Source organism: Mesoplodon bidens (assembly GCF_964165515.1).
Source record: "Mesoplodon bidens genome assembly, chromosome: 10".
In the NCBI taxonomy this organism is placed as follows: Eukaryota; Metazoa; Chordata; class Mammalia; order Artiodactyla; family Ziphiidae; genus Mesoplodon; species Mesoplodon bidens.
In genome coordinates, this window is record NC_138172.1 from 65,411,448 (window position 1) to 65,472,395 (window position 60,948).

A 60,948-nucleotide genomic window follows, 5' to 3' on the forward strand; every position below is an offset into this window, starting at 1 on the left:
TTGCTGGAAGTGGGAAATAAAAGGAAATAAAAATGAATGAATGAATGAAACAGAAGAGTCTAGCACAGACCAATGGACAAACTTTGCTATAAACTGAGGAGTACCACTGGCTTAACTTTTAGCACAATATAGGACAAAACAAAACAAAGCCCCAAGTCTTTAGTTTGGCATTTTACATCTTCTAGATTTGGATCTACCTTTTAAAACATTTTTTATCATTCACCTTGAAAATCTAACATTCCATCAAAATAGAATATTCACTGTGGACTATGTCCTCTGATTCCATGATGTAGTTCCTAATGGTCCTACTGCCCAAAACTCTGTGTCCATGTCCCAATCTCTACATAACAACTTTTCACTTGTCCTTCAAAGTCTAGCCCATGTATCACCACCCTCTGATGCCTCCCCAGTGCCCTTCTCTTCCAGTGGAGAGAAATCTATGTACAAAACAAAACAGAGGGCTTCCCTGGTGGCCCAGTGGTTGAGAGTCCGCCTGCCAATGCAAGGGACACGAGTTCGTGCCCTGGTCTGGGAAGATCCCACGTGCCGTGGAGCGGCTGGGCCCGTGAGCCATGGCCACTGAGCCTGCGCGTCCGGAGCCTGTGCTCCGCAACGGGAGAGGCCACAACAGTCAGAGGCCCGCGTACCACGGAAAAAAAAAAAAAAAACAGAAACAAAAAACGAGCACTTCATCAGAATTTTGCTTAAATAATTATCCTTTCCTAATTCATACTAAAGTTTTTTTCGTATTTACCGTCGTTCTCAAGATCCAGTTCTTTGCAGTGTAGTATCCTAGGAAATGTACCAGCTATATTCATCTCTGTATCCCATTAGCACTGTCTCAAATATTGCAAGTGTCTCCTAAATGATCAATGAAGGAAGAAGAAAGAAAGGGTGGGAGGGAGGGAAAAAAAAGATTGGAATGAATGAATTAACTGCATTTCAATTCACTGGTTCTTTCAAGGGAGAAAACTGATCAAAAAAAAAATCCAAACTCACTTAAAATCATAAGAATGATTTCATAACAAGAGATGTCATCACTTTTGTAACTATTTCTTCTCAGCTGTCTGGAGCTTCCTTTTTTTTTTTTTTTAAGCATATACGTGCATATATCAAACGGGATTAAAAAAAGAAAAATGCAAGGTAAAAGCTGAAACACATGTTCAGAAGCCTTTTTGTTAGGGCACTGTCCCTGCTTTATGCCCGAAACAATGGCAGCAACATGAAAGGGGTTGGATGGGGTGGGGGTTAAACCAGTTGCACTTGGAGGAGAAATGTGCTTCCCACTTCTTACTCCACATCCCTCAGCTGATAGGCTCAGCAAGAGGCAAAAAAAAAAAATAGCCAGGAGGACAAAGAAAACTCAGTCTTCTTATGGGTGGTGGCATAGAGAGTTCTGGGTTCTCTGCCTGTCCGTGGTTTTCCTAGGTCTGGGACCTTGGACAAATCATTCAACCTCCAATCTTCTCTGCTGAGTCTCTTAATTTTAAAATGGGGCAACAGCTATTGTAGTCTCCGTGGTTCTTGCTGACTGCCTTTTCTGAATTTTCTTTTAAATGACTTGATGCCTTTTGGGGGAAAAGGAGGCCGCTGCAGTTTCCTTGCTCAGAGGGGAATCGGTTGGAACCGCCAGGACACTCTTAAGGAGACTAGTCTCTGAAAGGAAGGTGGGCAAAAAGGAGGGATGGGGGTGTCCAGGCGGCAATGAGGTAAGGAGGTGCCACAGAAGCGTCCCTAGGAGGCTTGGAGACCATCTGGCTTCCAGCAGAGCTGCCTCCAGACCAAGTGCAGTTCAGCCCTGGGGACATCTCTCCCGGCACTCTGAAGCCGCTGAGATTCTGACAACTGTACACAGGTGGAGGCAGCATCCGGGGACTTCCCTGTCTATACAGACCTGGGATGTCTGAAGAGACCGACCTTGAGGCACAGGAAATGCAGTGGGTGTGGCCCAGACAGAGCGGGAGAGAGAGCATGTGGGTCCATCGCGGTGACAGGAGAGGAGGGGCTTATAAGCCTGGTGCAAGGCACCCCTTCGAGGACTCTCAGAAATACCTAGTGGGAAATGTGGGAAAGTGAGGGATGGGGGCAGGGGCTCAGGTCAATCAGTCGCATTCTGGGGAGAAGAACCAGGGTAAATTGGATATTAAAAATTAATGATATTCACACACTACTACTATATAAAATTGATAAGGAATAAGGACCTACTGTACAGCACAGGGAACTCTACTCAATACTCTGTAATGACCTATATGGGAAAAGAATCTTAAAAAAAAGTGGATATATGTATATGTATAACTGATTCACTTTACTGTACACCTGAAACTAACACAACATTATAAATCCACTGTAGTCCAATAAAATTTTGTAAAAATTAATGATATTTCATTTTATACCCCAGGTGGATGAAAGCAAGGCTTGCTGCTGAAATCACTATGTACATCATGCCATATTTTGCCAGTTCTAAGATCCATTACACTTGACCCTTGAATAAGGAAGGGGTTAGGGGTGCTGACCCTCTTCACGGTTTCACAGCTGAAAATCCGTGTATAGTGGACCCTCCATACCCCAGGATTCAACCAACAAAGGATTCTTGTAATACTGCTGTATTTACTACTGAAACAAATCCATATAAGTGGATCCAGCAGTTAAACCCCTTGTTGTTCAAGGGTCAACTGTAGTTGTCAGCTGCACCATCAATTAACTAAGAAGGGTTGGGGGGAAAAATTTATTTTACCCCAGCCATAATGCTAATCATAAACAATGATCATAAAACAAATCGTGACTTCAGACTGTAACAAAGAAGAATCAGAACTGAGGAAATATATTTTTACCATTTAACAAGCTTTACTGTTATTCAGCAGTATTAACAGTTAAAATTAACAGTGCTTTTAATGGTTTGATAATTGTAAAATTTCTCACACACATAACTTTTACACTTTGAAATATACATACACCGTTTTACATGAAGTTTTTGCACAGAGGTAGGATGGAATATAAATGATTTTGATCAATATTTCTTCCCACTAATTAAGATAACTTTATTTTTAATGTAAAATATTTAAGGAGTAACTTTCAGTAGGAAATAAGGTGATAATTCATACTCAAAAGGAAGGGCGAGGGACTTCCCTGGTGGTGTAGTGGTTAAAAATCCTCCTGCCGATGCAGGGGACACGGGTTGGAGCCCTGCTCCGGGAAGAGCCCACATGCTGCAGAGCAACAAAGCCTGTGCATCACAACTACTGAGCCTGTGCTCTAGAGCCCGTGAGCCACAACTACTGAGCTCACGTGCCACAACTACTGAAGCCCGTGCACCTAGAGCCCGTGCTCTGCAACAAGAGAAGCCACCACAATGAGAAGGCCACGCACCACAACGAAGAGTAGCCCCCGCTCGCCACAACTAGAGAAAGCCCATGCGCAGCAAAGAACCAGTGCAGCCATAAATAAATAAATAAATAAATAAGAGAAAGACAAATATCCTAAAAAAAAATAATAAAAAAGTAGGGTGAAAGTACATATTTTATTGTATTTTTTTGGAAAAGCTTTCTAAATGTTTTATTTGGCCATTAAATGTTGCTAAAATTTTATCAGTTTATTCTCTATGAAAATGTAGATGTATCCTAAACCAAATATTTAAGTAACATTCTACTGGAAACAAAACGCTATGTGGTTATATAAGTAAGACTTAAAAATGAGATGTAGCCCACATACTGTAGAATATTAATATTAAAACAGATATATTAAATGGTGAGAAGATAATTTCTATTATATGTATAGAAGGAGTTAAACTTTGGTTAATTGGGGGATATGAGGAAAAGAGAAATCTCTTCACAAAACAATTGATATTTTATCTGTAAAAATCAATGATTATTATGTCTTATTCCAGGTAATACAAAGATAATAATAGTTCCTTAAAATTTATAATTATAGCAGTTATAGAAATATTCACTTACAGCTGAAATTTACTTTCAAAAACTATAGTATGCATATGTAATAAAAATAAATGCATTTCCTACTATTACGCATAACTTCCATCAAAGGTTAATAGTTATATTATTCTAGAATCATCAATATACAAGTATTTCAGTATCAAACAGTTTATAAACATGTTTTCAATATCACTTTCTCAGAAAGGCCTTTTCTGATACTATCTCCCATATGGGGATATATGTATATGTATAGCTGATTCACTTTGTAATAAAGCAGAAACTAACACACCATTGTAAAGCAATTATACTCCAATAAAGATGTTTAAAAAAATCTAAAAAAAGTTTTTTTAATTAAAAATAAAAAAAATAAACTGTATCCTCCTCTCCTTATTCCTTTCCATAGCACTCTTCTACTGTCCTAAGACATCATAACTTAAAGTTATGCATTAATTCACACATCTCTTTATTTAACACCACTTTCTTTCTATCCAAACTGGCTGTAAACAGAAAGAGAACTACTCTGCCTTTTGTTCACTCTTTTGTCCCAGCACCTATCACAGTATTGGGCACCTAGTAGACACTTAACTACTACTCATTAGATCTCTTCATATTTCCCTAGTACCCTTACTTTTCTCATTTTCCTGCCTCTTTTCCCTTTTTTAAAAAATTATTTTTTATTGAAGTATAGTTGATTTACAATGTTGTTAGTTTCAGTTGTAGAGCAAAGTGATTCCGTTACATATATATATATATATATATATATATATATATATATATATATTCTTTTTCAGATTCTTTTCCCATATAATTTATATATAGTAGTATGTATGTTACTCTCAAATTCCTAATTTATCCCTCTTTCCCATTTTTGAACCCTGACACTTCCCAGCTCCTCCATTAACCCCTGCAAAGTATTCACCAACCTCTGGGACTAGGAGAACATCACAGAGAAGCAAGCCATGGATGCCCTCAAGGATGGTGTCACCACCCCAAGAGGGGAGAAGGAACACAGACACCCTCCGGAAATGCTACAGGAAAGGGGGGGACGGGTAGGGGAAAAAGGTCTCTGATTCCACAGGGCCAACAGCTGACTTTGCAGGAGAGTCCTGGGCCCCTTGCCTTTGAGCCCCTACACACTGGGGAAGAGCAGGTGTCACAGGTATGCCTGGAGAGCTGAAGTGGAGAAGCAAGGTGGTGAACACCTGGACTTGGATTCAAACTCTGCTGTTTACTAGATATGTAACTTGTAAATATGCTTAAATCCTTGAAGGTTGCTTTTTTCAGCTGCCACATGGAGCTATTATTGCTGGCCCCATAGAGTGGTTGTGAGAATTAAATGAGAGTATGCTTAAGAGTTTGAACACAGTAACGGACACATACTATGGCCTCAGTGAATGGAACACAGCCTCCATAATTATTGGATCCTGGCCTTGAACTGGATGAATCAGCTTCCTTCACCTTTTCCTGTCTTGTAGAATGAATCACCTACCCAGTATCTTCCCAATGAGATAGTATATCTTAAATATGCACAAATGCAGTTTTGGTTTCTTTGTTTTGTTTTGTTTGGGGGGTTTTGGGGGGGTTTTTGTTTGATTTTACTATAGGCACTAATCAAAGAGATACTGTTCTGTTCCTCCTACACCCACATGCACCCACTTGAGTATTGAGACACTGCAAGTTTTCTCACAAGATAAAGGATGTTCATCTTACTCTCTGTGCCTGAGCCCGGCTTGGAAGCCCCTTGAAATACCTCAAATATAGTTTTAGAAAGAAGATGGTAAATGGGCCTGTACCTTTTATTAATACAGGCACACCTCGTTTTATTGCACTTTGAAGACATTGCATTTTTTACAAATTGAAGGTTTGTGGCAACCCCACATCAAGCAAGCCTATTCATGCCATTTGTTCAATAACATTTGCTCACTTCGTGCCTCTGTGTCACAATCTGGTAATTCTCTCAATAGCTTACACTTTTTCATTATCATTATATTTATTACAGTGATCTGTGATCAGTGATCTTTGATGTTATTACTACGACTCGCTTAAGGCTCAGATGATGGTTAACATTTTTTTTTGGCAATAAAGTATTTTTTAATTAAAAATTTACATTTTTTAAGACATAGTACTAGACTACAGTATAATGTAAACATAACTTTTATATGTACTGGGAAACCAGAAAATTCATGTGACTCACTTTATTGATATTTGCTTTATTGTGGTGGTCTGAACCAAACCTGCACACAGTCTCTCTGAGGTCTGCCTGTAGTATCTGCAGAGAACTTTCTTCTGTAGAGAAGTTTTTCAAAGCACTTTCATATATGTTATGCTGTTTAAACCTCACAATAACTCTGTGGCTGGAATTGTTATCATTTTCAATTTCTTTTCTTACGTTTTTTCTTAATCTTGTTTTTTTTCCCCCAGAACCCAGGCTAAGATGTCAATGTATTTGCCCGGAGTCCTGTCACTAGCACACTAATATCTGAAGGAATGAGTTGGTCCGTAAGGAACCAAAGACACTCCTCCAGGCTGTCCCTGGTTGTTTTTTTCTTCTTCTTCTTCTCTTTCTCCCTTTCTTCTTTCTTTCATTTTCCCCTCAATTCTTTCCTCCTCTCCCTTTTTCCGGTAACCCCTCATAATCTACACCAGTTTTCATGCCCTTCCTCTGGGAGTCTGGAATGCAATACTAATGCGATTACTAAACTACAAGCCTCAGAGGAAACAAAACACAATAGCCTTTTTTTTTTTAATTACTTCAACAGTCTTCTTTCTCAGTTAAAAGAAACCCAGCTTTCATTAATCATGCAGCATGTTACCTGAATTGAGCTGTTAACAGACTTTTAAAAGTCGGAATAAATATTTGCAGGCTTACATTAGCACTTCTTTTTGCCTTTTAAATAAACTACCATATAATCATCTGAATATAAAACAGCCCTAAAACTATATAAACTGGCCATAACTTGAAAATGAAAACTCAGAAACCTCAGAACATATTACTCTAGTTAAAATGGGATGACCTGAATCTCCTTTTTACAACTAGAAAATACAAAAATGGATAAAAGAGAAAACTCTTGCTGGGGTTCCATCTTGAGGCAGAATTTATGTTTGTTTCTTATGAGGAGAAGAAAAAAAAAAAACAGGATTTATAAACAACCTTGGGTGTAATATAATATGGATTAGACTATTTATTTCTTACAAATTTGACCTCATCAAATGTACCAAATATCTGAAAAATGGGACAATTTGTACTTTTTCCCTCTGGTTTTACATTCTAGATGCCCTTCACCACCCCGTGTTAGGAACTTTCTATCAATGTGGTCTCCATGCAGAAGAGCAGAGTCTAATGTTAGCAAAGGCAATGCCACTAATTATCATTTTCAATCCAAGTAAATTCTGGAAAAAAAAAAACCCTGACCCAAGTAACATGTCAAGTCAATTTAATGAACATCAAATCAAATATTCTTTGACATTTTGACACTATTTTGACTTACTGAATCAATCCCATCATAAATCTTTCTTAAATACTTGAGGTTTTAGAAATTGTTTAAATGTTGTTTCTAAGATCTAGAGATGCATAACAAACTATCAAAGGTAACTAAAGCATCTGTCTTTCAATAACAATTACAACGATTATCTCATTTTGAAGGATTTTAGGAAGGAAGCTATATGCCCTACCTGAAGGAAAAGAAGGAAAAAACTCTCTACTTCAACTAATAGATTTTATCCCCAGCAGGAGCAAAGGAAAATACTCTAGAGCTGGTAGCTTTTTTGGCCTGCAAAATCACAGCTCTGGTAGTTAAATCATTAGCAAAGCTAACCAGAAGGGGCTTCCCTAGGGGCTTCCCTGGTGGCGCAGTGGTTGAGAGTCCGCCTGCCGATGTAGGGGACACGGGTTCGTGCCCCGGTCCGGGAAAATCCCACATGCCGCGCATCGGCCGAGCCCGTGAGCCATGGCCACTGAGCCTGCACGTCCGGAGCCTGTACTCTGAAACGGGAGAGGTCACAACAGTGAGAGGCCCGCGTACCGCAAAAACAAACAAACAAACAAAAACAAACAGAAGAAGGTCTGACATATGCAAATCATCACAATAGTAATAACTTCTCTCTATCACTTTCTTCAAAACGGCACCTAAAGTCACTGTGCTTACTCTCTTGTTTATTTTCTGTCTTCTCCCTCTAGAAGGAAAGATCATGAGAACAGAAAGGTTGTCCTTCCCATTCACCCCAAGTCCCCAGTACCAAGAAAAGGACCCACATAGAGTGGGTACCTAGCAAATATTTGTTAAATAAACAAGCACACATTTAATCCGACTGGCAGAGAATTGCCTTCATTATATAATCATGGAACTTTATGTATTGTCTAAATTTCCAAAAGTTCTTTGTAGCCCAGATCAATATTGGTACTCATTTCATAGCTAGTTTTTGGACATATTTAATCCATGTTCTTAAATATTAAAAGACATCTGTAAAAGATTTCTTACTTATTTGTTTTGCAAAGTGAAAACAAGATGATAGTGCCTAAATCTACTTCAGTAATAATCTTAACTTCAAGGACAAATTCTCACATTCAAGGTTTTAGCTATCACCCTTGCAATTTAATTATGACTCAGAAAATCCACTGAATATCCCCATAATGGTTCGTGAGCTCTCACAAAAGTTACATTCGGTTTTCCTGGACAGGAAAAAAGGCTGTGCTATGTGCTTGAGAGACATCTCTGGGCAGAGAATTTTATTTTCAGTACCATGACTTTCAGTGAATGATACTGAAAAGGAGTGGCCTGTTTTACATCTATGGGTTTACTTTAAGGAGTGTAGTTATTGAAGATTTTCCTTTAGAAAGAAATCATTTCTTGAGGGTCTTCTCAAGGTCATCCAGTCTTTCTCTCTATCTTCTTCCATCAGCACGTGACTTAGGTAATTATTCTAATGCCCCAAAGTTCTAGACAAGGAAATTAAAAGGTATAGAGAGAGAAACAGAAATTTATAAAAACAAAAAAATCAAGTTTAAGAATTTCTTTTGTACAGTCTTGAGCCAGTAAGGATGATTGTCTGATTCCGAAAGTCTCTACAGAATGAAATGACACCATCGCTCTTAGGGCAAGGAGGGTCCTGATTTTTCTGTCAAAAGACCCGGGTTTAAGTGCAGGTTCTATCATTCAACTTTTCTCCAGCTCAGTTTCCCCATCTCTAAAATGAAGTCATGTTAAAACGCCACAAGATTATATAAACCAGTTGTGAAAGGGGGGCATATATATTAAGGCAGCGTATTATATGTTATATTAAGGCAGCCTATGTGTAAAGGCAGCCTGCAGGCAGGAGTCAGGTGAGGGTACCAGGAGGAAAGACTTTGGGAAAAGATGGGGTGAACCTGGGTGGTCAAGCCATCAACTGGATGAAGAGAGACACTGACCTTACCACCTGCCCGAGGCCAGCAGCTCCTTTACCCAGAGAAGAAAGTCATTTCCTGGGCCAGCCTTCTTTTGGTATTAGTTCTTAAAAGACAACTGATTGGTGATATTTTTGTTTGTTTGTTTGTTTTGGTTTTGGTTTTTTGTTCTTTTTTTTTTTTTTTTTCTGTTGATCGGGAATATTTTGAAAAAGAGGGGAGGGAAAACTATGTGCCAAACTTCAACTCTTGAAGAACTGGGTTGGTGATGAAATACTCATGAATCAATGTCCACTGCCAGGTGCTGGCAGAGTTGGAGAAATAATGTGTGTTCTAATCCCAGCCTGGCCTTATGCTAGTGGTGCCACTTTGGGAGAAGATAGGTAACCTCTCAGCCTCAGTTTCCTCCCTGTAAAATTGCCCTACTCCACAGGTGTGTTATAAGAATCAAATGAGGTAAACTATGTGAAAGCTATACTCTCATACACAAATATGAGTTATTAGTGTGCTTGTTCTTAGAACTCGCAAGGTACAGAGAGAAAATAATGAAAGGGCAATTTAAATTTGTAAAATAAACCAAGACCATCTACTATAAGTTTTGTGAATCAGAAATTCACACTGTTAAGAAGATTAAATAAAATGGTGGATGGAAAGCACCAGATGCAGTGTAGGTATATGAGAAATGTTTGTTCCCTCCCCTCTTAATTCTCCCTTTCTTCTGTCAAAGCACTTGGTAGGCCATAAAAGCCTAATCAAAATTTAGGTATTACTGTTTATATGGTTTGGTTTGGTTTTTAGCAGTGTGAGGAAGGTGGAATGAACTTGGACTTTGAAGGCAAACAGGCCTGGTATCAAATCCTGGTTTTGCTGTTCACTTGCTGTTTCTAAGTGTGGCCTTTGAGGATGGAATAATCTGTGAGCCTCCGCTTCCTCTTCTGTAAAATGGGCTCATACCTCACAGAAGTCTTTCCCAAACTTTCCTATAATATTGCACACCTTGAAAAGGAGAATATTTTTACTGCAAAGAATGTTGCCACCCACAGTGAGATGTGACCATACCAGGTGGCAGTGATCACCCAGATCAGGTGCTGCTTTATTTGGTTTGTGGGGAGGAATAAATGTGAGCCTTCCTGATCATAATAGATGTAGCATGATTTCTTAGATCCCTTTCCTTCCCTAGATCAAGGACAAATGGAGCAACCTACTTGGCTGGCGTGCATCTCCCTGGCTGAACACTCCTCAGAAGGGCAACGGCGGGCTGTACCAGGGCAGGGCTGCCCATCCCAAAGTGATGCTTTGTGGCAACTCTCTTTGTGAACTCACTGGCCCACGTGCCATGTGAGCTGTGGCCTGTCCTCCTTGAAGCCCCTACAACGCCCCTACCTGAGGCCATGGGGTAGCTGCTGGGTAGCAAGCTGTTCTCTACTTTGTCCAGGCTACTTCTTGGGGAGAAGTAAGGTAGAAAACCCATAGAGATTTGCCTGAATGACACTTCCAGAAAAGACACTGGCAGAAGTCACAAAACCTTAAAAATGAAAGTCCCAGAGAGGCAGTTTTCAGTGGCCAGGGGGGAGTTTTAACCCCAGCTTTTACAGGTACTGAGCTTTTGAGTAACAAGGGAGTGTCATTCCAGAAAAATCTAAAACTTCTTACCATTCCAGCAGCAGAAGCATCATCCATGGCTGGAAGATGCTTCATGAGCTCACTGCTATTTGAGTGTAGTACTGTTGCTACTCCTGAAATTCCTACCCTGCCTTGACTGATGCAAAAGAAGTACCATTTCATGAGCCCCAATATGTGTCAGATGCTCTGCAGGTTATTTTCAATCTTTACAACTACTCAGCAAATTAGCACCCAAGCCTTCTTCCAGTATGCTGTCGGGCTGCACCCCGCAGCTTGTCCAGCTTCAAGACCGAAGAAAGAGCCCGGAGCCAGCAACAGAGACGTCAATGGCTTAATGGATGGGGGAGCTTACACACCAGAAGCAAGATCCTAGATTGACACCCCACTATGTGGCAGTCTTTGCTGGGGTTGGGGGGTGGCGGGTAGGAGGGATATGTGTGCTGGGGGCAGGTTACCAGTTACAGGGGGAACTGACGTCAGCTTGGTTATGGATTACCAGGGAAACTAGCAGAGGGGCACCCCTCACCGCCCCTTTGATATTGTATCATGGTAGAGATGTCTTATCTAAAGTTAAAACAATCACTAGCTGGGGCAGGGGCAAGTATATATCAATAGGAAGGTCAGTCATGTGAGTAGGTGTAGGTGAAGCAGGCACTGGTCGAGCAGGGAATGGGAACAAGAGAATAGCCATCTTGGATGGCCTGATCATACATATGACATATTCCCTGTCCAGTAGGAAAAGAGCTTTTAAGAAAGCTAATGAGTTTTCATTCTTTAAACTGAATTTTAAGAAATCTAGACAGGGGACTAAGAACTCTGCAGTTTAATATTAATATTGGTACAAATATATAACTAGCCTCACATGGACAGGAAATAAGATGCTATGGAGTAGACTGGGGTTGGATGACTAAGAGAACACGAGGAAAAGAAAAACAGGATAAAGTAGGGGCCCTAACCTCACCCTCCTATCATAAGCTCCAGAAGCATACTACAGACAAAGAGTGTATTAGACAGCTGTATATATTTGTGTTCATGGTAACTGCAAATAAAGTGATACTAACCATTGTATATATTCAGTTCGTCTCAACTAATCATTCTGATGACCTTAGAAACCCTTGCAAAGATTTAAGGAAAGGCACCCACGTAATACTCAGAATTAATCCTGATCCATGTAGACCAAGATTTCTCACCCTTGGCACTGCTGACATTTTGAGATGGTTGATTCTTCATGTGGGGCTGCCCTGTGCATTGTAGGATAAGTTGCATTTTAGATGAGTTGATTTTTTTCCCCCAAAGGTACCTATTACATTTTAGCCTAAGTACTAAAATAAATGGCAGGGGTATTGTGTGTGGAAAAATACCTTCAGGAAGTAAAATTACGTTATTTTTTTTTTCTTTTAGGAACTGATCTTATCAAAGCAAAATTGCTCAATATTTAGTACAATTGCCTTTACAAGTATATGTAATTACAGTTAGCACCTTTTCACATCTCATCATCCACAAATGATAGGCTGCTGTGTGTCAAAGGTGAATTATTTTATGTTATCTAATCTACAATGAAGTTTACATATGTCTGTGTGAACAAGTGTAAGCGAAATGGGAGGAAAGGGGTGTAGACTAACATCAGGGATCTTTAAAAGGGTAAATACATGCTTGAAAGACTTATTCTCCTTTTGACAGTGGGCCTACTTTGACCATAATAATTATCCATGCCAGCTATTGTGAAACAGTTTATACTACATGTGACAAGCACAATTTTTGGTTTTGTTTTTGGCTTTGTTTTTAAATGCAAGGTCCCATAATTTATAACAATAGCTAGAACATTTGGAATAAAAACCACTGGATAACGTCAACCGTCTCCAATTTCTGCATGAAGGACACTGATTTCCAGTAAGGGATTAGCCTACTGCTCATTCCTTCCTGTCTTCCTGGATCGCCCCTCATCCCTACGTTCCTTTTTTCTTTAGCACTCACTTAGAGCTAACCACTTGAGATCATACTCAGCAAGATTTGCTCTACAGTAATAAGAGGGGGTGAATACCCAAAACAAGATTAGCCATGCAGTGATACTGAACATGGGTAATAGGTATATTACACTATGTTCTCCCTACTTCTGTGCTTGTTTGGAAATGTCTATCAAAAAAAAGCTGTGTTTTGGGCTTCCCTGGCGGTGCAGTGGTTGAGAGTCCGCCTGCCGATGCAGGGGACAGGGGTTCGTGCCCCGGTCCGGGAAGATCCCACATGCCGCGGAGCGGCTGGGCCCGTGAGCCATGGCCGCTAAGCCTGCGCGTCCGGAGCCTGTGCTCCGCAACGGGAGAGGCCACAGCAGTGAGAGGCCCGCGTACCTCAAAAAAAAAAAAAGTTAAAAAAAAAAAAGCTGTGTTTCTTTAACTATACTCCAGTGAAAAGAGTGAGTCTATGGAACTCAGCTACCACATTGCCCATCCCAATACATCTTCCCTAGCATCTCACAGGAAGACGATACTATTATTTTAAAAAAGTAAAGAAGCTCACCTCTTTACGTGAGCTGTGGATCCCATCAAGTCATGTCTCCTGAGAGATCTTGCCTCTAAGGCATCCTTTCTCACTCCCACATCTTTAACCTCATCCCCAGCTGACTCCTACCCGTCTGCTTTACACACTCACGCTTCCCCAGCTTAATAAAGGGCTTCCCTTGACAAGCAGGTCTTTAGTAACTCTACATGAAAATGAACATGTTTATATTTTTTAAATCCATATAAACTAAAAATTGGCTTTTAGAAACTAAGTTAAAAGAGGTGTTTCTTGGGACTTCCCTGGCAGTCTGGTGGTTAGGACTCTGCGCTTCCACTGCAGCGGGTGTGGCCTGGATCCCTGGTCAGGGAACTAAGACCCTGCATACAGCACAGTGCGGCCAAAAAAAAAGGTTTTGTTTTTTTTTTTACTTAAAAGAGCAATTGCGCGTCTCAGCATCATGCGTTAGAAATACTACACAATACAAAAAGGTTTGCACTTTTTCAACTAATCCAGTAGTATTAACATCAGAGAATGTTTAGGTTGGAAGGGAAACCACATTTCTTCCAGATTCTCATTGGAACAGGTGAAGAGGTAGGGGTCCCCTATGATACACACAACGTTGCTTAGGTCCACCCAGCTGGTTACCCTCTGAGCTAACATGAAGACCCCAAACTCTTGGCTACTGCTCTTCTATCATAAGGTCCTGGAGGCCTTCTTCAGTATAATCAATTCAGATTCAAAGTACAGTGAAATTGTAGAGGAGAAAATCCTTTCCACAGCTTTTGGATTTTGTATTACATAAAGTTAACTGTCTTTCTACCAATTAATGAAAATAAAAAGAAAGTCTTAAGCCCCTCACTAGCAGACCAGAGGTCTTTTGGGGGAAAGGTGTGTCAAAGGAGGAAGGCTGTAGTGGAGGAAGTATCAAGAACCAGGAGTCCCACTGCTGGAGGCCACCTGCTTCACGCAGGATGTGAAGTGCAGCTTTGAAACCACACTGGAGTTCAAATCCCTGCATAGACTACCTGTTGCTATTACTGGATCTCAGTTGCCTCGTCCATAAAACGAGACAACAACCAGGACTGCCTCACAGATTTCCAAATCAAAGAGCGTGGCATAAAGCAGGTGCGCCATAAAGAGTAAGGTACTGACACCACCCAAGAGACCATCTAGGGGATGCTCAGGCCAAACGGAGCAGTAAAGGCTGGTACGGGTGACCGCAAGCAGCATGAACCTCAGAGAGCCCTAGGCACAGCCCCTCTGCTCTCATTCGCCCTGTGCAAGGGCAGCTCCGGGTTCTACGCGGAGCCGCTGACTCAGGGGAAACTAGGAGCGGCGTGGCCACAGGGAAACATTTTTTTTTCCTCTTTGACCGGAAGCCCGAAAACCGACGAGACTGAAATGGCTGCCGCAACATCAGCATCAGCAGCCCCGGGGGCAGGAGTGGAGGACCACACATCCAACTTGACTAGCCTCTCCGGGATTGACTTCCAGCTCTGAGCCGGCACAGAGTGCTGAGTCACGGCGAGGCGGCGCTGTGCGCGGGGGCCGGACCCGCGCAGTCACGTGTCGGGGGCTGGACCACAACAACGGCTCGGCGTGCAGCGCCCGCGGCCGCGCCGCTTCCTCGCGCGACCCGCCGGCTCTCCGAGCATGCTCAGAGCGGCGCCCGCTCCCCGCCCCCCGGCTCCACCGCCCGGATTTTCCGGGCGGCCCTGGGGGCGGAGCTTGCGGTCTCCCTGGATGCCCTGAGCGCAGGATGCGGTGTTCGTACAGTCGCTGGGTTCCGGCCCAGCGGGTCTTGCTGTTTTCTGCAGAAGAACTGTCCGGGAATCCACCTTTGGTCAAGGCTGATTCTGCAGGATATGCGCGCCTTCTTTTCACTTTAGCCATCATTAAGGCCTTAAACGTTCTGTGCGGGGCTGTCTGCAGAAAACCCACTCCCACAAGTCGAAACCCAATCTTGGGTGCAATCTACAGAATGAAATCGAGAAGTAAACCAAAGAAAATGCAAAACACTGTCAAATAGAGGGGAATGACTTGTTAAATATGACATCTGTTGATCTGTAGTTGTTTTTTCCCCTTGTAACAGCAATTACAAGTCACCCTGGAGGTCAATTAATTTAAGTAATATACAATAACATATCCAAAATACTAGTATAGAAACGTAATCAATATAAAATTACTAATGAGATATTTACATTCTTTGTGTGTGTGTACTAAGTCTTTGAATCTGGTGTGTGTATTACACTCACAGCTCATTTCCAGTCCAATAAATTTTCTTTGGAAATACTCGATCCGTATTTATGATTTAGATTTCATAAAATTTACAGATGAAAAAGTGGATTTCATATTCCCAATCTGTTCGAAATTTACTTAGAAACTTTCCAGTAGCCAAATGGAACATCAATTTTACAATTTCTATTTTAGTGGATTAAAACAAAAGTAAAATTCACTTTCTCAAATTAGCCACATTTCAAATGGTCAGCCACATGTGGCTGATGGCTATTGTATTGAACAATGCCAGGGTATGCAGATGTGAGATGGGATTATGAGAATTACAAAATGATCCTTTGGATGCCTCGCCTGGACGTGAAACAGTGACCAATACTATCCCTCCCTCCCCATCTCCGCACTGCCTTCTTTCCATTTATACCAAGCACTTTCCTAGAGTTAAAGATACAAAAGGCGTGAATCATCTGTATCCCAGAGGAAGTCACTACCTAGTGTGGAAATATTTTTTAAATGATTCTATCATAACATAGAAATAGTGACATGTACAAATGCAACCAAAAGACAGAGAGGAGTAACTGGGACTCAAAGAATGAACAGGATTGTGTCAGATGGAGAATTCCAAGCAGAAAAAACAGCAGAAAGCCAGGACCGCACAGGTCTAGTGAGGTTGGTGGGGAGGGTACAAGGAAGAGGGAGCTGTGGACAAAGTAGAATGAGGCTTGGTTTTTATCCTGGCTGTTGAAACAGATGATTGAAACCTCATCTACTGAGCTTCAAACCCCCTCACATCCCCACCCACACTCCAGACACATACACATACACCCCTGTGGACGTTACAGCCAGACCTTGGGTATCCATGTCCCCAAGCCCTGAGACAGGCACAGCCAATATGAAGGGTGTGGGAGAAGAGACTTCTACGATCATGTACCCATTTGTCAGTCAGTAAGTGGTCACTAAATATTAACTTTGTGGTGTGAGGGAAGAGGGCACAGTAAGTACACACTTTCTGGTCTCAGTACACATATGATCTAGTTGCTGTCACTTTTCCCCTGATCTGTCATCTCATTGCTCTTTTGACACATTTTTTGAACAACTACTTGGGGGCGAGGTACCTCGTTCCTTCCCTTTCCCGCCAGGATAGGCCCAACCCCAGCTGTTTCTAAAACCTTCCACCCCGTGGTAAGCTCACATGAGCATCATTTTAATCACTTGATGGTTGAATCCTAGGTTTGGATGGGGGATATACTTTGGAGATGATTCCTTCTAACGATCCTTATGGAAATGTTGACAAAGCCCCTTTGGTTGCAATGAATGGTGTCTGTGCCATCCAAAGAACATATGTCGTCAAGTAAATAGAGACTACACAAATACTTATAATATGTACACGTCTAAAAACCTGTAGACAAATTTTCTTGCCACACCCTGCCGCTCTCACCCCGGTTTTATAAGTGTGAGGCGCTTCTCTCCATAAAAAAATAATATTGTGGATTCTTCATTAATTCGAATAATCAAACTTCTTCCCCAATGCAGAGTTTCTCTCTTTGGATTAGAGAAAACGGACTTTTACACATCGCGTTTTCTTAAAGCGAGGCCGACCCCGGCCTGGTGAGCCCCGCCCCTTGGACTCCGCCCTAACCACGCCTGCGCACGCCTACCCACAGCCTCTGAGTCTCTGCGGGTGCTCTTGGCCATTCCTCCTCTCCCGCACCGCCTCCTTTCCCCGCCCCAGCCCGCAGTCTATAAAATCCGGAGCAGCGGATCGCGCTGGGGAGCTGCGAGTTATCGGGAGCACTGGGCATGCTCAGCGGCGCAGGTTTTGGTCACAAGTAGGAAGGAGGTAGTGCAGGACACCGGCAAAGAGAAGCGGGAGCCACCACCGCGCCGGGGCTGTGGGGGCCGCCGCCGCCGCCTCGCAGCAGGAGCGGGACGGGAGCCGGAGCGGGCGAGGGGCCAGGCCGACGGGCAGAGGGCCGCCCAGCCCGCCCCCCGGTCCGCCGCCTCCGTCCGCGCTGTACACCCGACCCCTGGGTCGGTCCCCCGGGCGGCGAGGAACTCGCGCGGGGGAGCCGGAGCGGACCGGACCCTCCCTCCGCCGGCTGCGGCCCAAGGGCGCCCCCTCGGGGCTGAGCCGCCGCCGCCTTCCGCGGGCAGCTGAGTGTCCGGCCCGCGCCGCGCGCCGGGAGCCCGGAGCGGCCGCCGCCGGCCCAGAGGACGAGGACGAGAGGGGCCGGCCATGGGGCTACTGTCCCAGGGCTCGCCACTGAGCTGGGAGGAGACCCAGCGCCACGCCGACCACGTGCGGCTGCACGGGATCCTCCAGTTCCTGCACATCTACCACGCCGTCAAGGACCGGCACAAGGACGTGCTCAAGTGGGGCGACGAGGTGAGCGCCCGGCCCCCGCCGCCCCGCGCCCCTTTGTTCAGCGAGGCCCCTGCGCCCTCGGTCCGTGCCCTGCGCTGCCCTGAGGGTCCCCGTCCAGCCCGCGGGCGTCCAGCGCTGTCCAGGGCCGTGCTCCGAGCCTTTGGCCGGACTTCTCTCTCCCATTCATTCATTCGGGGTTCGTTTCCATTCAGCAAGTGCGGAGTAGGCGCTGGGAGGGCGTGAGCGTGCAAAAGTGTGCCACTGGGTGCCTGGAGGAGTTTTCAGGCTGGGGTGTCTGCCCGCCGCCATCGACCCACGGTCCCGTCTCAAAATGCCATTAACGTGAAAGGGACTAAAGTTGTCCTGGAAGGCCGGTTGCTGTTAGGAATCAGGTCTTCAGGATTTCGCTTCCGCCCCACCTCATCCTGGTACCTTTTAAACTTCCAGCTTCTCCTCATCAACCACCCCCCGACCACCACTTTATAGATATAAATTAAAACAAATCATGGCTTGGTTTAATTCTAAATGGGAACTCTGAGAGCTTCAAAATTAGGATTTGTTAGTGCCTTTCCATGGCCCAGATCTAGTATCTAAACTTTCCTAATCTGTGCTTCCACATGTGTGCTGCTTCGAGGTGAAATGCCTCTAGATTCTCAATATTGAACCATTGTTTATTGGAATGATTTGGAAAGCACTGCCTCCTGTTAGTTTTAAAGTCTTTTCTGCCAAAGCGTTTCATGCCTTCCCTTCCTGTTTTTAAAAATCACGTGTATATACAGTTCAGATAATCAAATGACTTCTGGACAGTTTCGTTTATATTTTTCGTGTTTTTACCTTTTGCCGTCCATGGCTTGCTCAGGTGTAAATAATTTATCTCCTTGTCAGTGTTATCACTCTTTACCTAAGTGTCAAGGTGCTGCTACACCAGTGCCGAATCTCTCTCCTTGCAAAAAGTTAGTTTTTCTATGATTGGAAAACACTTCTGCCTGTCAGTTGAAGGAATTGTGCTCTTTTAAGCTAGAAAAAGTATCATGACTAGTAATTCACATTTCTACCATAGGTGGTTTGCCATACTTTATTGGACAGAAGAGGGGTACAGTGTGTTTGGTGATGATTCTTCAGTTTTAGACTAAAGCTCTTTTTTTTTTTTTACAGCATCTGACATTTTATATATTCATTTGTGTATTGTGTTTATTCTATGATCTATCCTCTGTTCCCTCTAGATTTTTTTTTCTCTCCCACACCTCCCTTTCCTTTTTTTCCACTAACAAACCCATGTCCTTTGGAATGAGGAGTTTACTGTTTAACAGAAACCATGGAGTAGAAAAGTTATCTTAGATTTAAAAAATAACCCGCTGATCATTTATTATTACTTTAAATTCTGCTTCAGTCATGTCTGGGTAGAGTGTAAGATTTTCAAAAAGAATAAAATTCCTGCCTGCCAGTATTGACAGTCCTCTTGGAAATAAGCAGCATGACCCAAAGGGAAGAATTGAGATTGTGAAGACTTCCCAGGTGGTTAAGAAAAAAGCGCCACTCTTCCTACTCCTGGAATAGCACTTCACTGAAACCTTGGTCTCCCCCAGTTTGATTCTGTCTCCTCTCCTTGACCTGTGGCATGTAGGGGCTAACTCTCCGTTGTTGTACCTCTGCATCTCTGGACAGAGAGAAGATGTGACTTGGGTGGGGGAGGGGGGGTTGTCTCACACCTAAGCATTTGCTGATGCTTCTGTTCCTCTAGCATCATGTAAAGGTAATCACTCTTATATTACATAAAATTACTTTTCAAACTGGAGATCATGATCCATTAGTAGGTTGAGAAATAAATTTAGAAGATTTTAGAAGTCTGAAATTCGTTGTTTCTTTACAGCATCTGACATTTTGACCCTTGAAAAACTAGAGTCTGAACTGCTCAGGTTTACTTATACGAGGTTTTTTTGTCGGATAGTGAATACAACCTAATCCACGATTGGCTGAATCCACAGATGCTGAATGGAAGGCCAACTATGGGACTTGAGCCTCTGCGGATTTTGGTGTCTCTGGCGGGTCCTGGCACCAGTCCCTCGTGGATACCGAGGGACTACTGTGTATTATTTGTGTATTGTGTGTATTTTATGATCTCTTCTCTCCCCCTAGATTTTTTTCTCTCTGAGGCTTTAAAAATGGAAATGGGGTAGGATGAAGAGTACTGGTTTATCACACATAGTGAGACTATTATGTCAAACTTGAGTTATTTGAGAGTGTGTGTAGGGGTGGTATATTGGGTGCATGTAAATTATTTCTTACTGTGGTTGCAGTTACGGGGTTTGAAAGTCAGAGTCCCACATTTATCATGGCAGGCCTCCCTGATGAGATGAGCCTCTGAGAAAGAGCAGGCCGTTAACACTGTTAGCATTGATCCTTGCACATAGTGGGAACTCCCTGTCACGTCTACTGAGTAAAAGTCTGCAGGCAGGATCAGCCTGCAAGTGAGCTTGTTTGTATGCAGAAGCCTAGGAAACAAGCAAGAATCAGGCTGGGCCGATAAAAGTGGAGAAGGGTGTGGTGGGTGCCGTGGCCCTGGAGATGAAGGATGGCCCCACCAGACAGAAAGGGGTGTTTGGGACGTGATATGTTGGGCTGGGTCAGCGTGATACCAAAATACTGCTCCTCGTGGAAGTTTTGATGTTGCGCTTACAGGACCATGGACTCGGATTAAAAAAGGAAAAAAAGCAGCCTAAACCCATCGTTGTAGATCTGGTTGGAAGGAGAGCCTGCCACTTTGGAAATGCTTGGTGCTAGGACAGTATTTGTCTCTGGTGGTATTTATCAGGAAGAACTTGGATTTGGAGTTGCACTTGTGTTGTATTCCAAGGCTTGCCAACCACCTTTGTGGTTGTGAACCTCAGTTTCCTCCTTTGGAAAATCAGAGGGTTGTTCCTCTTTGAAACTCACCTGGGATCATCTTTAGACTGCTGAGTGAAGAGAAGGCTGCCACCAGTCACTGTGGTAAAAATGGTTGTATTGTACAAGTGTGTGTGTCTGCTGGCTTTTTGGAATTCAGAAGTATTTTCCTGTGAGAACCTTAGAAACGGGCAGATCCCCAGGTCAGCTTACAAATGCGAGTTTTGCCTTTAGTGTGGCTGGTCCCAACCCATTGATCATGCTGTTACTGTGGGTTATCGAAGTTCTGACTCCCAGGTACTGGGAAGATACTTCATGCTGCGCCAGATGGGGGTGAGGGGGAGGTGAGATGGGTGTCCCTGGGGGCCCTGATGCCTGCTAAGCGTTCTTTTATGCAAAAAAGTAAGCACTTCTCTCTTCACAGCCCACACACAACTTTTAGGTACAGATTTTGTAAGTTGGAGTATGCACATTAAAAGACAAACCTAGGAAGTTTATAAACACTGCAAATGTGACGGTAAATACGACTCTTGAATGCTTCCTAATATCCCTCTAGTGTCAGCTACCTGCTAGCCTCTTCAGCTACTTAGTGGCAGAGGCATTATCAGAATTGAAATCTGTCTGACTCCACGGTCCACTTCTTAAAATACATTACACCAGGTTTTGGAATATTTACAATGTATGAGATTTCATCAAATCTCTTTTTACAGAGTTCAGACTCTCCAGGTTACAGAGGTGTCAGAAAAACATTTTAAAGGAAACATTTTTTCTGATTTTTCTTTTTTGCCTTTCAAAGGCAAGGTCAGTTGTGCTCTAATTAGCAGGTAAATCCATGAGAACTTTGAAATATACATCTTTAATATTTATAAGTGGGGCTCCCCTGGTGGCACAGTGGTTGAGAGTCCGCCTGCCGATGCAGGGGACACGGGTTCGTGCCCTGGTCCGGGAAGATCCCACATGCCACAGAGCGGCTGAGCCCATGAGCCATGGCTGCTGAGCCTGCCCGTCCGGAGCCTGTGCTCCGCAACGGGAGAGGCCACAACAGTGAGAGGTCCGCGTACCGGGAAAAAAAAAAAAAAAGAAAATTTATAAGTGTGTTATTATCATGTGTAAAACCAATAAGAACTGAGATGGGATTTATAAAGGGCTGGCATATCATTCATAGTTTGAACTTCAAATTACCTATGTAGGTTAAGAATGCTTACATGACTAATTAGAAAATGCATAGCTTGTTAATCAGTAAGCTTATGATCCTATAGCAAAAATAACATCCTGAGCTATAAATCTAGAATGGACAAAAGCATAGTCATTTGAGTCTCATTGAAGGTTCTGTGTATCTTTGGATGAAGCGCTTATCTCAGTTTTGTCATCTGTAAAATGGGGATGGGGAGAGTAACACCTTCCTTATAGAGTTAGTAAGATTAAATGAGATAATGTTGTTGGAATGGTTTACAAGTAAGTGCCTAGTCTTTTAAGTAAGACTCATAAATGTTCACTTGGAAATGCTTAAGTACCCAGGATATCTCATTTAAATAGCCATGGTTATTTGGGAATGAGACATTCCATGTTTGCCGGTTTTTAACTGAAATTTGCCCATTCAGATATAATTGTATTCCATTAGCGTAGTAATTGTTTATGGTATTTCTGTTTTGTGTGTGTGTGTGTGTGTGTGTGTGTGTGTGTGTGTGTGTTTGCGGTACGCGGGCCTCTCACTGTTGTGGCCTCTCCCGTTGCGGAGCACAGGCTCTGGACGCGCAGGCTCAGCGGCCATGGCTCACGGGCCCAGCCGCTCCGCGGCACGTGGGATCTTCCCGGACCGCGGCACGAACCCGTGTCCCCTGCATCGGCAGGTGGACTCTCAACCACTACGCCACCAGGGAAGCCCTGTTTATGGTATTTCTAAACTGCATTTCAGAATCTAAATTGTGTTTTTAAAATGCATTATTTGACAATGACTTCTTAGAATAAGGTATTGAGCACAAATTACTCTGAGAATGCATGAAGATTCCGTAGGTCACTGTGTGCTCTCTGTATACGAAGCACAGTTGCTGCATCTTTCTGTCTCTTGCTGTCACTGTGGACATCAGTTTATCAGAATTTACTGATGTGTCTAAAGCACGGTGGTGAAATCCAGGAAAAAGAGTGAAATATGGTTAGAGCTTTCTGGTGATTTTCTTTTTTTTTCAAAATTACCTTTTATAACAAAGAGGTTCATTTTTGAAGGTTAGGGAACCAGAAAACTGATTGTGTGTACAGTTGAGCTTTATATAACATGGATTCGAGCTGCACTTGTCCACTTATACATGGATTTTTTTTCAATAAATCACGTACTAGAGTACCACATGATCCAGACCATAAAATTTATATGCAGATATTTGGCTGTGTGGAGAGTCAGCATCCCTAACCCCCTCATTGTTCAAGGGTCAACTGTGTATTAGGAATTGAGGCTAAGAATTTAAGCTTGGCTTAAATGTGAGCTTGACTATCACTTCTGTTTGGGATTCTTTCCCCCTGTTCATTTCGTGTTATATAGTTTTATGTGGACTTTCTTTTTAAACCAATTTCATTGAATTATAATTTACATACAATAATATGCACCCATTTTAAACATAGAGCTCAATGACTTCTAACAAGTGTATACAACCAGATATCTGCAACCACAGTCAAAATAAAGAAATAGGAAACATCTGAGTATATATAACACTTCCATCACCCTTCAGATGTTTCCTTGTGCCCTTTGCAGACGTGTGAGACACACAGCACCCCAGGTGATTCTGATGCTTCAGGCACCATCTTTGGGAAGCTGCCCTAGATAATTAGGGTCATTATTTATATGAAGAGAAGGGAAGAGAAGGGGAAAGCATTCCAGGCAAGTGAACAGTGTAATAAAGGCAGAAAGGTGAGAAATAGCATTGGTGTGCAAGCGTTCTGTGCCTGGTGGTGTTGTCATTGCGGTGAACAGGTAGGATTAGTTTGTAGAGGTCTTTGGATACGTAGAGGTTTTGATGTACTTTAAATATGGCGAAAACACAATGGGAGGAAAATGTTTATTCCTTCTGCACACCTGGCTCCCCTAGAACTTGTTTCTGAACTCCTGAACAAGTTACTGTGACCCCACCACATCACTGTTGAGTTCCTCTTTGTGAAGAGGAATGTCCAGGATATCACTTCTAAAGGTACCACTTCTAGAAATGTCTAGTAGTGGTGTTAGAACATGTACTAACTAGAACTCTGTAGCTTCATTTTGAAGGAGAAACCTAGGTAATGTTCAGTGTAAGGCCCCGTATCTTGAGAAAAGATGTCAGAATATTATCTGAGCCTCTAACATAGAATTTGTGTTTCTGTCTAGGAAATCTTTCATTATCTAAGGTTTTCTCCTGTATTTTCCTCTAGAAGTTTTATGGTCTTAGGTTTACATTTAGGTCTATGATTCTTTTGGAGTTAACTTTTGTGTATGATGCAGGGTATGGATTTTTGGGTTTGGTTGCTTTTGCACGGTGCCCCAGCACCACTTGTTGAAAAGACTATCCTTTCTCCACTGCCGAAGGCCCTTGCACATTTGTCTAATATCAGTTGTCTATGTGTGGTTTCATTTCTGGACTCTTTGTACTGTTCCATTGCTCTATTTGTCCTTATGCCAATACCACACTTTTTATTGCTATAATTTATAATAAATTGTGAGATCAGGTAGTCTTACCTCTCCAACTTTGCTCTTTTTCAACTCATTTTGACTCTTTTAGGTCCTTTGAATTTACACGTGAGTTTTAGAACATCTTGGCAGTTGCTACCCAAAACAAACCCTACCGGGATGTTGACTGTGGTTGCATTGAACTTGTAGATTGTTTGGGGAGAATTGACATCTTAACAATGATGCTTCCAGCCCATGAACAAGTATATCTCTCCACTTGTTTAATTTCTCTCATCAGTGTTTTGTAGTTTTCAGTGGACAAGTCTTTCATGTCTTTTGTCAGATGTATCACTGAATGTTTCGTATTTTTTTTATTGTAAATGGTATTACTCTTTAAGTTATAATTTCTGATTGTAGTTGCTACTATATTAAAATAAAATTGATTTTGTGTATTTATCTTGTATCCTGAAACCTTACTATACTGTTTTTGAACATAGGGAATACAGTTCTAGTAACTGTTTTAATGTCTTTGCTAACTCTATCATCTCTGTCATTTAAAGTCAGGTTCAATTGACTTTTTCTCTACATTTTGAATAGGTTTCTCTGCTTCTTTGCATGCCTGGTAGTCTTTGATTGGATGCCAGACATTGTGAATTTTACCTCGTTGGGTGCTTGATATTTGCGTGTTCCTAAACGTATTCTTAAGCTTTGTTCTGGAATATAGTTATTTGGAGATGGTTTGATCCTTTCAGGTCTTGCTTTTACAATTTATTCAGCAGGTCCAGAAGAGTGTCACTTTAGGGCTAATTATTCTCTTCTGCCAAGGCAAGGCCTTCAGGGGTACCTTCCTCAATGCCCTGAACTAGGAGTTATTCCATTCTGGCGGGGGGTGGGGGGGGGAAGGCACCCTGTCCCGGCTTTGGGTCCTCACCTCTCATGTGTGGGTCGATTTACTACTGAGTCCTTAAAGGGGGGACCCTCTGCAGATCTCCGGAATTGTCTGTGCAGCTCTCTTCTCTTTGGTACTTGGTCCTGTGACCTCTAAATTACTTGGTTTCCTCAGATATTCAGCTCTATCTCTTCAATTCAGGGAGTCCTTCCCCCCGCCAAACCCCCACTCCCACCCTGGGCTCTGCTGCACCTCCCTGCCCATGATCTAGTGCCTCTCACCAGGCAGGAAGCTGGGGCATTTGTAGGGCTCACTCACTTTAAAATTGTCCCTCCTATCACAGGGATCTCTACCCTTTGTTATCTGATGTCCAGTGTCTTGAAAATTCTTTTATATATTTTCTCTCTTTCTCTCTTTTTTTTTCAGGGGGGGGGGCGGGTGTAGGTGAAATTGATCGCTATTACTCCATCTTGATCCGAAGTGGAAGTCTTTCTACCTTTTCTTTGAGCTCTGCTCTCCTTTGTCTATAAACTTTGTCCAAAGGCTAGCTACCCTCATGGTTATATCTCCAGCAACCTAGATATAGCCAAGTTTTTAAAGTCAGGATTTTCTTTGCCTTTATGCTGTAATGTTCATCACTTAGTACCACTGTTATCATCCCATGACTGGGTATTTGGTGGAAACACAATTATTTTGAAGTTTGCATACATGTTTAAGAATGGACTAACTTGAAGATGGGAGTGCAGCCCCAAACAGTTGTGTGATCTTAGATACAGAACTTAAATTCTGGGCTTCCCTGGTGGCGCAGTGGTTGAGAGTCTGCCTGCCGATGCAGGGGAAACGGGTTCGTGCCCCAGTCCGGGAAGAGCCCACATGCCGCGGAGCGCTGGGCCCGTGAGCCATGGCGGCTGAGCCGGTGCGTCCGGAGTCTGTGCTCCGCAACGGGAGAGGCCACAGCAGTGAGGGGCCCGCATACCGCAAAAAAAAAAAAAAAAAAAGAACTTAAATTCTTTGGACCACAATTTCCTCATCTGCAAGAGTAATCAAAAAATTCTATCATTTGGTTTTGAATTGCATGCTTTTATATGTATATATAATTTCTAGTTTTATCTTTTAACAATTTGACTGTTTCAGAATGCTTTAAATGCCACACAACTTAAAAAAATCAGGAAATGTGTACAAGAGATAGTAGAATCCGTTTCGTTATCCCGTCACCTTTTGGGTTTTAGGATTTTTCAAAGAGAACGTACTTTACTGGCTACTGAAAAAGTAATCTAATTACAAACCCATAGATATTAGGTTTCTAAAACCTTTTCCTTAACTTCCTAAGTAAACCTGTTTGAACCCCATAATGTTTCTATTAAAAAAAAAAAAGCAAGATATTATCGCAGACTGTTTCCTTCAGAAAAACTGAGACTTAAGCTTCACTTACAGGTGGCAAACACTAAAGTCTTTATTTCCATGATGGATGACTTTTAAGTATTTATTGAGTGACTCCTGTTTATCAAGGACTTCCTGTGGTAGGTCATGGGGTTGAAGAGAGAAACCAAGAAAAAGGAGAAGCTTCCTGTCCTTGAAGAACTCCAGTGGCATGGCAGGGTCGGGGAACAGGCTGGAGGGAGGAGGGGAGGAGTTTGCTCTCTGCCTGGAGATCCTGGGAGTCTTGGAGATGGGGGGCGGAGTGGGGGACCTTCTGGGAGGATCTCAAAGGGAGACAGAGAGCGCAAGGGAAGGGTGCGTGCAGACGTGCGACTGTGAAGTGCCTGAAGTTGAGGATCACTGCTGTGGCCTGGGAACCAGAGCAGGGCAAGGGGAGTGGCTAGAGGCTGAGGCTGTCGAAGGTCCTTTGTTTTTTGGGGGGTTTTTTGTTTTTGTAATTAATTTTTTTATATTGGACTATAGTTGATTTACAATGTTGTGTTAGTTTTAGATGTACGACAAATTGATTCAGTTATACATATATCTTCTTTTTTTTGAATTTTTGAATTTTATTTTATTTTATTTTTATACAGCAGGTTCTTATTAGTTATCCATTTTATACATATTAGTGTATATATGTCAAGGTCCTTTGTAATGGACCATGCCAGGAGACGTGGTATTGTCAGTCCAGGAATCGTACAGGGAGACTCATCCTGGGTCTCTTCGGCGGTGGTGGGGGAAACGGGCTGGGAGGGTAACTAGATGCTGGGAGCTCCCACTGCAGAGGTCACCTCGATGCTGAGGGTGGGGAGAGAGTGTAGCCTGTGGGGATAGTTCCTGGGGAACTGCTTGGATCTTCTGGTTTGGGACCTCCTAGGTGAAGGAGCCCAGTGCTCATACAGTGGAGATGCTGGGTAGACAGTGCAGAGGGGGCTGGAGCAACATCTGAGCTGGCTGTGTGTGTGGCAGGGCAGCCACGGGCCTAAAGATGGGGTTTAAAACCAAGGAGGAGAGCGAGATGACTAACCCAGAGAGGAAACATGGCCATCCCCTCCGAACCCTGGTGATACACACAGAAGGACCTGTGGGGGCAGTAGAACTGCCCTGGGGGCAGGAAGGATGGCAGGCTTTCGAGAGGGGTGCAAGGATGGGAACGGAAGTGAAGCCGGAGTTGGCCGGTTAGGGGACTGGAGGCTTTGGCAGCGACCTATCTCGAACATACTAGAACTTGGGAAAAGAGCAAAAATTGGTTTCCGGCCAAAATAAATGGCTCAGAGCCCATGCATGTTTTCACAGCTTGTAGGGTCCTTGAAATCTTGGTTATGATTTTCAGAAAGAAACAGAATTGAATTGGGAAAGCATACGCATTTTGGTTACTTAGTAACCATGGGGATTGTATATTGAAACTGATCATAAAGGATTGAGTAATTTAGAATGATGACCCTAAGTCTCCTCCACTTAAAGGCTGGGTTTCTCAGACATTGTTTCAGATGTTTCAGAAGTTAAGGAAACATAAATAAGCGTCAGACTTCTAGCCAAAAGAGCACATCTTTTATAGGTGTCCAGAAAACTTGGTTATCTGGGTTGGTATATTTTTGCAGCATTCATATGGCCACGGCTCTACTCTGTTGGACACTGTTTGGAGAGCTTTCTGTGTTCTTAGATGTTTGTGTCTGTTATGGTCAGGATTTAGTAATTAAACTTATTTCCACAACAAAATTACAAAAGAACCCCCAAACCAGATGTTCCTAATTACATAAATGTTCACACAAACCCACTGTCTTGTCTCCCAACCCCCAGGCCCTTTTTTCAGCCCTTTGGATTTAGTTAACACCTTCCTTTTTTTGAACTGGATGCTGATTTAGCAGAGTTAAAACAAACCCTGAAGGCAAGAGCCTCCGTGAAAGTTTACATTTTTTAATTTAAAAAGTTTTTTGCTTGAAAGGATACGCTGAGCACTGTAAGCCTCAGAACAACGTTAAAGAGGTTATTTGGGAGTGCTTCCCTCATTTCCCGCTAAAGCGTTTGCGTATTTACACAAGTCGGGCACTTGGAAGGCATATTGTCCAACACACCGTGCGGCAGCAGCCCTGCCTGTGGTCCTCCCTCCATGGCTGTGTGAGTGGTATCCAGGGCTCAGGAGCCGCCGGCCCCAAAACACAGACAGCGAGAACTAGGAAGCAAGCAAAAGCCCTCTCAGTACAGAGTGCACACACTCTACTCCTGGAAGCCTGTCTCAAACCCTCACCCGGAGATTGCTCACTTTACACACAATTCCTGCAAGCTGGTCATTTCCTTCCTCAGTTCAGGATGAACTACAAAAAATCAGTCGAGGCAGCAATCAGAGACCAAGTCGGAGAGCAGCTTGGAAAAGCAGATCTCGACACAGCAGCCGGTGCCTCCCAGGGCCTTGCTCTGTTGAAGAAATGAAATTTCCCCGAGTCTGAAGCCCTAATAAAAAAGTGGGAGTATGTTTAGTATCTTCCTATTGTAGCAGAAGAGGACGTAATCAGTTTTAGAAAGATTTCCACTGATGTATGCATACAGTTTAAGAGACCATGTGCTTAGAAGGGGTGAGCTTTAGGTAGCAAGACGATGCATTTGAAAAAAATTCCCTTCCTGGCAATGCAGTGTGTGTACTGCCTTATCTTTGAGAGGGAAAGAAAAATGGATGGTTTTATACCACAAGAACTTCTGGAAGAGTTTAATGACAGACATAGTAGTTTAGAGTTGGAAGGGACACTTTGTTAGATTAGGACATGTTCCAAATGTCCATAATTGTAATATTTGTGAGGACAGAAGGGAAATTAAGACTGCTCTGGCCTGGGCAACCACTTCCACGACTCCACAAGGCACTAGTGTGGGTGGCACCCCTGGGCGTGGGACAAGAGAGGTCCTAGTGTTGGGGGCTAGCCAAGGCTGCTCTGAAGAGGTAGCACTTGACTAGAGCCCGGCAGGAGCCGGCTACTTGAGGGCCTGCGGTCAGAGCTTCCCAAGCAGAGAACAGCGGTGCTGTCCAGGCCCTGGAGTGCTTGGCTGGCAGAGAAGCAGAAGGAAGGCCTGTGTGGGTGCAGCCTGGGGGTCGGGGCTGGAGTGGAGGGGCGGCACACGTGGTGAGGGTGCTAAGATGTGCTGAGTTTGAGCCATTTGAAAGTGTCCGGGAGGAGGGTGACTTGACCTGTGCCAGCTGACGCAGAGCTGGCGGTGTTCTGCACGAAGTTTTTCCTTTTACTGAGACCGCGAGCACCTGAAACAAACGCTGCGCAAAACAGTATTTGGGTGAAATAGTACTTCCTTTCCCATGACTGACATATTCTGGTATTTATTCTACTCATTTCAACGTTTTTTGGTAATGTTGATTACAGGCCACCACGGACCCGTAAGAACACTTAAAAGACACTGTTCTACCTCAATACGTGTGTCCCTGCCCGAGAGCTAGAAAATGATCACTAACGCGTGAGGATACGTGTACTCAACTACCACTTTAAGCACTTGACATGCATTATTTTATGTACTCCTCCCCAGGGGCCCCTTGAGGTAGGCGTTATCCTCATTTTATAAAAGAAAAAAACACAGATGTTACTAAGATTCAGACGAGGCTCCAACCCGAGGCGAGGCTGGAGGTGGAAGGGAAAGGAGTGTGGGGTGGGGTAACAAGGGGGGTGGGCTGCTTTGGTAAAGGTCTCGAGCAACAAGTGCAGGCTTCGGTGTTCTTGGTTACCAGATGACCAGTGGTTCCCTCCTAGTGAAATGCCAGCTACACTCTCAGATCTGAAAAGTCGAGGATGTGTGGTCAGTTTCTCGGTCCGAAATGCTAATGCTAACAGGTTTAGCGATGTGGCTGCGGCCTTTCCAGCTAATCTTCTGCTGGCAGCCTAGCCCTGTGAAAGGGCAGACATGTTTGAGCCTCTGTGGGAATGAGGCTGACCTCACTTGATAGCTATGCTGCCAGGCGGACCTTGTCCCGGGCAGCAGGTAGTGGGCCAGCATCAGAGCCCCAAGTCAGGAGCTCTGGTTTATCTCAAACAGAGATTGTAATCCTTTCCCGTGAATTCCAGGTATGGCAGGAAGGAGTTTGTATTAGCAAGTCTGCATCCTGCAAACGCTGTCTTCAGCAGGTCAGAACTGGTCTCTTGGTGGGACCTGCCTCAGCATCCAGGCACCATCAGATGCGGTTATGAAGGAGACCCTCACTGTGGTGGAATGGCATTGGACTTGGAGGTCTGGAATCGCTGTCACCTGCCCCTGGGGGCCCAAGGGCCCCTCCGAGCACAGCAGTGACTTAGGAATTGCACGTCCTGTTTTGGCACTGGATCTAGGTCTCTTTAGAAAGCATCACCCTCCCTTTGTTGGGTGGGTTAATCTATCACCAGTTCCTAAGAACTAAAGCCCTGAATTTCTCATCTCTCGATGGTGGTCCCTGAATTTGGGCCAACTTCATCTCTAAACACACTTACAGGGACCTAGCTTGCTTTGTCAGTCACCTGCTCCAGGAGTGCCTGGGGCCCTGAGCCAGCCCTGCTGAAGCCCTGGGTTCTCCTTTACCTCATGGGAGTCCTTCAGGGGCCCTGACCTCTCACTCCCTCACCGCCCCCTCCCCACCGAAGCGCTGCAGAGCAGTTGGTCCAAGACACCCTCTCTTGTCAGCCACGTTGACCAGGACGCTGTTCTCAGGAAAGAAGCGAAGAATTCACTTGTCCTCAGAACCCAGAAGCTATAGTACTAACCTGCAAGTGTTTTGAGGTAAATAAGAACTATTTATATTTACAATATTATTTCTTTAGGAGGACGTGTCTTCTGGCTTAGGTTTCTAAGTTGCAGAGTGCCCGTGTTGGTGGCCACAGCAAACATCTCCTTTGGTAACTTCACGTGATGTGCTCTCTTTTGTGAGGTTAATTTGTGGGAGCAGACTGGTTGGGTTCTACTTTGGTTCAGAAATAAGGTAGGAGTAACTTAGCCTGGTCTTTGTAACCATTAGAAAATGAAAACTGACACACGCCTGAAGTGTAGTGGCATGGTTAAAAAAAATCAGCCAGTGTCAATTCAGAGGCCCAGAAAGTAAATGTCTCACACCATTTGTAGGACATGAAAGAGCAGATCGGCATGCAGGGCTTTCCTTTGCACCAGCAGTAATGCATCAGTAAGTGTGTCAAGATATAATTCCAAGAGGTGGTTTCTCTCGGGTTTAAGTCCAGTGGTGTCCAGTACAACTTCCTGCAGTAATTGAATTGTTTGCAATATCCAGTTAGGGACTTGGGAACTGAAATTTTTATTTTACTTTAATTTAATTTTATTTTTTATAAATTTATTTTATTTATTTTATTTTTGGCCGCATTGTGTCTTCATTGCTGCTTTCTCTAGTTGCAGCGAGCTGGGAGCTACTCTTCATGGAGGTGCGCAGGCTTCTCATTGGGTGGCTTCTCTTGTTGTAGAGTACAGGCTCTAGGTGCACGGGTTCAGTAGATGTGGCACATGGGCTCAGTAGTTGTGGCTCACGGGCTCTAGAGTGCAGGCTCAGTAGTTGTGGCACACGGGTTTAGTTGCTCCACGGCATGTGGGATCTTCCTGGACCAGGGCTCCAACCCGGGTCCCCTGCATTGGCAGTCAGATTCTTAACCACTGCAACACCAGGGAAACCCTACTTTAATTTTAAATCTAAAAAGGTCACACATGCCTAGTGTCTACCATAAAGGAGAGGGTGTTTTTTTTTCCCTTTCCTTTATTGAAAGGTGTCATTGGCCCCTTTATGAGATTCGTCACAATTTTTCCTGCTCTCTCTTGAATCTTAAAATTTTTCACTGAGGCTTCATATTACTAATCTTGGCATGTGAAGAATTTGTTTTGGTAGTGATTCAAGGAAGTTACTTTACGTAATCGTATAGGAAATTCATCATTTTACGCAGTGTTAAAATTGAGATTAATATATTATTCATAAAGAACCTCCTGCTCTGTTAGCTGAAGTCCTGGTCTAGGACACTGGAGGAAGACCAGGCCAGGGCAAGGCCACGTTTATTTTGTGTAAACTTCCCTGGCGTACACCCTGTGTTATTCTGTGGTATGAAATGGCATTTCATAGTGGGGGAAAAGTCAGAATATAGCAGATATTATAAGAATTTGATGTAACTTTATTTTTGGCCTGTGTTTCTTTTTTTTTTTTTGAAGTATAGTTGATTTATAATGTTGTGTTTCAGGTGTACGACAAAGTGATTCAGTTATACATACATATATATACACATACATATATATGTATACACATGTGTATATTCTTTTTCAGATTCTTTCCCTTATGGGTTATCACAAAATACTGAGTATAGTTCCCTGATGTAACTTTAGAGTAAACTACTAAAACATTTCCTTTTAGGGAAAAGAGAGCAGTTTAAAATAACATTTCAACAGTTAGAGTCTAAAATGTCACCATATACAAAGGGTTCCTGGACCTGTGGTGGTCACCTCAAGTTCACCCACTGTTTCAGGCACAGCTGCTCTTCTGGTCTTGCCACGCAGGTCTTCCCTATTTCACTACAAGTGATTTTGAAACCAAGTAGCATCACCATTGGTTCTGGCACCCCTTTGGGTGCTCCAGGCTTGAGTATCTTGCTAGATACGGAAATGGGTGCCATCCAACTGGATGGTTGAAAGTGCTCAAAAATATTGGTCATTAGTATTTTGCTGTGTGAGAAAACCATCTTCTGGGCAGAAGGCACAGTCACTAGCTTTAAAACAGTTTACAGTCTAGAGGCGGGACTACTGTGACATGGTCTCCAGGGGTGGGCCCAGTTTATCTGCATCTCTGGGCAGCCAACCAGGTGATCACGCTGCAGTCAGGGTGGTGGTCAGGGGAAGCACAGGGGTCAGGGGTGAGGGCTGTATTTATGACGACCCTCTCCTTTGCCTGGCCACCTCCCTCCCCCCAGGAAACCTTCTGATACCCCAGGCGGGACCAGACCCTCCTGTTACACGTGCCCCAGACCATTTAGCTCCCTTGAGTTACTGACTGTCATTTCAGCCACCTGTGAGCTTGACAGCAGGAGTCACATCCACCTGGCTCTGTGCAGTGCCCCCAGCACCTGCCAACCACAGGACTTTGGGTGAAAGGACAAAGAGTGTGGAGGCAGCAGGATGCTGTGTTTCAGCACGGATGGGTCATCAGCTAGTTAGAGCCTTATCTCCAGATGGCTGCGGGCTTGTCCAGGAGTCGGTGTAAGGAGAAAACCAGGTCTCTTAGATGGAATGGGTGGTTCCAGCCGAAGTCAAGACTGCTTACTGCTTGGGCCGGTGGAATGGAGGAGCTGGCCCTGAATCCTGAATTGTGAATTTCTTTAGGGTGGCTGCGGACCCCGCCCTGCAGCCCAGTCCTCCTGGGCTGAGTTACCCCGCACCTTCCCCCTCCTCGGCCTGACCACCTGGTTGCAACCCCTTCTCCAGGGTGTAAGGAGGCCGGAGTCTTCATCCCAGTGCCTGGGAAGCAGTGTAGGACCTCACTGTCCCCCAGGGACACAGTGATGGGTTCCCTCTCTCCAGAGGTCAGACGCATGGTAGGTTAAATACTTTAGAGGGGTGGCCCAGGGACCTTTGTATAACATTGTTTCAAAGGAATTTGAAAATTCCTTTTTTCTAATATACACAGAAGTTAACAGAGGAACTTTCTCAAAGTACAGTCTCCCTAAATAGGGAACTGCCTGTAGCTGCTTCTGAGTCTTATGGAACTAGATTGTTTCCGAATTAAGTGCTGTTTTCACCTCAGCGCTGATGACTTGAACGCATCAGTAAGACAACTCTCTCGGTCTATTCAGGATGCTGTAGCAAATACCACAGACTGGGTGGCTTAAACAACAAACATTTACTTCCCACAGTTCTGGAGTTTGAAAAGTCCATGGTCAGAGGTGGTGGTAGATTTGGCTTCCAGGTGAGGTCCCTCTTCCTGGCTTACAAAAGGCTGCCTTCTCGCTGTGTTCTCACACAGTGGAGAGAAATCATCTTTCTCATCTCTTATAAGGGCACAAATCGCGTCACAAGGGCCCCACTCTCCTGACCTAATTACCCGCCCCCCCCAAGGCCTCTTCTAAATACCATCACATTGGGGGTTGAGGGCTTCAACATAAGAATGGTGTGGGGGGCACTAACATTCAGTCCATAACAACAACTAATAAAAATTCATCAAAAGTTTATTTTTGTTGTCATTCAAACCTGCCAGGCTATTTCCCTGTGGTTACTAACATTTTTCCCCCCTTTTATATTTCTTAGCTGAAGGGCAAACCAGTCTCTTGAGTGGTACTATTTCTGTGATAGGGAGGGCTGACTCAGATGCCTTCCACCTGGACGGTGGGTCTGCAGACCAGAGCCCCCCTCAAAGGGGGTCTCCCCAGCCCCAGCCCCTCTGGACCCAGGCCTCCTGCTGGGCTTCCGCACTTTGGTTTGTTTTTAAGGCTGGGATCTGGATTTCCATGTGAAATGTCAGGTAGATAAGGTAGATAGTGGATGTATTGTTGCTTGTCTCTTTTATAATAAGCCAAACAAAGTACTTTCTGGGGATTGGTCTGCCACCTGCCACAAGTTTGCCATCTCTTCTCTGTCTTGGGGTCTTGTGCAAAGGGTGCTCTCAAGTGTTTGCCTGAATGGTCCAGCTCCAATCTTTTCACTTACCTATGGATGATGTGTGTCTTATTTTAACCGTAAACAGTGAGTCACAATCTTCACTATTGATACCAACTATCATGAATTACAGCACGCAATTTCAGGGAAAACAAATGCAGGTTCTATTTGTACTCTGCCCAGAAAAGTCTTACTTTGGTATTTCACTCTTGATTTTTTATCAGAATTCCACCAGGTATTGTTATGAATGCACTAGTGCACCTTGCATTGTAAATTCTGTATGGGTTCAGAGTGGGGAAGTGGTTTTAAATTATTCCTGAAAAACCAAACCAAAATTGCCAAAACTCCTAAACTAATACCTCTATATTGGTGTATTTGATTTTGATTTAACTGTCCATTAGTGAGGCTCATAGTGGGATGATTAAATAACCTACCAGTGAGGAAGGATAATCTACCTTGATTAGAACGCTCAGGTAACCCCTTTCATAAACTTACAGTAAGCCCACCAAGGAAATACGTTGTAAAATGCGACTACTACTTGCAACTGCGATTTACAGAATCCTGGCTTTGAAATACTTCTTTCTCGAAGTACAATTTGTCAGAATGGGCATCTTGACCTTTCTATAAGGTATTAAGTAGAACAGGGGAAGACGGAATCACGTAAGAGCCCTTGTCCTCCCACAAGGCCACTGTTGGCCATTCTCTCCAGGTTTTCGCATTATGCAAACCTCACTCACTAAGCACCGTTGTGTAAGCAGATCTGACTCCTCAGGACACTGTCATCCTTTCCAACCTTCACGTTTCCCTACTTTTCCTAAAGGTCGTATCAAGCACGAGTCTGGAGGAATGTTCATCTTTCTCTCCTTTATTTCCAATAGGTGGAATACATGTTGGTATCTTTTGATCATGAGAATAAAAAAGCCCAACTGGTACTGTCTGGAGAGGAACTTCTTGAAACTCTGCAAGAAAAGGGGGAAAGGACAAACCCAAAGTAAGCTGATGTACTGAAGGCTTCTTTGAGGGTTTCTGGAACTGTTAGAACCACTGGAATATCATCTCTCCTCCCACGTACAGGAGACAGGAGAACACAGCAGTTTAGGGCTCTGGCTCTGGTTCCCAGTTGCCTGGGTTCAAATCCTGCTTCCTCTGCTTAATAGCTGGGTACCCTTAGGCGAGGTACTTAACTTCTCTGTGCCTCAGTTTCCTCAACTGTAAATCAGGGATAATAATAATACCTACCTCTTAGGGTGTAGACATTCCAAATACGTTAGTAAGCACTTAGAAGAGTAAACTCAATATAAAGTTTGTTTACTATTTAAATATTTTTTTAAAAAATTGGCAGTTACCAAGATCACAAACCATGGTGTTAGAGAAAACTTGCAGATGGGTTTTGCTTGGCTGGCAGGATGTTTTTTAAATATTTCTTTATTTCAGTAGACAGAGGTGAAGGGGGCATGTACCTCTAGTTCATTTTTCTACCCACTAAGTTTGGGGAGGCTGGGTTTGCATTTGGAACCCAGTCTTAAACTGAAGGAGGCCTTAAATCCCCACGTCCTTCCCTGCAGAGTGGACAGGCTTGCTTGCCTTGGACAGTGCATGCCCTGTGTGTGTCTCAGTTATTTATAAATATTTTAGACCCAGCACTTGTAACCCTTACGTAGTTGAAAAGCTGTGGAAGATTAACAGCCACTGGGAATTGTAAAGAGTTCTTGGCTTCTTGTATACCCAGTGGTTTCTAAATTTTTGGAAGCAACTTTTTCAAGACTAAAAATGGAGCAGACTGCAGCAGAAGAATAAGATGGACTGAAACCTTTTCTCCTCTGTAGCCACCCTACCCTTTGGAGACCAGAGTATGGGAGCTACATGATCGAGGGGACACCTGGCCAGCCGTACGGAGGGACCATGTCTGAGTTCAACACGGTCGAGGACAACATGAGGAAGCGCCGCAAGGAAGCGACATCTCTACTGGGGGAAAACCAGGCCCTCTGCACGATCACTTCATTTCCCAGGTTAGTCCCTGTGTCAACGTGCGTGGCTGGCATTTCAGAGCATCCGGGTATCAAGAGAGCAGATCACAACCCAGCACTTGACCCCACAGCTCTCATGCTTTGCAGACAGTTCATCCTCATCACACCGTGTCTGGTAGAATCTGTAACATTAGAGCTGCAGGCAGAGTCACATGCCAGCCTCTGCCAGTGGTGGTGGTGGCCAGGGGGACTGTGGAAGGACCCGAGGGCCACAGACTCCGCAGGCCGAGCGGAAGGAGCAGTGCACAAGGAAGGATGTGCGTTGCCCCCCAGGTCAGATCAGCGGACCCCCGATGGGGGGCTGACATCAGTGCTCCCAGGGTCTGTTGATACATATTAACAAAGAACAAGGGAGTCACTGGGTCATGTTTGGATTGTGCTGAAAAGATTTAAGATTTGTCATCAAATCTAGTTATGGCTAAAGTTTCATAAGAGTAAATATAAGGTAAATATGAACAGTGAAATTCTGCCCTTAGCTTAGTATGAGGTACGTAAATATCACACAATTATAGGTAGGATCTGTTGCAAGAATGCAGTTCTACCAAATCGTAAATCTGGTTATCTCTGCTAGATATCTGTCAGATTGTGGCAAAGTATGCTTACCTCCCCAAAGTTCAAAAGCACTTTGGGGATTGGTATCCGTGGCCTGGAACACTCTGAACTATTTTTATGCCTTCTTTTTTTTTCCTGGTAAATGTCCATGATGAACATAGGCATTCACAGTCACACCACTGGTCTTAGGACACTTAAAAGGAATTTTCTTTTTTAAAATCTCCATGGTCACATATAAATAGTTGAAACCTTATTTAAGCAACTCATCAGACATTTAGAGAAGTATCTTTTTCCTTCTCTTAAGTTATTATGAAGGGAGGAGAGTTGAGCTAGGAATAAGTTTTATTCTAAAAATCTAATTTTTTTAAAAAAGCCTAACCATATCTTTTATGATGAGAGGGTATTTTTGGATTTGTAAACAAAACAAAGATAATAATTATTTGTTTGTAGAAGCCTCACCTTACATCCACAGTTAAATGATAGGGGAAGTTTTGTTTCGGAATCAAGAGGGAGAGGAAGGAAGACTGAGTTTCTTCAGTGTAAACAGAGTGATTCTCTTTCCGTAAACAGGTGCAACTGTAGTGTGGCCCAGTAACCCAAACAGTGGTCATGTGACTGTTTACATTTAAATCAGTCCGACTTGTATACAAAGAGAAGTTCAGTTCCTCAGTCTCGTTCGCCTCTTTCCACCTGCTCAGTACCCATCTGGGCAGTGCAGGTCGGGAGCATTTCCATCCCTGCAGAGGTTCCGTTGGACGGTGCTGGTCTGGAGGAAAAGTAGGGCTGGGGGTGCCGGTCTGAGTCCTGGCTGCCCGCTTCCTGCCAAGTACACACGTGCTTCTCCAGCCTGATTCCGGTCAGCAGAGAGACCCCCAGATCTCAGTTTGTCACTCTCTGCAAGGGCTTTTCCTAAGGCTGCAGGCTGTCAGTGAATAATGTACGGAGCTGCAGGAACTCTGAGGAGCCCCATCATAGCTGGGGCTGTTTTCCAGATAAGTTCGGCAAGTTCAGTTGTTGTTCACAATGCGAACATGGGCGGCCAGTTTTATAAAACGTGAGGTTGAAAATAAGGCACCGGCTAGTCTTGGCTCCCAAGCCAGAAGTTTCCCACTGCCGATCTACACCCTGCTTTGTTTCTCTGTTGGAATTAAAGCTCTTCCTCGGGTCAAGTGAGATAATAGGGTTGGGTTTCAGCCTCCAGAGGGAGATCTGGGGGTGGACAGGGACACCGGCAGAGAACCTGCCTGATCTGGACGGATTCATGAGGTGCCTGGCAGAGGCAAGAAACAGGAGGCCTGTCCCAAGTCGAACCAAGCTGTTGGGGAGGTGGTGGTGTGAAGGGGTCAGAGCTGGTAAAGGAAGACGCCTCAGAAACTGCGTGGGGGAAACAGCCAAGGCGGCCAGGACGTAAGTAAGTGCTCTGCAGACCCTGAGTGGACGGAGGCTTCTGATAAAATCTGCAAAAGGGCTGCAGTCACAAGAGAAGAGCTTGGTGAGCAAGACAGACTGCAAAGGCGTGGCTGCAAGGGCCACAGTGTTTGCAGAACACCTGTATGCCGGACCCCTGAAAAAGGCAACGTTACACATGCACGTTTTTAATCCCTGAAGACAGATTCCATCTCTTTAGTTCTTCAATTTGTTGTAGATTAGGCTGCCCTGGGTTCACGCTGCCCGAGTTCAAGCCCAACCCAGTAGAAGGAGGAGCTTCCAAGTCCCTCTTCTTTCCTGATGAAGCGATAAACAAGCACCCGCGCTTCAGGTGAGTGTGTGGATGACTTGGATCCCTGGTTCCCTGCCCTGGGGGTGCAGTGTCCCTCCCGGAATCATTACTGAGTGGTTCCTGAATTCCAGCTCCTGTGGTAATTAACCAGAGGAGCCTACAGACCCACAGCTACGCCTGTTCTCAGTCCCCCAAGGCTGCTCGGTTGGTGCTGCTTGTTTCCAGGCTGGATCTGCCTGTTTTCCAAGTGATCCTAAAGTTGTACACTTAACCACAGATGCATTTCAATCCTAGTTCTGTTAACACCTGTTTGGAGAAGCTTTCTTGTCATCCTTTTTACCTTTTCCTCCTCTGAAAATTACCGCCAGTATCTGTGGTCTTCTCATCCCACTCCATATACCTTGACAATAAGGTAAAATATGTACAATACCTGTGTATATAGTAGGCACGCTCTACCTTCTGTTCCACTAACTTCTAAGTCTGTTAGTCTGTAGTTTCAATTCTAGGGTTTCAAGTTGCTTCAGGGCCCACACCAGTCTGATCTTAGCTTTGTACCTTTGAGTCTCACCTGTCATACTGAACCCGGGCTCCTGACCTAGAGTTAGGGACCTGTGACTTCTCAGTGTTCATTCCTGTAACAGGTCTGCACACCTGCTACGTGCAGAGTCCGTGGGGAAGATAAAGACATATAAACATAGTTTCCAACATCAAGTGTTGATAGTGTGCCAAGGGGAAGGTGGAGATATTCAGCTGCAAGAAAAGGTAGATTATGACAGGTGTCCAAAGATGGTAACACCAGAGAGAGGAAGGTGCTTCTGATTGAGGGGGTCAAAAGCAGGCCTCCTGAGAGAGGTGACATTTACACCATCGACAGCAGCACTGCCCAGTAAAACCATAATGCAAGCCACATGTGTAATTTTAGTAGTAATTTTCTGGCCACGTTAAAAAAGTGAAAAAGGTGAACTTATAGTGTATTTTATTTAACTCTATATATCCAACTTGTGACCAGTATTTTTTAATTATTAATAAGTTTTACTTTATTTCTGTACCAAGTCTTCAAAATGTGCTGTGTGTTCACCCTCAGAGCACATTTTAATTAGGACTGGCCGCGCGTCCAGTGCTCACAGCCACAGCTTGCCTAGGGGCTTCTGGATCAGACATCGCAGGCTGGAGGATAGTATTAATGCTGCAGGATGGGTGGAGGGAGTGATGAGGTTCTGGGGTCCAGAGATGCCTGGGGAACATGAGCACCACAGTTTGGCTCAAGTCTTTGGACTTAGCATGGAAAATGTTAGAAACGTAGGGTGAGGCCAGACCATGGCAGACCTTGAACACTTGAGCTTGGTTTGGTGAGTCATACGGAGCCGGGGATCAGGGCTTGGGCAGGAGAGAGAATGACATTCTCAAACAAGAGCCAGAGGACATGGTATTAATGCAAAGCCTTCTTTGAGGAAATCCCCTCAGTCTCTCGGTCCACACGAATTTTTGGTAGGGATGTCTTAGAGGATTAGTTTGAGGGAGGATTTCATTCTGTGTACTTGCATATTGTCAAATTCTTCTTTTGCATGATGGTTCTTAGGTGACCAACTTAGGACATTTGTTGTCTGTTTTTTAGTACCCTCACCAGGAACATCCGGCACAGAAGAGGAGAGAAGGTTGTCATCAACGTCCCAAGTGAGTCTACAGAGGTGGCAGGTGGGAGGGGACCCCCCCATTGTTGTTAATCCTTGACTCTCACCCATTTCCTGCTCTTTTCTTTCTTTTTTTTTTTTTTCAATTAATACTGCAGTATTTAAGGACAAGAATACACCATCTCCATTTATAGAAACATTTCCTGAGGATGATGAGGCAGCAAAGGCTTCTAAGCCCGACCACATTTACATGGACGCTATGGGCTTTGGGATGGGCAATTGCTGTCTGCAGGTATCATTTCAAATATCCAGAGAGGCAAGCTGTCCTCATCCGTTTCTATTTATTAACTTCTTTTCTCTATAATTGCATGTTTCCTTTTTAAAAATCACATTTTAATCAGGTTGAAATAGTAGTTACTACTTCTTTCTGAAAACCAATGAAGTTATCTTAGTTAATTCACTGGAAGTTATCTCTGGACAGAATTTACCGAATCTACAGTTCACTACAAAGACATAGTTGTTAATGAACTTAAAATGTGAAATATTCCGCAGTCACTGTCTCTGTTCTCTCTGTGCCTAATTTTTGCTGCCATCTAGTGACTAGCTTTGAGATTGTAAACATTGCTCAAATCTTATCATTTCTGAAAATGAATTCTGGATGCACTCCAGTGAACTTGTGATCCAAGGGAAGGATTATTTGGACTTTAAACTTTTATTTTCCTGCAAGGCCATCTAGTTGTATAAAAAGAATAAATATTTAGCAGCCCATATTTGCCTTGCCCCAGGCTAAGTTTCACAGGAGGTATTGTAGAATAGTCTTTCTGTCAATGACTTGGTTAAAACTTGCCCTGGATCTAATCAGATTACTGGCACCTGTGGCAGGGATGGTGTCCCACCTCACAGGGGACCTGGAGCGGGGAGCAGGAACCCATCGGGCTGCCCACAAGCCTGTGTCTGGGCTTTAGCTGTGACTTCTCAGGTATTTGGGTAACTCCCCTTCTTCTGGTCTCGGTTTTCTCAACAGCTGAAAGAAGGGTTTATATTAAGGCTGCTTCTAGGTCTGTCTCTGAGCTAATATTCTTTAATTGTTTTTATTAACAACAGTATTGGTTTTAACCTTTAATTTGTTTAAAATCATGTTAGAACAGAAGTAAAAGTGGCACAAAATTAAAAGTTTCAAACTGAAAATTTCAAAAGAAAAAAAAGGGCCTCTTGTTATTATCCAAGGAGATTTTATCCAGTTCTGATTATTTGCTGATTGGAGCGGTGTGAAGCCTGACCCCACATTAGCACCCCTCAGCCCGCCCCCAGCCCTCAGTCTGCCTGCCCTCCACACGGCTGGGGACCCAGGATCCCATCATTTCAGGCAGCTGCACACAGACACACACCTTCTTGCACATGTATCTTGGATGTGTTTATTTTACAACTATGTGTAATCAAAATTGAATGCCAGAGTCAGATTTTTACATGCTAAGTGTGTTCAAATAACCATGGCCAAGGATACCATTTCCCCTGCTTTCCCTGACTTATATAGGTGGTGTAAAACGTGTCTTCCAAACAAACCTAGGCTATGAGTTTCCTTCCAGATGGACACACTTCATAAAAAAGAGACCTGTTGACTTTTAACTGCCTTATCTGCTTCCCTATCTTAATTCCAAATATTTCTAAAGAGAACCATTAAGCTCTAGAACTTAGAGTGCACAGCTTTAAAATCTATCAGCGCTCTTGGAGGACCCATTGCCTTTTTTTCTTGGTTTAATATTAAACCAGGGTGTTTTGCCATGGACAGCACAGTTGCCCCATTCCAAAGGGGTAGTCTTTCCCTTGAAACACTGTGTTTACACAAATAAATATGTCCTAATGGTAGGTAGTTTACATTTTTATTGCTTGTAGATACAGTTTTCCATCCAATTTAAGCTTTGTCATGGGTTTAAGGTTGTTTTCTTTTTCTCAGTGGTGTGTCCAGCCACCCCACTTTCAATACTCCACTTAAAAGTCTTTAGCACAGATAATGTAAGTACATGGTAAATGAGACAGATTCCATCAATCACCACAGAAATCTCTGCTTTATCTCTTAAGAGGAAAACTAGAAACTACTTATTACAATAAGGCAAAAAAATGGTTTCAAAGTTTTTGTTTGTTTGTTTTTTAAGGTTAGTGAGCATCTTACTGTACAGAACAAAAAGTACCTCAACTATATTCAAATTCTTGACTCTTGGTGGGGGACTTGGCAGGAATCATTTAATAAGTTCATGCACATTATGATAGGCTTCCCCCCGCCCCCCAAGAAAATCCTATGGCTTCAACACTGGGTTCTGGACAAATTTTAGATATTTAGGTTTCTAACATCAATTTTCCATACTTTCTCTTTTTTTTTCCCTCATCAGTTTCCTAGTGACATTGCTTCTCTTCTTTATATGATAGTTTAAAAGGATACCAGAATCCAAAACCGTTCATGTATTCGTATCTTTTTAAGGTGTTAAGAACTCTTTTTTTTTCTTCCCCCACTAAAGCCATTACCACAGTGATGTCTCAATGGCTCAATCAGCCCTGGGGTAAAGAAGCTAGTTACTAAATATACTTAGAATAACTAAGTCATATCACTGTTCTAACTCGGCTATTGAATTCCAGTTGCCAGTTTTCTTAAGCATATTTTTCTAGGGTTGACTTTTTCAGAATTTGCCTGTGAATTGTCTAGTATATACTAGGCCATCTAAGAGAAGCCAATCAAAAAACTGAAAAGAAAAAATGCTTATCATAGGATCTTCTTAAAAACAAAAATAACAGACTCTAAAATAGCTAAGAGTAACTCAAAAAAGGACCTAAATAAACTAAGAGATGTATGTTCAAAAGGATTCAGCAGTCAAAACACTTGGGGGAACATTTAGGTATTCCTAATCTCAATCCATATAAGTTTGGGCTGTAGGGTCAGCTTTTCAAGGATCCCACCATTTTATAAAAATAAAACTTATCTTTGCTCCTGTGTTCTCCTCTTTAGCACCCTCTTTCCTTCAAGATACTCTATTCGCTTAATAAATATTAAGGACTAAGTGGATGTCAGACCCTGTCCTACACACTGGGGATAGAGAACCGCAAGGCAGACCCCTGCCCTCCTAGGGCTTACACTTTAGGGGTGGGGTCACAGCAGATAAGCCTGTAAATACTCTGCTCGCCATCCCCCCCACTTCTCATTTAACTCTTACCCACAGACAAGCTGATTTCTGCATTCCCACCTCTTGGCACAAACTGCCCTGGTTTGGGTTATTAGTGACCTGTCAGTTCTTCTCAGTTTCTGTTTTCACCTTTGACATTCCTGCTCCTTTACACCTGTGACACAGCTCTTCTCCGTGTGTTGAATTAATTTGTAATGGCTGGGTACCTATCATTATGTTTTAATTAAAATATAGCACTGACTTAATAATTCACATAGAAATGGTAGGAAAGTCAGGACACAGTAAATGGTCTGAGTCATCGTTTTCTGTAGTCAGTCACCACACTGACGTGAAATGCCATGAATTCAGCGGTTAGACCCTTGAGTCTCCAACAGAAGTCCTCTGCCATTTAAACAAAAGCCAAAACAAAACAAAAAAAAGCAAAGTTGAGACCTGGCTAAAACTACTGGAACTAACAGGTTGCGATTAGAATAGTAAACATTCACTCAGCTGCTAGTTCAACTATTAAGCACTTAAATTATTTACTGCACCAACACAAAATCCAAACTGTCATTATTAAATAACAACAGGACATGAGAACTGTTCCCAGTTTGCAGTTATTACAAATGTGCCAACACAACCACAATTTGCGTTCCCTGCCCCTTCCGCTGCCCCAGCCCTGCAGAGGGCAGCACTTTTTTTTTTTTTTTTTTCTTTTGGGTAATTGTTTTGAGAGGATTTGCACTAATCAATTACGTGATCTCCTTCTCTGCCTAACTCTGAAGTCCTACTTACCCCTCTTGTGCGGGCTTCCTGGGCAATCTGCCCTTCTTAGTACATCATCTGGGCCTACTCCCCAAATACTTCTCCAGCTCAGACTTTTCTTCCTGGCCCCAGCCCTGGAGACCAAGCCGCTTACAGGGCTGTTTCGCTCTTCCTTGGCCTCAGCCTCATAAGCCCATTGTGTCCTGGCGCCGCTGCTTCCCATCTGTTCGAGGAGCACCCAGGCCAAAACCCAGGTCACTCCTCACTCCTCTGTGCCCACTGGTCACCAGGCCTGCTTTGGCCCTGCTGTGCCTCTTCCCACCAGACTTGCTCAGTTTTTTCCTGGACAGTGGCAGTGTTTTAACTGCCTTCTCTTCCTTCCTCCAGTCCTGCCCCCTCCCAAGCTATCCCCCACTGTGCCACCAGTGAACTCTGAAACCCATCATTCGCATCTCCAGATCCCCCTTTTGTACCAAAATGTATACAAGCCCACAGATGTGGATGGGCAGCTGTAGAAGGAAATAAGTCAGTGGAAGAGGAAACGCCTGGCTGAACTTCATTGTTAATCTAGGTCTTATTTTACTTTCTTGACTTCTTAGTCTTACTTAACTTTGGAACACGGTTATGTATAGTAGATGTGAACATGATTAAAGCCATTTTCTAGCAAAATTCATCCGAGACAGCTCTTAAAACTCCTGTATTCAATGTTGTCATCAACGGAATGACCAGCACATGCCATGACCAACCACCTTCCTTCTCAGACTTGGCTCCTTGTGGAGGATGGTGCTGATTTTGTGTTGTTGTTTAATAACTTGGGATTCTTATACAGGTAACGTTCCAAGCCTGCAGCATATCTGAGGCCAGATACCTTTATGATCAGTTGGCCACTATCTGCCCAATTGTCGTAAGTAGAAATCACACCTAATTTTATCTACTTCTTTGTATAAAATAAAGACTGCACGTGCAAAATTTGCTGACCATGTACTATTTAAGTCCAGTTAAGATTTCATTTAGAACCGAACTAACATGAATAATATGCAGACTTAGAGCTAATGGATAAGAGTCTAAGCTATAGAGTTTAACGTTGCCAGTAAGGCATTTTTGTGTTGAAGTGTCGAGCTTGAGCGTAGCCGTTTTCCCCCTCCCATCCCGCCTGTCCTCACGGTATAGAGAAGATGATTTAAATGAATCAGAGGCAAGGATTGGAGTCACTTCTGGTGTATTTCACCATGAGAAGGCAGGTGCAGTAGATGTAGTAGCAATCTGTAGGGGTTGCATAAACTGATTCTTCCAGACCAGAGGTAACTGCATGAAGCTTTTTTCAGCATGTAAATGACACTTTGAACTTGCAGGTGCTGACTTCTGTTTGTTTTTAGATGGCTTTGAGCGCTGCGTCTCCTTTTTACCGAGGCTATGTGTCAGACATTGATTGTCGCTGGGGCGTGATTTCTGCATCTGTAGATGATAGAACTCGGGAGGAGAGAGGACTGGAGGTGGGAGTGATTTTCCTGAATAGTCTTTTAAGTCCAGCAGGTAAAATGGGGATATTGTCACTACTCACAGTTTTGAAGTCGCCCTTAAATTTTTATCCTGAGTGGATTAGTCACACATGGGAAGAAGCTGACAGGTTGTCAACCTGTCTTTGGCTCCACAATGTGTGTTTGGGGTGAGAATGTGGGAAATGTGATTCGGTTGCGGGGGGGGGGGGTGTTCAAGTTAATTTTCATCATTTGTTGAAACCAGTATTCGTTTTACCTTCTAAAATTAGTAGTACAATTTTTCTGTATTTTGGGAGTCAGTGCTGATGGCTGTTTTTACCAGAAAGCTTTTTGGTGCTACATGAGTGCTTTGTCTGTGGTGCTCTCTGCTGTGGAAAGTATAATCTGTTGTCAGGTTCTTTGGCCTGTTACAGAGGGTTAGGTTTGCCTAATAAGGGCAGGTTTGTGCCTCTTGTTTGCATGTTGAACTGCATCTCTCCAACCAAGACTGTGCATCAGAACCACCTATAGAGATCTTTAAAAATAAGTACCCAGGCCCACACTAGCCCAGTGAGTAAGTATGTCCAGAACTGGGACCTAGACATACATGTTACCAAAGGAGCCCTCACAGGTGATTCTGATGTTCTCGACCTGGGCTGCCCTATTGATGCTCTGGTCTTTATGTAATTGTTCATAAATTGTAGAAAGTAGAAATAAACTTTAAAGCAGAAATCATTTTAATAGCTTTGTTTTACATTATAGTTTTATAGTTTTGCTTTCAACATTGGCATTTTCCTATCTTAATGAGAATGAAGGTGATCCACTTTTAAAAAAAGAAAAAGAAATATATATATATTTAAGTCATATCAGAAAACAGACTACTTAAATTGTCTCCAGATTTTTTTTTTAATATTTTTCTAGTACTTTTCAGGATTAACTAGCTTTTTTTCGGGATCTCGTGTTCAGGTTGGACAGTTTTATGTAATTACATATATAGTATATAGGCTTTTAATATAATTACTTGGGGCGTTAGTTTGTTTCCACATCATTTTATATGGCATTCATTTGTATTTTTTTCAATTTTAGCCACTGAAGTACAACCACTATAGGATCAGTAAGTCCCGATACGATTCAATAGACAGTTACTTATCTGAGTGCGGTGAGAAATATAATGACATCGACCTGACGAAAGACAAAGAAATCTATGAACAGCTGTTGCAGGAAGGTGAGCCTCTGTTCCTCTTGTCTAGATTTGATTGTAAGCCTGTAGTTCTTCAAAGCCCTTTTAAACTCCTTTGCTGACTCCTGGTCTGGCTTCTGTTTTTAGTGTGAAGTCTCTTAACTTTTCTCATGAGGCTGCTTGTTCTTAAGTTTCAAGTTCCAGATACTTGTGAGATCTTGACTTTTAGCAAAAGGAGCTGACTTTGGAGGTCTGTCCCTCAGTCCACAGCTCCGCCCCCACGGGCGTTGTGTAAGGAGCGAACATACTCCATAGGATAAAATCCTGGGAGACACGAGAATCCTGCACAGCCCAGCCATTTCCTAAGCTTCTAGATGCCCTTTCTTCAGACTTCCCGAGCTGTCCTGCCGTCTTTCTGGGCATGGAGAACAGCTCTGAAGTGAGTGGTATGACCTCTCTCTGCAGGCATCGATCATCTCCTGGCCCAGCACGTGGCTCATCTCTTCATTAGAGACCCGCTGACTCTGTTTGAAGAGAAAATCCACCTGGACGATGCCAACGAGTCCGACCATTTTGAGGTATCTGCTCCGCTTTGAAGGCATTTCACTTCACTATCCAGGGTGGAGGCCGTTGTCTGGAGGGGCAAGGAGTTGATGACAGTAGAAGCCGTCTATGACCTCCATGACCCAGTGCAGCAAAGATTTTAAATTGGTTCAAGTACCCTTATTTTATGATTCTTACTCTGCAGTTCTGAATTTTTCATTCAGTATTTTCTCTTGTTTTCATAGCGATGAAAAATGCAAATATGCTGTATAGAAAAATAACACGACTGCTTCTTTCAGGACTGCTGTTGTGTCACCTGACTTCCATTAAGCACTTGCTGTTTTGTCTCCCTAGCAGGTCACACTCCATGAAAATCTTAAATTGTACCTTTTTGTATTTGTAAATTGAAGAGTATTTAGTATGGACAGTAAACAGTCTGCTTCACGTATTAAATATCAAATCATCTTAATACCTTACTGGAAAATTGGTTTTATTCTCTGCTTTTTGAATACAGAATATTCAGTCCACAAATTGGCAGACAATGCGATTTAAGCCTCCTCCTCCAAACTCCGACATTGGATGGAGAGTGGAATTCCGGCCCATGGAGGTACGCAGCCCATCGGCAGGAACCGACTTGGACGCACCCATTCCCAGCCACCTGCCACCCACCCACACCCTTGTCAGAAGCTCAGGTTACTTGGAAGGCAGTACAGATCACGTGTGTGCGTGTTACACGCAAGTGCAGCAGCTCGGGAGGACTGCTTCTGAGAATAGATTGTGGGCAGAGGCTTCCAGACCCAGGTGGGAGGTTAGGAGATGCTTGGGAAAGACATGACCCTCAGGGGCCTCTCAGGGAGGAGCTTTTTGCACGGTGGGCCCCTAATGTCTCGGGCCCCGTGTCCAGGTTCAGTTGACAGACTTCGAGAACTCCGCGTACGTGGTGTTCGTGGTGCTGCTCACCAGGGTGATCCTTTCCTACAAACTGGACTTTCTCATCCCGCTGTCAAAGGTAAGGACGAGTTTCAGTGTAGGGCTGGGTGTCTGTAGGTTATCATCCATTGCTCATTTATGTATAATAATTACTTCAACTCTGACCTCACTTAGGATTGTTCCTCCCTTAGAATAAAATGCTCTCCTTCCACCCTATTTTTTTTTTCTTTTTAAACCTAAGTTTATGCTATAGATTTTGGTACCGTTTTGGTGGAGACTCCTGGAAAAAAATGTTAATAGTAGCTCCTTAACTCAGCCCATCTGGAAGACATTTAGGGTTGCATTTGAACAATCTCTAGTTTCTAGAGGCTTTTGACTCAAGATGATGGCAGGAGGGATTCCCACAAATGGGTTTCATCCTGTCCAGTCCCAGGCCGACCACGATATTAGACTCAGGACGGAGGGACGCGTAACTTCGGTAGTGCAGGGAATGGAACCAAACTGGAGAGGTTTCTGGAGAACATAGTTGGCGCTGCACTACTAGAAAAACAAATCTGAATCAGCCTCAGCCCAACAAAAAACAAGAAGGAGCTTTCTGGAAGCAGTTTCCCGGCATTGCCTTGGAACAGTTCCAGGCTGTGAGGCAGCAAGGCTGGGGCCGTGGGGCAGTAGCCAAGTGAGTATAGAAACCTTTGGTTCCTGGCCAGTGGGTCTCTTGGCACAGAGAGTGGCTGGGAAAGGCTGCCGGGCGGAGTGAGGGTCTGCCGGGGCTCAGGGCTGGAGGGAAGAGAAGCAGAGCTGCCCTGTCCCATGAATAAAGCTGCATAGCCCAGCATCTGCGCCTCCCCTGCTCCTCCCTCCTCGAGGGTCTTCTCCAGCCTGCACCTCCCTCCACCACACACACACACACACACACACACACACACACACACCCTGAATGTGGTACAGCCACTGGGGAGATGAATGCACGTAAGGGGGGTTCATGTGAGCTGCCAGTCCAAGCCTTTGCTTATGAAATACACTTGACATGAGTGTAACTTATAGTCAGTTCCTCCGTATCCGAGAATTCAACCATCAGCAGATCGTGGAATACTGTAGTATCTACTGCTGGAAAAATCCTCATAGAGGTGGACCCACATTGTTCTGGGGTCAGTATAAAATTGAAAACTTAGAGAAGAGCCCATGGGCCTGCAGAGTATATTATCCTCAGTGAAATATAGTTAATTTTTTTTTTTTTTTTTGGCCATGTAGCATGTGGGATCTTAGTTGCCTGACCAGGGATCAAACCCGCACCCCCTGCAGTGGAAGTCCAGAGTCTTAACCCCTGGACCGCCAGGGAAGTCCCAAAACACAGTTAATTTAGAAACTGGAAAGAATTTTTAAATAAATTCTCATTAGTGCCCTCGAAGAAATTCTAGAGAAAGGTCACATCTTAAATAAACAAGCCCTGTGGACCAAAGAACATTTGGAAAGTAAGAGTTCTCAGAAACAAGGGACATGGTAGCCACACTCAGTATGCTTACCAGTAAGCAGGTGTGGTTGAAGATCAAAGTCTGTTATTTAGGGGAACCAAAATGAGATTCATCCCAGCAGGATGGCAAAGAAACAGAGATTATGGGGAAAAGGAAGAGAGGATTTCTCTGGAAAGTTCAGGGTTTGTATCAAAATTTAGAAGAAGAGAACACTCTATACAAAAGAGATGTGAGATACAATAAAGAAAATAAATAGAATTTCCCCTGAGTGAGAGTCCACTGAGGGTGAGACAGAATTATTTAAAGAAGAACCCAAGTCTAGGAATTTCTGAATCTCAAAGAGCAGATCAGTTGTCCAGACAGGAGAGGAAATTAAGATACCTAAACTTCCTGCCAAGAGGGAGAAGAAAATCAATTGATATCATTTCTCATCTACAACATTAAACGCTAGAAGAGATGGCAAGAGGTCTACAGAATCTGAAGGGTAAAGAATTAGAACCATGCCAGCCAAACTAGTCTTTAAATTCCAAGTGATTGTAACAAAAAAGATCAAGTTAGGGCTAAAGTAAGCCAGAAATCTTATCTAGCAAGGGGATAGTGGAAGGAGGGGAATGGTAGATACTTCTTAATGCTTGACATTTGGAGAGAGAATTTCAAAACTACTTGTCTAAAAGTAAGAAAGACCACTAATAGTATAGAAATAGGATTTGTCGCCTCTGATCTCCTAGCTAAAGAGGTGGGAAAAAAGTAAAGCTTCCTGATGCCACAAAAGTGGGTCTGGGGCCATGGGCGTGATAAGACATTATGGTCCAAAGAACATACAGTGGTAAAATAAGATGAAAACAAATTTGAATAGACTAAATTCTCCTATTCAAAAGCTAAAACGGGTGATATAAAATAACAATGTAACGGTACATGTTGTTTGCATAAGATATACTTAAAACAAGGACAGATGTTGACAGTGAAGAGCTCCATAATGACCTTTTAACAATTCAGGAAGGGCAAAGTCTTAACAGACAAAATGTGAGAAGGTCTTAAATGAGATACAGGAAACAATTTTATATACTCTTTCGAGATAACATTAGAGCCATTTTTTTTAACATAAAGTGTAGCAAACATTTCTCAGCAGCATAAGAAGAATTTAAAGGCACTGTAGTACGGTGGGTAAGATGTAGCTTCCAGGTGAGCACTCAATTCATAAATCACTTGCACTACTTACTAGCTTTTTCACCTGGACAAGTTAGTTGTCCTCTCATTGCCCCAGTTTGCAGGTATAGAACAGAGACACGTGGGCTGTCGTAAGGCCATGTGGGGTTCGTGGAGTAAGTCACTTAGCAGAGTTTCTGGCGTGTTACTCAGTAACTGACAGGCCATATAATCAAAGGATGAGAAAGGCCACGGGGAATTAAATGACACAGTTAATAAGCTTGGTTGTGTCGCCTGATCACAAATCTTATACCTTGGCACACCTTTTTTAAATGCCCTGAGGAAGAATAACAAAAATTAATTAAGGAAAATTTTCACTTCTCAGAAGCAGACACTGTACAGGATACATTCCCACCAAAGTTGAACAAGAAAATGTTCAGGAAACATTTAACTATTGGAAATTTTAAATCGTTTTCCTAGTAGGTTCTAGATTAAGTCAAAACTAGAATTATAGATGCAAACTAGTATATATAGAATGGGTAAACAACAAGGTCCTACTGTATAGCACAGGGAACTATATTTAGTATCCTGCGATAAACTAGAATGGAAAAGAATACAAATGTGTATAAGTAAGTCACTTTGCTGTACAGCACAAATTAACACAATATTGTAAATCAACTATACTTCAATAAAATTTTTAAAAAAACTAGAATTATAGATGGTTTAGGAAAATGATGACGGCAAAGATAATTTCTAAGGGAAAATCACAGCCTTAACTACTATAAACAGAAATATTAAAAATAAACCTAAGTAATTAAATAAGAATCTAAAGAGCTGTAGTAAAATTACAGCTTTTTAAAAGGAATTCATAAAAGCAGAAATTAAAACTGATGATCTTTGTGAATTTTTGTCAAGACTAAGAAAAATACAAACGTTATTAGAAATGAAGCTAGATGTTCCTAGCCATGATAGCATTTTAGATTGCTTGAGTATGTTCCTGTATCTAGATTAATCCGAAGGTCATATGTGCCTTAAAACAAAAAAAATAATGATAGGAATTAATCAGTGTGAGGGGGCAAAGCTAAGTAATCAAAGACTCTGTGCTGACCATCCCTCTTCAACATGACCTCTGACTTGTGTCTGTTTTGTATATGGAGAGTCCCCTAAGATTTCATTATAGAAATAAGGGACTACTACTAAAAAGTTTTAAAAGCTCTACTTTGAGGGTCTTAAAAAGTCATTGGAGAAATGGAGAATTCACAAATAGGGGTTGGGGTCTCCTGAGGGAGTGGGCACGGCAGAGCCGCAGGTGTGCAGGCAGCATCAGTGGCCTGCCCTGGGAGGGGCCACCTTATTCCAGATCCCACAGCCCGCCTATGAGGCAGCAAAACCCCAGGGTTGGGGAGGGCACAGCCCTCAACTCCAGGTGGCAGGAGAGGCAGGAGAGTGAGTCTGGGGTGTGAGGAGAGACCAGCCCTCTGACCTCCCAATGCCATAGATTCATCCCAGGGTGTCTCAAGGGACCTCGAGATGTGGGCGGCCTACATGAGTGTTAAGTTTTGCATTTATTTTTAAGGTAAGCTTCTCTTAGAATTGCCCCGTTGTTATTAAAAAGCACATCCCATGGGCTTCCCTGGTGGCGCAGTGGTTGAGAGTCCGCCTGCCGATGCAGGGGACACGGGTTCGTGCCCCGGTCTGGGAAGATCCCACATGCCGCAGAGCGGCTGGGCCCGTGAGCCATGGCTGCTGAGCCTGCGCGTCCGGAGCCTGTGCTCTGCATGGGGAGAGGCCACAACAGTGAGAGGCCCGCCTACCGCAAAAAAAAAAAAAAAGCACATCCCAGCAGTCTGGGGTTGAGGGACACAGCCCCACCTGACAGCGCAAAGTCTTATCTGGCCGCCAGCAAGCGCTGGCTGTGGGAGGCTTCTTCCCAGATGGGTCCAGACCGCGAGGTGAGCGAGGCACCACAGCCCCCAAATGCGCCAGAGCGGGAGTGCCCTGACTTCGGCAATGTTCTGACTTGGCTGCGATGGTTTTCCTCCTTCAGGTTGATGAGAACATGAAAGTAGCACAGAAGCGAGATGCCGTCCTGCAGGGATTGTTTTATTTCAGAAAAGATATTTGCAAAGGTACTGCCTTCTCTTGCATTTTTGGGGTCCCTGTAGGCCACACGGACCGCTAACACCCTCTGCGCCCCTCTGGCAGGTGGCAACGCCATGGTGGACGGCCGCGGCAAGACCACGGGCAGCACCGAGCCAGCAGCCGAGGAGTACGCGCTCATGACCATCGACACCATCATCAACGGCAAGGTAGGGCCCACGCCCCAGCTACCTCGCCCCTCCCCCACCCCACCCCCTGCCCCCGGGGAGTCGGCAGACAGCGCACCCCGCTTCTTGCAGGAAGGTGTGTTCCCCGGGCTGATCCCCATCCTGAACTCTTACCTGGAAAACATGGAGGTGGATGTGGACACCAGATGCAGTATTCTGAACTACCTGAAGCTGATTAAGAAGAGAGCATCCGGTATGGCATTCTGTGCTTTGCTTTTTTAAAAATCTCTTAACGTAGGCAGAACCTCACAACCTTACAATATTCAGTTTTTAAAGCAATCTTTTATTAAAGTACACGGTATCCTAAATCAATGCACTTTTCCACATTGTACCATCTCAGCGGTTGGATGCACCTTGTAGTCTTTGACAGTCACAGTTTAATTAGCAGTGCTTTTTTTCTTACTGGTTCGTACAATAATGCTGCATCTTTAAGCCGATGGCCTCTTAGGCAATGAAATACAGTATCTGGATTGCCCGTTCGACATTTATGCCCAACTGTGTGTGTCGTGAGGCACCCTGGGCTCTTTGCACAGTGAGTCTAAGCCAGTCCTCAGGTTAACTAATAGCACAGCTAGGACGGTGGCCCTCCAGCCTGCCTCCCTACAGGGGCACCCTGGAACCCCACTTTCTCAGCTTTGAGATCATGGTGGCCAGGGAGCTGTCAGCCATGACTAAGAGGACAGTAGCAGTGGCATCTGTATTTTGCTCAAGGCTTCTGTAAAATTTCCAGATCCACAAAGGATATACCCCGCCCCCAAATGCTGTATCTGCCAGTTTCTGTCTTCATGCATCTACTTTTCATTATTCTCTCCACCTCTTTGATCGGATGGCTCTGGGGAACTCGGGGGCCCTCCTGTCCCGGGGCAGTCTCGTGACACCGGCACAGGCAGGACTTGGCCAGATGGGAGAACTCGGGCTCTAGTCCACACACGTTGGCTCCCGTGTCTTAGAGCCGGCAGCATCACCATGCGGGTGGCATCTAACAGGTCCCATAGCAGTGGGATGTGTGTGTTCTCGCTGCCTGCCTGCAACACGAAACCCTTCCCTGGGAGGAACTCTTCAAACATTACAGCCACGTAATACAGCTCGTTCCTGGCCCCTGCCATGTGGCTACACCAGAAGGCCACACTGATTCTTCTTCAGGATTGTATTATGTGGGCCAACAAATGTCAACTTACGAAAGAAAAAAACCAACCAAACAAAAAAAAACACTTCCATTAAGTTGTTAAAAAAAAAAATTTTTTTTTTCAGGAGAATTAATGACAGTCGCCAGATGGATGAGGGAGTTCATCGCAAACCACCCAGACTACAAGCAAGACAGTGTAATAACTGACGAGATGAACTATGGCCTTCTTTTAAAGTGTAACCAAATCGCAAATGAATTGTGTGAATGCCCAGAGTTACTTGGACCAGCATTTAGGAAAGTAAAGTACAGTGGAAGTAAAACTGACTCTTCCAACTAGACGTCCTGCAGAAGGAGGAATGCTTCACTGTGTTAGTGAAGGACTGACCGCAGGATCAGCCCGTGTGCGTGGTGTGAGGACCAGATAATAGCACTGCCCTGTTTCCTGGGCTGCTCGGCAGAGGTGGGTTTAGGCAAATCTAGAGTTTATACAGTGCACATGTACATAGTAAAGTATTTTTATGACTAACAATGTATTTTAATAACACTGTATCTAAAGTCATTTGTGAGCTGGCTTGTACATTTTTCAGTTCTGACTCTGGAGCAACTACTGTGGAAACGGTTTTGTAAGTGTAACTTACTGATTACTATATCTGCATTCCAGAGTTTAAAATGTCTACTGTAAATCTGGGGGCTTTTTTAAAGACTTTACCTGGACCTGATTCACTGAAATCTATCACTTCACCTTGAAAACAGTTTGTCCTGCTAATTTTCTCTGAGTCATCTCCTTTGGCATATACATGAAATCACTGTTGAATCCACCAGAGTGCTTTGAGGGGAAGCTTAGATTTCCGGCGCCTTATCTATGATGCTTCTTTTGTAACTCGAGTAGCTAACCCCTCGGTAACCCTGGCCCAAGCTTTTCCCACTAAACAGAACCCACTGAACTGACAGTACTTTCTGTCTGTGTTCGCTCAGTTTGGCATCAAGTTTGGAGACAGCTCTGGAGAAAGACTCTGAGTTCACGTGTAGTGATTATTGGGGGTGATTTTTTTTATGGAAAAAAGGGGGAGAATCGTTTTTCTTCTTGTACATACCAAGAGTAGTGTCAAAAATGCCACCCGCTCTTCTGTTGTGGCCACTTGTTTATTCTGATTGCTGCTGTCTACTTAAATTTTCAAATCAAATGCAGCTGCTGAAGTTTTTGTTTTGTTACTTTTTCTCTAGTTTCCAGTAAGCATATTACTGACATTCTTCTAAAAGCCATTCATTGTAGATTTTACCTGGGGATTATTCTACATACTACTTACCTTCTCTGTGAAACTCATAAATAAATCATGATATGCACTAAGTTTTGTGAATCAGGACCCTAAATGTTTAATTGTAAATAATTTAAGTTTCACAGAATTGTTAGAGCTTTTTGTTGAAGTGTTTTTTTCCCCAATTAGTTAAAAGTCTTAGAACTGCTTCTGAAAAACCTATGTATAGTAGATTATGCAAACTTTACGGGCATAAATATCTAAACTGTCATGCTTCTTTTAAGAAATTGCCATAAAGCTTCAGCTAAACCTGTTTATGTATAGATACTAGGGTTTGTGCTATATTTCATACATGCCTTTTGGAGGATTAAAGAACGCCTGTTTTTCCTTTGCAATTTGCTCGTGTAAATTCAGTTTGTAAAAAGGCAGTAAAGTGTTTGTGGTATGAGGAAATAAAAGAATGGAATTGGCACTGTGAAAACTCTTGAATGTGTGAGTTCCACAACTAAACGGATGGTGGTGAGGGTTCGTTTTTTTTAATTAGCCCAGATAGGCCAGGAAATGATTTCTTCGTCATGATCCTCAGCTCTTTCTAGAAAGATGCATAGTGATGAAAACAGATGCCTCACCTCCCTAGTAGCTGTCAACCCCTGTGGGGAGAGGAGAAATGACCACTGGAAGTGAATTTTTCTTTTACTCCAAACTGTCGCTGTGCCAAGTCAGTGGTCACATGGTGAGTTACAGGTAACCCGGGCTGTGTGCGCACTGGGGTGCTGTCCCGCTTAGACTGGCTCAGCAGGCCCGGCAGAGAACCATTTCCAACCCATGTCTTTGGACTCACATCCCTCTCCTCCCCCCAACCCCTAGTTCATCTTGTCCACCCACTTTTCTCAGCTTCTTCTGCTTGTCTACTTTTATCTGAACGATCCTAGGGCAGGGTCATTGTCAAACTAATCTGCATACATATCTCTTACTGAAGTGCACCTCTGGCTCTGTGGGCCTGGCATGGGGGCCCACATTCCTGCATTTCTAAGAGGCCCCCAGGTAATGCTGACGCTGCTGGTGTGTGGGCCACGTCAAGTAACAAGGACTTAGATCACTTGTGTATCTCAGACACAAATCAATTCTAAGTCTCAAATGACACTGGTCTTCCATTCGAATGTGTGTATCTGAATACCAAATAACGGCACCCTATCTATATCCAAGACAGAAAGTACCACCTTTCATAAGCTTTCCTGTCTGAACTCAGCTGAGGGTTCAGGGCTTTCGGAACAGAATGATGAACACTAAGATAAGAAGCAAAGAGGGCCTTTTCTTTGGTGGAAATAGCTGTGGCTGAGCCCGGACCCTCACTTAGAACACAACTGGCCCTAACTTAACCCATCCAGTCTTCTGGATTAACAAGAGGTTTCCTCCTGGTCCCAGGCTGCCTCTGCCTCTGCCACCGGCTCCTCCCTGAGGCTGTATGTGAGCCTTCTGTCCCTCAGTGGAGAGAGCTGGCCTTGGCCGCCACCTTCTAAACCACCTACACAAAAGTTAGCTAAGAGTGGAAAGTGTGGAAGCCCAGGATGTGGTGAGAGGCCATGTCTCAGGAGGTTTCTTGGGGATCTTGCAGAAGAAATGTGACAGTATCCTTCAAGCAGCTGGTGGTGTCTGACATGGGGGAAGGGATGTGCGATGTGTGCCTGGGATGCCTGGGCATCAAGACTCTCGGCGGGGAAGGGGCCCTTTTTAGAACTGTACATAGGCTGCTTCACTGCAAGGTTCTTGGGGCTGCTGCTAATGAACTTTCCATTTAGGTTAAGGCTCCCCCTGGCTTTCCCTGAAGATAAGCCACTGAGATCTACCAGCTGCTCTCTCCTCTCCATTATGCTTTTGTATAAATATTTAACATTCCCTGTAAAAACTTCGGAACATACATGCCAAGTGATATTTAGGAGAGTGTAAATTGGAAGAGAACTCATGAGGTCTGGACTGGACGTGGGGAGGCCTTGGTGGGTGACCTTGGCTGGGAAAGATACACTCCTCCGACTATTTGCATTTTCTTGGTAAGTGGAGGCTGAAATTAGCTGGGTAGTCCCTAAAGCCCCTTTCATTCTTAACATTTTATGAAATGAAAGATTATAAAGTTAAGTATGGAAGATGCATTAAGAGTAATGGTTCCTCCAGCTTTGATTTCAAACCATATTAAAAAGCTGTGGTAATCAAATCCGTATGGAATTTGGAAAAACAGATCAGTGGAACAGAATAGAGAGCCCAGAAATAAACTCACATATATTTGGTCAATTAATTTACAACAAAAGAGCCAATATACAGTGGGGAAAGGACAGTCTCTTCAATAAATGGTGTTGGGAAAACGACAACCAAAACGACAACCACATGCAAAAGAACGAAATTAGATTACTATCAATATTCACATCATACACAAAAATTAACTCAAAATGGGTTAAAGACTTGAATGTAAGACCTGAAACCATAGACTCCTAGAAGACAACATAGGTGTTAAGCTTCTTAACATAGGTCTCGATGATGATTTTCTGAATCTGACACCAAAAGCAACAAAAGTAAAAATAAACAAGTAGGACTACATCAAACTAAAAAAATTCCTTCACAGCCTTCAAAAAATGAAAAAACAACCTACCGAATGGGAGGCAATATTTGCAAATCATGTATCTGATAAAGGGGTTAATATCCAAAATATATATAGAAATTCATACAACTCAATAGTGAAAAAAAATCCCATTAAAAAATGGGCAGAGACATTTTCCATGGGCTTCCCATTTTATTTACTCCAATGCTACCCTGAAAGATGCCCTGGGCACCCCATCCTCATCAGTACCTTCCTCTTAGGACCCAAGGCATTTGGCCTGACCATCTGCAGCCTCATCCTTTAAAAAAAAGTCCCATGATGCCCTCCCCCCACCCCGCCCCCACCAGCCACCCCCTTGCTCCCGGAATCCAGAGGAAGAGGAAGCCGGGGTCATGGAGTGGCTGGTGGGTGGGCTACATCCACCATTAGCCCCACCAAAGAGCCGGGTAGGCTCCAGTGCTGGGTCAACTCAGGCCAAACAACCAACAGGGAGGGAACCCAGCCCCACCCATCAGCAGACAAGCAGATTAAAGTTTTACTGGTCTCTGCCCACCAGAGCAACAACCGGCTCTACTCACCACCAGTCCCTCCCATCAGGAAGCTTGCACAAGCCTCTTAGATAGCCTTATCCACCAGAGGGCAGACAGCAGAAGCAAGAAGAACTACAATCCTGCAGCCTGTGGAACAAAAACCACATTCACACAAAGACAGACAAGATGAAAAGGCAGAGGACTTTGTACCAGATGAAGGAACAAGATAAAAAAAAACCCAGAAAAACAATTAACTGAAGTGGAGATAGGCAACCTTCCAGAAAAAGAATTCAGAATAATGATAGTGAAGATGATCCAGAACCTCTGAAAAAGAATGGAGGCAAAGATCGAGAAGATGCAAGAAATGTTTAACAAAGACCTAGAAGAATTAAAGAATAAACCCCTAGAAGAGTTAAGGAACAAACAAACAGTGATGAACAATACAATAACTGAAATGAAAACTACACTAGAAGGAATCAATAGCAGAATAACTGACGCAGAAGAATGGAGAAGTGACCTGGAAGACAGAATGGTGGAATTCACAGCTATGGAACAGAATAAAGAAAAAAGAATGCAAAGAAATGAAGACAGCCTAAGAGACCTCTGGGACAACATTAAACACAACAACATTCATACTACAGGGGTCCCAGAAGGAGAAGAGAGACAGAAAGGACCCGAGAAAATATTTGAAGAGATTATAGTTGAAAACTTCCCTAACATGGGAAAGGAAATAGCCACCCAAGTCCAGGAAGTGCAGAGAGTCCCAGGCAGGATAAACCCAAGGAGAAACATGCCGAGACAGATAGTAATCAAATTGGCAGAAGTTAAAGACAAAGCAAAATTATTGAAAGCATCAAGGGAAAAACAACAAATAACATACAAGGGAACTCCCATAAAGTTAACAGCTGATTTCTCAGCAGAAACTCTACAAGCCAGAAGGGAGTGGCACGATATATTTAAGTGATGAAAGGGAAGAACCTACAACCAAGATTACTCTACCTGGCAAGGATCTCATTCAGATTTGATGGGGAAATCAAAAGCTTTACAGACAAGCAAAAGCTAAGAGAATTCAGCACCACAAAACCAG

The 60,948-nt window shown here is 43.7% G+C and overlaps 1 protein-coding gene across 1 annotated transcript; it reads left to right on the forward strand.

Moving 5' to 3' along the window:
- The first annotated feature begins 17,444 nt into the window (after positions 1 to 17,444).
- GCLC (glutamate-cysteine ligase catalytic subunit) lies at positions 17,445 to 57,207 on the forward strand. Its single transcript, XM_081246401.1, has 16 exons — positions 17,445 to 18,046; positions 36,315 to 36,427; positions 37,263 to 37,445; positions 39,661 to 39,774; positions 41,351 to 41,409; positions 41,525 to 41,658; positions 46,113 to 46,187; positions 46,660 to 46,776; positions 47,848 to 47,986; positions 48,407 to 48,519; positions 48,999 to 49,091; positions 49,389 to 49,493; positions 54,080 to 54,161; positions 54,238 to 54,341; positions 54,432 to 54,552; positions 55,611 to 57,207. The coding sequence occupies exons 1-16, from the start codon at positions 17,897 to 17,899 to the stop codon at positions 55,820 to 55,822; spliced, it is 1,914 nt and encodes a 637-aa protein (XP_081102527.1). The 5' UTR covers positions 17,445 to 17,896; the 3' UTR covers positions 55,823 to 57,207.
- Positions 57,208 to 60,948: the final 3,741 nt, after the last annotated feature.

Excerpts from the sequence above, each read along its gene's own strand:
- GCLC (XM_081246401.1), top strand. The coding sequence starts at position 17,897 with ATGGGGCTACTGTCCCAGGGCTCGCCACTGAGCTGGGAGGAGACCCAG. Across the intron at positions 41,659-46,112 it reads TGGGCAATTGCTGTCTGCAG|GTAACGTTCCAAGCCTGCAG; the intron begins GTATCATTTCAA and ends ATTCTTATACAG. Across the intron at positions 54,553-55,610 it reads GATTAAGAAGAGAGCATCCG|GAGAATTAATGACAGTCGCC; the intron begins GTATGGCATTCT and ends TTTTTTTTTCAG.